Source organism: Tachysurus vachellii, chromosome 8, assembly GCF_030014155.1.
Source record: "Tachysurus vachellii isolate PV-2020 chromosome 8, HZAU_Pvac_v1, whole genome shotgun sequence".
NCBI lineage: Eukaryota > Metazoa > Chordata > Actinopteri > Siluriformes > Bagridae > Tachysurus > Tachysurus vachellii.
Genome location: NC_083467.1, coordinates 30,583,871 through 30,655,959, shown reverse-complemented (window position 1 = coordinate 30,655,959; position 72,089 = coordinate 30,583,871). Strand labels below are relative to the sequence as shown.

The 72,089-nt window shown below is 40.2% G+C and overlaps 2 protein-coding genes across 3 annotated transcripts; both read right to left on the bottom strand.

The window, feature by feature from the left end:
* Positions 1-19,889: 19,889 nt before the first annotated feature.
* LOC132849759 (putative nuclease HARBI1) lies at positions 19,890-20,673 on the bottom strand. The gene is given in 4 exon segments (XM_060875607.1): positions 19,890-19,930; positions 20,027-20,146; positions 20,221-20,428; positions 20,431-20,673. Coding segments are annotated over 4 exon segments (612 nt in total).
* Positions 20,674-31,510: 10,837 nt separating this feature from the next.
* On the bottom strand, positions 31,511-48,143 carry LOC132849754 (ATP-binding cassette sub-family G member 4-like). Of its 2 annotated transcripts, none has more exons than XM_060875604.1 (14): positions 47,906-48,143; positions 41,763-41,880; positions 41,230-41,362; positions 41,064-41,114; positions 40,722-40,867; positions 40,337-40,460; positions 39,890-40,004; positions 38,602-38,747; positions 35,452-35,550; positions 35,155-35,323; positions 34,818-34,918; positions 33,155-33,313; positions 32,955-33,073; positions 31,511-31,921 (listed from the first exon to the last, which is right to left on the bottom strand). In XM_060875604.1, the coding sequence occupies exons 1-14, from the start codon at positions 48,135-48,137 to the stop codon at positions 31,696-31,698; spliced, it is 1,938 nt and encodes a 645-aa protein (XP_060731587.1). In that variant the 5' UTR covers positions 48,138-48,143; the 3' UTR covers positions 31,511-31,695. The 2 variants fall into 2 exon arrangements, with proteins under 2 accessions (XP_060731587.1, XP_060731586.1); XM_060875603.1 differs by having other exon boundaries at positions 41,763-41,919; positions 47,906-48,137.
* Between the last annotated feature and the right edge of the window lie 23,946 nt (positions 48,144-72,089).

Genomic DNA, 72,089 nt, shown 5'->3' with positions numbered 1-72,089 from the left:
TGCCAAACGTTGGTCCCGGTCTTATCTGGGACCACGGTAACCCCTAAAACCCCCTACCCTAACCCTAATCCTAACGCCAACCCTAATCCTAATCCTATCCCCAACCCCAACCCTAATCCCAACCCTAACCCTAACCCTAACCCTAACCCTAACCCCAACCCTATTCCCAACCCTAACCCTATCCCCAACCCCAACCCTGATCCTAATCCTAACCCTATCCCCAACCCTAATCCTAACCCCAATCCCTATCCCCAACTCTAATCCTAACCCCAATCCTAACCCCAACCCCAACCCCTATCCCCAACCCTAATCCTAACCCCAGCCCCAACCCCAACCCTATCCCCAACCCTAATCCTAACCCCAACCCTATTCCCAACCCTAACCCTATCCCCAACCCCAACCCTGATCCTAATCCTAATCCCAACCCCAGCCCTAATCCTAACCCTATCCCCAACCCTAATCCTAATCCTAACCCCAACCCCTATCCCCAACTCTAATCCTAACCCCAACCCTAACCCCAACCCCTATCCCCAACCCTAATCCTAACCCCAACCCCAATCCTAATCCCAACCCCAACCCCAACCCTAATCCTAATCCTAACCCAACCCCATCGCCAACCCTAATCCTAACCCCAACCCCTATCCCTAACCCTAGTCCTAATCCTAACCCCATCCCCAACCCTAATCCTAACCCCAACCCCTATCCCCAACCCTAATCCTAACCCCAACCCTAATCCTAGTCCTAACCCCAACCCTAATCCTAATCCTAACCCCAACCCCAACCCTAATCCTAACCCCAACCCTAACCCTAACCCTAACCCTAACCCTAACCCTAACCCTAACCCTAATCCTATCCCCAACCCTAATCCTAACCCCAACCCTATTCCCAACCCTAACCCTATCCCCAACCCCAACCCTGATCCTAATCCTAACCCTATCCCCAACCCTAATCCTAACCCTATCCCCAACCCTAATCCTAATCCTAACCCCAACCCCTATCCCCAACTCTAATCCTAACCCCAATCCTAATCCCAACCCCAACCCCAACCCTAATCCTAATCCTAACCCAACCCCATCGCCAACCCTAATCCTAACCCCAACCCCTATCCCCAACCCTAGTCCTAATCCTAACCCCATCCCCAACCCTAATCCTAACCCCAACCCCTATCCCCAACCCTAATCCTAACCCCAACCCTAATCCTAGTCCTAACCCCAACCCTAATCCTAACCCCAACCCCAACCCTAATCCTAACCCCAACCCTAACCCTAACCCTAATTCCCAGCCCTAAACATAACCGGAGATTTAAAGCGCGTTCGTAACCCTAATTTTTCGAACCGTAAACCTAATTTTTAGCCCTAAACATAACCTTAGGCGTCGTCTGAGGTCGGAACCCTAATTTAGACCGACCTCCAACTCTAGAAGAGCGCTTTAAGCTCGTAACTCTAAATAGGCGATGTTTTTTCGTTCGTCGTGACGGTGGTGGCCGAAAACGAGGCCCGAGTGGCAGGCCCGTGCACAACGTTGGTTCTGGTTCACTCCCGGAGCCACGGTCTTTTCCCCTAACCTAACCCAGCCAGTGCCGCCCTCGGACACCTCGTTGGAAGCCATCTCCACGTGACGCGTGATCCTGGTGGGCAGAGGTTAAAAAACTTTAACTGTTAACCTCAGTAAAATAAACAAAACGTAATGTCTTGATATAGACACCCACCGAGGCACCCCATTAGTTGGGGGCGACAGTTTCGATGCTCATTCATGAGCGCGTGCTGTAGCGATCGGGCCGAATGACACGGGCGATCCGTGCTCTATGGGCGGCCGAACAGACAGGCGCCGGGGCGTAAGCGCGAGGGATATAAGAGGGACGGGAAGCGTAAGCGCATCGTAGTCTCAAGGGTCATGGGTTACGTTTCCGGAGCACGGTTTGGGATTAGCCCGAATCTAGCGTAGGGGTCTGCCGCCCTCGACGCAGGATACCGAGGAGAAAGGCCAAGAATGACCCATGACTTTTCTCGTGCCACCCTCAGAGGTCTGGTCCACCCTGAAGGGAACGGCGATCGTTAGCTTAGGCTCTGGTTGCGTGCCTCGACCACCGAGCAGATGCCCGCTTCGTATTGCCCTTAATAGATCTCCGCTGGCCTTGTAGCGACCCTAAAATAGGCGCCCGCCGGCCCAATCTTACCCCGTTCAGAGCGTTAAAGCTCAGGCATGAATACGGAGATTCAAGAAATAGGCGTCGTAGGTTATTAGGCCTAAAATTAATTTAATTAAAATAACTTAATTAATTTTCTAAATAGGTTAATAATCACGGATTAGATTTAAAATAAGGGGGAGATGGTAACTATGCTCCACCCTGCTAAAATAATGTTTGGACCGGAAACTTAGGCCTGAACTTTAAATTAGAGGCGTTTATTAGCTATTTTAATTTAAATTAGTAAACTCTTATTTTAGCAGCGATCCAAAATCTCTTTAAATTCCACCTTAGACGGGCTTTGACCCATTTCCAACCAGTTAAATGGTGTTTAAGGGGTTTTAGACCTATAATTTGCATAACTCCGCCCATAAAGTCAATTTTGGAGTACATTTTAACTAATAACTCCAGAAGGACAAAAGATAGAGAAAAAGCGTTTTTTGCGGCGTGTTAGACATAATAAAATATATAAACTACAATATAAAGTGAAAATTCACCCTCAGTGAGAAAATTAGGCCGACTAAGGATCTGGACTGGCCTCCCACTGAAAAAAGCTTAACTTGGCTGGGAATTATACTGTCTTTTTGAGAGATTTTTCCTAGAGGGCTACCCAGTAGAAGCTTGTTGACCTGGTTCGGGGTCATCCGCTGGGATCTGTGGGCTCAACATATCCTTCGCGGGGCACAGCACTCTGCCCGTGTGGTCCCGGAAACCTGGCGGTGTTAACAAAAAGGGCCACTGGCAGAGAGGTGAGTCATGGTCTTCTACCTGTCTTCACCTTGTTTAAATGTGTTGAAAATGTTTATTGTGTGACGGTTCAGGTATGATAGTAATGTGCAGCTTTAACACTATAGTGGTAAATAGGGCTTTAAATTTAGACATTTGTCTCACTTAGCAAATTAATAGGATTATTTTCCTTAAAAAATTATCTGTTTTATCTTAAATAAATAAATAATTTATTCTATTATTATGCTGCGCTAACATATTATTATTGTAAATAGGACTTTAAAGCAATCATTCTACTAAATAGGACCCTAAATGTAATCATTTATCTTAATGAATAAATAAATCATGAGGATTATTTTCTTAAAAAATGATCTTCATCCTAATAAGTAAATAAATAAATCTATTATTTGTTCACTTAAATCATTATTTTTTATCTTAATAAATAAATTGTTTATCCAATTGGCTATGGGACACGAGCCGAGGAGTGATCGCCCTACGGCTAGCCGCCATGGATGAGGGTGTATAGTAATGAAAGGCTGAAACACCCTGTGATTCTATGGTTTACTACTGATGACGTGTCTCACTATTTAGGATGTCGTCGGGCTAAAGAGGGCTTTAATTTAGTCTGTACCCTTAGCCCTAAATAGCATTTAGTGCGTTCTCCATTCCTGAACCCTAAAACATAACCGCAGGTTTCCATTTCTAAGCCCTAAACATAACCATGTATCTAGCTCTGGTGGTTGGAGCCCTAAACCTAACCCTAAAACTTAACCCTAAACTTAACCCTAATTTTTAGAACCCTACACCTAACTCTCAGCCCTAAACATAACCGTGTTTCTAGCCCTAGGGTTTAGAGCCCTAAGCCTAACCCTAAAACTTAACCGTTAGCCCTAACCCTAATTCCCAGCCCTAAACATAACCAGAGATTTAAAGCGCGTTCGTAACCCTAATTTTTCGAACCGTAAACCTAACTTTTAGCCCTAAACATAACCTTAGGCGTCGTCTGAGGTCGGAACCCTAATTCAGACCGACCTCCAACTCTAGAAGAGCGCTTTAAGCTCGTAACCCTAAATAGGCGATGTGTGTTCGTTCGCCGTGACGGTGGTGGCCGAAAACGAGGCCCGAGTGGCAGGCCCGTGCACAACGTTGGTTCTGGTTCACTCCCGGAGCCACGGTCTTTTCCCCTAACCTAACCCAGCCAGTGCCGCCCTCGGACACCTCGTTGGAAGCCATCTCCACGTGACGCGTGATCCTGGTGGGCAGAGGTTAAAAAACTTTAACTGTTAACCTCAGTAAAATAAACAAAACGTAATGTCTTGATATACACACCCACCGAGGCACCCCATTAGTTGGGGGCGACAGTTTCGATGCTCATTCATGAGCGCGTGCTGTAGCGATCGGGCCGAATGACACGGGCGATCCGTGCTCTATGGGCGGCCGAACAGACAGGCGCCGGGGCGTAAGCACGAGGGATATAAGAGGGACGGGAAGCGTAAGCGCATCGTAGTCTTAAGGGTCATGGGTTACGTTTCCGGAGCACGGTTTGGGATTAGCCCGAATCTAGCGTAGGGGTCTGCCGCCCTCGACGCAGGATACCGAGGAGAAAGGCCAAGAATGACCCATGACTTTTCTCGTGCCACCCTCAGAGGTCTGGTCCACCCTGAAGGGAACGGCGATCGTTAGCTTAGGCTCTGGTTGCGTGCCTCGACCACCGAGCAGATGCCCGCTTCGTATTGCCCTTAATAGATCTCCGCTGGCCTTGTAGCGACCCTAAAATAGGCGCCCGCCGGCCCAATCTTACCCCGTTCAGAGCGTTAAAGCTCAGGCATGAATACGGAGATTCAAGAAATAGGCGTCGTAGGTTATTAGGCCTAAAATTAATTTAATTAAAATAACTTAATTAATTTTCTAAATAGGTTAATAATCACGGATTAGATTTAAAATAAGGGGGAGATGGTAACTACGCTCCATCCTGCTAAAATAATGTTTGGACCGGAAACTTGGGCCTGAACTTTAAATTAGAGGCGTTTATTAGCTATTTTAATTTAAATTAGTAAACTCTTATTTTAGCAGCGATCCAAAATCTCTTTAAATTCCACCTTAGACGGGCTTTGACCCATTTCCAACCAGTTAAATGGTGTTTAAGGGGTTTTAGACCTATAATTTGCATAACTCCGCCCATAAAGTCAATTTTGGAGTACATTTTAACTAATAACTCCAGAAGGACAAAAGATAGAGAAAAAGCGTTTTTTGCGGCGTGTTAGACATAATAAAATATATAAACTACAATATAAAGTGAAAATTCACCCTCAGTGAGAAAATTAGGCCGATTAAGGATCTGGACTGGCCTCCCACTGAAAAAAGCTCAACTTGGCTGGGAATTATACTGTCTTTTTGAGAGATTTTTCCTAGAGGGCTACCCAGTAGAAGCTTGTTGACCTGGTTTGGGGTCATCCGCTGGGATCTGTGGGCTCAACATATCCTTCGCGGGGCACAGCACTCTGCCCGTGTGGTCCCGGAAACCTGGCGGTGTTAACACAAAGGGCCACTGGCAGAGAGGTGAGTCATGGTCTTCTACCTGTCTTCACCTTGTTTAAATGTGTTGAAAATGTTTATTGTGTGACGGTTCAGGTATGATAGTAATGTGCAGCTTTAACACTATAGTGGTAAATAGGGCTTTAAATTTAGACATTTGTCTCACTTAGCAAATTAATAGGATTATTTTCCTTAAAAAATTATCTGTTTTATCTTAAATAAATAAATTATTTATTCTATTATTATGCTGCGCTAACATATTATTGTAAATAGGACTTTAAAGCAATCATTCTACTAAATAGGACCCTAAATGTAATCATTTATCTTGATGAATAAATAAATCATGAGGATTATTTTCTTAAAAAATGATCTTCATCCTAATAAGTAAATAAATAAATATATTATTTGTTCACTTAAATCATTATTTTTTATCTTAATAAATAAATTGTTTATCCAATTGGCTATGGGACACGAGCCGAGGAGTGATCGCCCTACGGCTAGCCGCCATGGATGAGGGTGTATAGTAATGAAAGGCTGAAACACCCTGTGACTCTATGGTTTACTACTGATGACGTGTCTCACTATTTAGGATGTCGTCGGGCTAAAGAGGGCTTTAATTTAGTCTGTACCCTTAGCCCTAAATAGCATTTTGTGCGTTCTCCATTCCTGAACCCTAAAACATAACCGCAGGTTTCCATTTCTAAGCCCTAAACATAACCATGTATCTAGCTCTGGTGGTTGGAGCCCTAAACCTAACCCTAAAACCTAACCCTAAACTTAACCCTAATTTTTAGAACCCTATACCTAACTCTCAGCCCTAAACATAACCGTGTTTCTAGCCCTAGGGTTTAGAGCCCTAAGCCTAACCCTAAAACTTAACCGTTAGCCCTAACCCTAATTCCCAGCCCTAAACATAACCGGAGATTTAAAGCACGTTCGTAACCCTAATTTTTCGAACCGTAAACCTAATTTTTAGCCCTAAACATAACCTTAGGCGTCGTCTGAGGTCGGAACCCTAATTTAGACCGACCTCCAACTCTAGAAGAGCGCTTTAAGCTCGTAACTCTAAATAGGCGATGTTTTTTCGTTCGTCGTGACGGTGGTGGCCGAAAACGAGGCCCGAGTGGCAGGCCCGTGCACAACGTTGGTTCTGGTTCACTCCCGGAGCCACGGTCTTTTCCCCTAACCTAACCCAGCCAGTGCCGCCCTCGGACACCTTGTTGGAAGCCATCTCCACGTGGCGCGTGATCCTGGTGGGCAGAGGTTAAAAAACTTTAACTGTTAACCTCAATAAAATAAACACAACGTAATGTCTTGATATAGACACCCACCGAGGCACCCCATTAGTTGGGGGCGACAGTTTCGATGCTCATTCATGAGCGCGTGCTGTAGCGATCGGGCCGAATGACACGGGCGATCCGTGCTCTATGGGCGGCCGAACAGAAAGGCGCCGGGGCGTAAGCGCGAGGGATATAAGAGGGACGGGAAGTGTAAGCGCATCGTAGTCTCAAGGGTCATGGGTTACGTTTCCGGAGCACGGTTTGGGATTAGCCCGAATCTAGCGTAGGGGTCTGCCGCCCTCGACGCAGGATACCGAGGAGAAAGGCCAAGAATGACCCATGACTTTTCTCGTGCCACCCTCAGAGGTCTGGTCCACCCTGAAGGGAACGGCGATCGTTAGCTTAGGCTCTGGTTGCGTGCCTCGACCACCGAGCAGATGCCCGCTTCGTATTGCCCTTAATAGATCTCCGCTGGCCTTGTAGCGACCCTAAAATAGGCGCCCGCCGGCCCAATCTTACCCCGTTCAGAGCGTTAAAGCTCAGGCATGAATACGGAGATTCAAGAAATAGGCGTCGTAGGTTATTAGGCCTAAAATTAATTTAATTAAAATAACTTAATTAATTTTCTAAATAGGTTAATAATCACGGATTAGATTTAAAATAAGGGGGAGATGGTAACTACGCTCCATCCTGCTAAAATAATGTTTGGACCGGAAACTTAGGCCTGAACTTTAAATTAGAGGCGTTTATTAGCTATTTTAATTTAAATTAGTAAACTCTTATCTTAGCAGCGATCCAAAATCTCTTTAAATTCCACTTTAGACGGGCTTTGACCCATTTCCAACCAGTTAAATGGTGTTTAAGGGGTTTTAGACCTATAATTTGCATAACTCCGCCCATAAAGTCAATTTTGGAGTACATTTTAACTAATAACTCCAGAAGGACAAAAGATAGAGAAAAAGCGTTTTTTGCGGCGTGTTAGACATAATAAAATATATAAACTACAATATAAAGTGAAAATTCACCCTCGGTGAGAAAATTAGGCCGACTAAGGATCTGGACTGGCCTCCCACTGAAAAAAGCTTAACTTGGCTGGGAATTATACTGTCTTTTTGAGAGATTTTTCCTAGAGGGCTACCCAGTAGAAGCTTGTTGACCTGGTTCGGGGTCATCCGCTGGGATCTGTGGGCTCAACATATGCTTCGCAGGGCACAGCACTCTGCCCGTGTGGTCCCGGAAACCTGGCGGTGTTAACAAAAAGGGCCACTGGCAGAGAGGTGAGTCATGGTCTTCTACCTGTCTTCACCTTGTTTAAATGTGTTGAAAAAGTTTATTGTGTGACGGTTCAGGTATGATAGTAATGTGCAGCTTTAACACTATAGTGGTAAATAGGGCTTTAAATTTAGACATTTGTCTCACTTAGCAAATTAATAGGATTATTTTCCTTAAAAAATTATCTGTTTTATCTTAAATAAATAAATTATTTATTCTATTATTATGCTGCGCTAACATATTATTGTAAATAGGACTTTAAAGCAATCATTCTACTAAATAGGACCCTAAATGTAATCATTTATCTTGATGAATAAATAAATCATGAGGATTATTTTCTTAAAAAATGATCTTCATCCTAATAAGTAAATAAATAAATATATTATTTGTTCACTTAAATCATTATTTTTTATCTTAATAAATAAATTGTTTATCCAATTGGCTATGGGACACGAGCCGAGGAGTGATCGCCCTACGGCTAGCCGCCATGGATGAGGGTGTATAGTAATGAAAGGCTGAAACACCCTGTGACTCTATGGTTTACTACTGATGACGTGTCTCACTATTTAGGATGTCGTCGGGCTAAAGAGGGCTTTAATTTAGTCTGTACCCTTAGCCCTAAATAGCATTTTGTGCGTTCTCCATTCCTGAACCCTAAAACATAACCGCAGGTTTCCATTTCTAAGCCCTAAACATAACCATGTATCTAGCTCTGGTGGTTGGAGCCCTAAACCTAACCCTAAACTTAACCCTAATTTTTAGAACCCTATACCTAACTCTCAGCCCTAAACATAACCGTGTTTCTAGCCCTAGGGTTTAGAGCCCTAAGCCTAACCCTAAAACTTAACCGTTAGCCCTAACCCTAATTCCCAGCCCTAAACATAACCGGAGATTTAAAGCACGTTCGTAACCCTAATTTTTCGAACCGTAAACCTAATTTTTAGCCCTAAACATAACCTTAGGCGTCGTCTGAGGTCGGAACCCTAATTTAGACCGACCTCCAACTCTAGAAGAGCGCTTTAAGCTCGTAACTCTAAATAGGCGATGTTTTTTCGTTCGTCGTGACGGTGGTGGCCGAAAACGAGGCCCGAGTGGCAGGCCCGTGCACAACGTTGGTTCTGGTTCACTCCCGGAGCCACGGTCTTTTCCCCTAACCCAACCCCATTTTCCTACCCCAAACCCTTACCCTAACCTTGACCTACCCCTACACCTTTTCCTATCCCTAAACCCAACCTTTACCTTCCTCTTTCTCTCTTCTCTCTTCCCCCCTCCCCTCCTCCCCCCTCCCCCCTCCACTGCACTACCCCTTCTTTTCTCTCTTTCCCCTTGTCTATTAATTAAATATATTTTTTAACACTTACCTTTATAGGATCCTTTTTCAATACTTACCGCTATCCATGTAGATTAGACAGTTCATTCCATCCATAGGGAGCTCCTGGAGACCTGCAATGCAGAAATCAAATAAATTTATAAATAAATAAATAATTATATCAATACATTAATTCCACCTACCTGGACTTATGCTTGTCACAATCCTCACACATTCTTTCTTCTTTCTTCTTTTTTGTTTACTGTCCCCATCCAGGTTTCTTTAGGCCCGTGCACCCAAAAGGGATTCATTCCCTTCATTAAACATCATTTATCATAAACCTAACCTAGCCAGTGCCATTGAACTTTCAGGATGGGGTGGTATGATTAATTTTTTTTCTTTTCCTTTTACCATAGCCATTATCAACACCTAAACCTACTGTGACTTTTAATTTGAAAAACAAAATGGCAGTCTCTAGGTTAATTTGACCAACCAGAGACTGCCATGTCACACCCTCGTTTTGGAGGGAAAATTAAGACTCCAGATGAAGCTGTTCCTGGTAGGTGCAAAGCATCCACCAGTCAACATTCTCTTTACTGAGTGAGGTCACATTTCAGACACCACACCCATTCACTCACTGATATATAAGGCAGTTTAACTCCCCACTCCAGTTGACAGTCCTCTGAGGAAGCATTTTATTTGCGAAACGTTAGGATTTTAAGGGAATCTCTTTTTACTTTCTTTCTTTTCTGCACCAAGTCTTTTAAGAAACTTCAATAAAGTTTGTTATTTTAAACCTCACGGAGGACGGAAGATCACAGCAACGATACAAAACAATTAAAAAACACCAAGCCAACCAGGACACTGGGAGAAAAAGGACCACCATTTTAGAAGGTAAAAAAGGCTGGATTTTCACTCACCTGCTTCTGAAGAAGAGACAAGTGGAACCTTCTCTTTCCTTCCCAAACGGCACCTGGATTACAAGTTGGCTTGAGGGACTCACTGCTCACATCCACATTTAGGCCCTTCTGCCTAAACCCGTTTTTTGTTTAAACCCAACTCATTCCTCCACCTGAGTAAGTTGGGCGATAACAATTTTTTTTCTTGGTTTGTTAGTTTTCATTTTTACTGTGTTTATCTTCCTCTTGTGTTTTTAATAACCATGATTACTCTGCAGAACAGATTTTCAGTTTTAAGAGACCAACGTCCAACTGGAGATGGGGAACACGTGCAGACATCCACATCACACAGTATGCAGACAGCCACATCACACCACAGTAAGGTCACGTGGGACAAAGTTCTTACAAAAACCTATTTCAAACTCATACAGGCACAACATCACATGGAAACAGTTCAAAATTCATTAGATACAGTCACCTTCCCAACAGGGATGGTCAAACAAGTTAAAAAACTCACTCAGTTCATCAAACCATCTTCACCCAATAACATTACCACTGACAGAATCATACACAACACAACTGACTGGATGTACAATAACATGGTAATTTTACAGGAACACTACACTACAGTCATCCATAACCTTTTAGCACAGATCACTAACCTTGAGGATCTGGAGTGGCAAGTGGCAGTGAAGTGGGCCCGCAATAGGTATAAACTAAAATTATTTGACAGTACTTTGACTGCCTGCAAACAAATCATCATAGATAAACAGTCCCAATCGTTGGACACAGCGGGCCCCTCACATGCCACTTCACTCCAGAAGGCCGCTACTCCACAGGCCCAGGTCTACCAAAAATCACCTCAACACAATACCGAACACTCTGTATCATCATCTTTTTCTTCTACATCACCATCACCTTCTACAGTAGAACCACAATACCAACACAACCAGACTAACCTTTACCACATTTCTCATTTTAGAACTGTCACTACGTTTGAGGAGAATGACGGGGACACGGCTGAAACCACTGCGAGGCAGAAGGGGATAAGGATGATGGGGCGACGTGAAGAGAAATCTTCTCCTCCTGAAACCCGGTCTGAATCCTCCCTCCAATCTAAACCTCTTGCAGTGGCCAAGCCATCTAGAGTGTCCTCCGACTCCTCGAACGAAGAGCTTTTGGATAGGGTCCCGCTCGGGGACGCTCCATACAGACACATTAAAACCAACAGAAAATCAGCAGACTGGTCCATCACAATACATAAACCCATAGTATTCATAGGGGATTCTAATCTGAGTCGTATCCCCTCAATCCAGAACACAGACATACAGGTAGACAGTTTTCCGGAGGCTAATTTTTTACATCTTACTAAAGTCTTAAGAAAACTCCCACCACATCCACACACACAGCAGGTCATATTAGCGGCAGGTATTTTCAACAGACACCAACAACCACACAAGACTTCCATTAAACAGTTACAGGGCCTGTGGAGGGCGGCCCGTATAGCTTTCCCCAAGGCCGCTATTCACACAGCGGCCGTTCATTTTTCGATGTCTTTGCCCGACCAGGAGCGGGCTAATCTGGAGGAACTTAATGAATACATTACGTCCCATGAGAATCCATTGTTTGAAGTAAGCCCGCGACTTTTCAAAGTTCAAAGGGACCACATACATTGGACAGCTGGGACAGCACAATTGATATTCGATCATTGGACAGAACAACTAGATCCAATGCAGTCATAACAGAAAAACCTCTTTGAAAAAATAAAGTGCACTGACTGAAAGCATGGATTCTCATGGGACCTAATGTAAAAGGGTAAGTCACACTAGTCGAAGGTCTCCAAGGTGATACAATGCACATAATTTTATCTTGAGGGTTTGTTTTGACGTTTTCCAGTATGTTCCAAATTCATAAGTTGCCGGTCAACGGGATCCCACTGTTTTCATCATCATCATCCTCATCAGCAATATCATGGTTTATTAATATGATTATTATTAGTATTATTATATCATAATAAAAAGATGACTAGAGTTATGGAGGTTTATTTCTTATTTTATTTTATTTATGTGTGGGTTGCAGTGGTTTTTTGTAGCACTTATTATTTTGATTGATTTTTCAATTTTTCATGGCACTTACCTCTTAGCACTTAACACTCCATATACTTGGCTCTCTTTATTTATTTTCATTTTTTCTAATTGGTCAGCCCTAATCATAACCTTTACCCGTATCTTCACTCCATCCCCATACCTCTACTCCCATTCTAACCTTAAACCCAACACCTCTCCCATACCTAACCCTAACCAAACACCTATCTTATACCTAACCTTAACCCAACACCTATCCCGTACCTAACCTTAACCCAACACCTCTCCCATACCTAACCTTAACCCAACACCTCTCCCATACCTAACCTTAACCCCACACCTTTCCCATACCTAACCTTAACCCAACACCTAACCCCAACCCTGACCCCAACCTAACACCTAACCCTAACCTCCGCCCCCTTCCCCTACCCCATTTTCCTACCCCAAACCCTTACCCTAACCTTGACCTACCCCTACACCTTTTCCTATCCCTAAACCCAACCTTTACCTTCCTCTTTCTCTCTTCTCTCTTCCCCCCTCCCCTCCTCCCCCCTCCACTGCACTACCCCTTCTTTTCTCTCTTTCCCCTTGTCTATTAATTAAATATATTTTTTAACACTTACCTTTATAGGATCCTTTTTCAATACTTACCGCTATCCATGTAGATTAGACAGTTCATTCCATCCATAGGGAGCTCCTGGAGACCTGCAATGCAGAAATCAAATAAATTTATAAATAAATAAATAATTATATCAATACATTAATTCCACCTACCTGGACTTATGCTTGTCACAATCCTCACACATTCTTTCTTCTTTCTTCTTTTTTGTTTACTGTCCCCATCCAGGTTTCTTTAGGCCCGTGCACCCAAAAGGGATTCATTCCCTTCATTAAACATCATTTATCATAAACCTAACCCTAACCCTAACCCCCAACCCTAACCCCACCTCCTAACCCCAACCCTAACCCCACCTCCTAGCCCTAACCCCAACCCTAACCCTAAACCCCAAATCCTAATCCCAACCCCTAATCCTAATCCCAACCCCTAACCCTAACCCCCAACCCTAACCCTAGACTCCTAACCCTAACCCTAACCCTAACCCTAAACCCTAACTCTCAGCCCTAAACATAACCGTGTTTCTAGCCCTAGGGTTTAGAGCCCTAAGCCTAACCCTAAAACTTAACCGTTAGCCCTAACCCTAATTCCCAGCCCTAAACATAACCGGAGATTTAAAGCACGTTCGTAACCCTAATTTTTCGAACCGTAAACCTAACTTTTAGCCCTAAACATAACCTTAGGCGTCGTCTGAGGTCGGAACCCTAATTTAGACCGACCTCCAACTCTAGAAGAGCGCTTTAAGCTCGTAACTCTAAATAGGCGATGTTTTTTCGTTCGTCGTGACGGTGGTGGCCGAAAACGAGGCCCGAGTGGCAGGCCCGTGCACAACGTTGGTTCTGGTTCACTCCCGGAGCCACGGTCTTTTCCCCTAACCTAACCCCTAACCCTAACCCTAACCCAACACCTCTCCCAACCCCTATCCTATACCTAACCTTAACCCAATACCTATCCTATACCTAACCTTAACCCAACACCTATCCCATACCTAACCTTAACCCAACACCTCTCCCATACCTAACCTTAACCCAACACCTAACCCCAACCCTAACCCTGACCCCAACCTAACCCTAACCTCCGCCCCTTTTCCCTTACCCCATTCTCCTACCCCAAATCCTTACCCTAACCTTGACCTACCCCTACACCTTTTCCTATCCCTAAACCCAACCTTTACCTTTCTTGTGTCTCTTTCCTCCCCCCCCCCCTCCTCTCCTCTACTGCACTATCCCCTCTTTTCTCTTTTTCCTCTGGCCTATTTATTCTAAAAAAATCATTACTTTTTAATACTTACCTTTATAGGATCCTCTTCCATACTTACCACCATCCATGTATATTAGACAGTTTATTCCATCCACGGGGAGTTCCTGGAGACCTGCAATGCAGAAAATAAATAAATTTATAAATAAATAAATAAATCAATACATTAATCAAACCTACCTGGATTTATGCTTTTTACAATCTTCATACATTCTTTTTTCCTTTTTTCTTCTTCTTCTTTTCTGTTTACTGTCCCCATCCAGGTTTCTTTAGGCCCGTGCACCTAAAAGGGCTACATTCCCTTTATTAAACATCCTTTATTTTAAACCTAACCCTAACCCTAACCCTAGGTCCATTTCAATACACAAACTTATAGTGTTCATAGGGGATGGTAATCTAAACCGTATCCCCTCAATCAAGAACACAGATATACAGATAGACGGTTTTCCAGAGGCTAATTTTCTACATCTCACCAAAGTCCTACGGAAACTCGCACCACATCCATACACACAACAGGTAGCACTAGCAGCAGGTATTCATAATAGACACCAACAACCACACAAGACGGCCATAAAACAGCTACAGGGCCTGTGGAAGGCGGCCTATACAGCTTTTCCCAAGGCCACAATTCACACAGCAATGGTACCATATTCGTGGTCTTTGCCTGATCAGGAGCAGCAGAATCTGGAGGTGCTCAATGACTACATTGTGTCTCATGAAAATCCATTACTTCCTGAGAGCCAAGATTTCTTTAAAGTAGAAAGGGATGGCATATGCTGGACAACCGACACAGCACAGGCAATATTTGATTACTGGGTAGAGCAACTAGACCCTTAACAACACAATTGCAATAGATGTACATAACTTCAGACAACAACCTTAATAAAAACCAATTTTAAGAACATAGAACATACGAACTCAAAAACATGGATTTTCATGAGACACAATGTAGAAAGGTGAGTACACCCAAATGCAAGGTCACCAAAGTTACAATATGTACATCTCATTCTTGAAGGTTCGAATTTACGGTTTTCATCATAATTCTGTATGGCACAGGTCTCCAGGATCCCTTTCTGGTTGAAGATCATTTCATTGTCATCATTATTATTCATTATTATTTATTATTATTATTATTTATATTAGTATTATCATTATTATGATTAGTGTTATTGTTTATTAATTTTATATAAATAAAAAAGACAAAAAAACAGAGTTATGGATATAGAATCTTTAAATTTCTTTTGGTGTGTGGTTTTGCGGTGATTACTATTTTTAGCACTTACCTTTTTTTTGATTATTTATCTTTTAGCATTTCTTTTAGCACTTATTGCTCCATACTCTTGTTTGAAATCTTTTTCTAGTACTGCAGCTATTATAATAATCTACTGTTATCTATCATTCCTGACCTCAACCTCTGTCCTTACCCCAATCTTACTTTTCTATTTTCAACCTGTACCTCAAACTAACACCTAACCTTAACCTCTGCCCTTATCCTCACCCTATCCCCTTACCCCAACCCTTACCCTAACCTTAACCCCTGCCCTTATCCTCTTACCCCAACTTTTGCCCTAACCTTAACCTAAACCCAACCCTAGGGTTAGGGTTAGGGTTAGGGTTGGTGCACTTTCGCATTTATCCCTATACCTAACCCTAAGCCTAACCCTAGGTGGCTAGCACCAGCCACACGACAATCCATCATGCACCTCACTGCACTCACACCAGATTACCTTCCTAATGTTTTAAATTTCTTAGAAAATAGTCTGGCTAACAGTTTGATAGAAAAAATACTCAAGTAATCTTGGCGCTGTAATTTTGCCACTATTACTGTCTATAATTATAACAATAAATAGGAGAAACTAAAATAAGATAGGGAAAGATAGTGTATTGCTGGTAGCTAAAAACCAAAACAAAGTTCTGACAGAGCGATAGCTGTGCAATAACATGCGTCGGCCCGTGCCTTTCCCTTGTCTCCCTATTCAAACTGCGCAGGTTAACACCCTGTGATGGGGGGAGTCATTGTATACTTTCAAAAACCTAATCCTAATACCTTGCTTTACATTTGTACAAAACCCCTAATAATAATTTTTTCGTAGAGGGATATTTCTTAATCCTAGCTAGTTTTAGTTATTAATTATTTGGGTACATTCAATTATTTATTTATTGATGTATTTATTTATTTACTTTGTTTAATATTAGTTTTTATATGTGCATATGTATATGCATATGTTTTGTTATATAGTATAACTTATATTATTGTATATTATTGTTATATATTCTTTTTGAAATGAAACAGTACATAACATTGAATATTAGATATTATTATTATTATATAATTTTTTTTAAATAAAAAACACCCTGCTGTGTGTGTGTGTGTGTATATATATTTTATATATATATATATATATATATATATATATATAACCTTACATTTTGCGAAAAACAAAAAGAAGGGGAATGAACATTTTGCCAAAGAAAAAGATTTTGGAGGGAAAAGGGAGGGCCCCTTTTCGACTCCCCGCCCCCTAATTAGTATATATACCAAATTTCAGAGCTCTAGAGTAAAAGTGTGCATTTGCACATATGTGCATTTTCATTTTGACCACACAACCCTAACCTAACCCTAACTTTCACATTTATCCTTATACCTCTGCTCTAACCCTAACCCTAACCAACTATGGGTGCAATACCATATCTCAGCCCCTGGTGGCGCTAGAGCTCCCAAACAGTGCAAACGATCCGGCGTTCTCTAAATAGTACATATACCAAATTTCAGCCTCCTAGGACCTGTAAAAACAAAGTGCACCCCACCCAATAGGGGGGTGCACTTTTGCATTTATCCCCTTATACCTAACCCTAACTCTAAATAGTATATATACCGAATTTCAGCCTCCTAGGACCTATAGAAACAAAGTGCACCCCACCCAATAGGGGGCTGCAGATTCGCATTTATCCCTTTATACCCTAACCCTAAGCCTAACGATGATGGAGAGCAGGAATGTTGAATCAACACAATGGGAAAATCCTCAGTGTCACAGCAGCATGTGATAGCAACACAAACTTTAAGGACTAGATGGAGTCTTTAACAGTATATATTAATAACTGCAAATCAAGATGCATGTCAAACTGAACCTATAGCTGCCATGAGATTTCCACTCACTGTGAACAATCCATAATGATGCTTTACGATATAAAGACACTGCATCTTACAGACTGGCCAAAAACAACCTGTCCTGAGTTATCAGGTAAGCTAAGACACTGTATGGACTGAAGCTGAAACAGATTAACATCCTTTACACAGACAACAATGACTCACCATGTTTGTGGTAAGGTTTTCAGGACATTAAAGAATACAAGCCCCCTCCAGAGTCCACAACCTTTATCAATGATGACAAGCAATAGAATGTAATCAAAACCATAGATGGTAATCAACTTCAGGAAGGCCGACACATCCACAGATGATTTATGGTAGTATTAATAGGGTCAGCAGCATTAAGTTCCTGTATGTATACCTGGTGGATGACCCATGGCTATTGTCAAGAAGTAAGAGCTGTATGTCTTTTGCTTTATATTTTGAGCAGTACAATGTATCTATTATTTTTAATTTGTTTATATATTATAATTATTTTATTTTGAACATAATATATATTTGGGAAATGTTTTTGCTTGAAAGGCATTCATGTGATTATAGTCTTTAAAATAAATGCTACACTTTTGATTTCTTCTAGGCAAAATGTCTTATGCAACCATTTACTTCCTTTGTGCTACTTTACATAAACATTTGATTAAACCAAATCAAAATTTTGGTCGACATTTTTGTCATTCTATCTATCTAAATATGTTGAGTGAGGAACAACAGAACACAGTACAGTACATAAATATCACACATTAATACAAATATATTCAGATCGTGGAATAGTAAACAATAGCAAGAAAGTGACCGCCAATTTTATACCTTGTTTAATAAAATGTATGTGTGCTATATTTCCTTCCAACAGAGATTTAGACCTGGTATCCTTAATCTGGAGAAAAACAGAAAAGTCTGACCTGGGGCCTATTGCACAAAACTAGAATAAGGGATTAAGCCGGGATATCTTGGTGATCCTGGCTCAATTTATCCGTGATCCGGTTGAACTAAAGCTGGATTAGGGGGCAGTACAATGTTATGGTATAAATTACCATGGAGATTTATTCTGTGGACCTAGCTCTTATTCTCCAGACCAGGCTAAGTTCCAGGATCTATTTAATCTCATCCCTTATGTCAGTCAGCAGTCACCACAAACGGAAACCAATAGTTATTCCACTGCCCACTATACGTTATCACATATAACTAGACCCACTGTCATTATTTAAATGTTTGTGATCATTAATTTCAATCATTTTGGATAAATTATGATTTTAAGTTGATGTTGCCATCATTAGATAATTTACAGTTTCCCATAGACTATAAGGCTATATATAAAATGATAGAATATTAGGGCCACAGAGGGAAAAAAAGAAAATTCAGACTTTGAGAATGAAGTCTTTAATAATATTGTAACCTGTTGTTTTAGAGGAGGACAGTTGTTAAAATAACAGCTGTGGGGCATTTTGTGAAATTGTTCTTCAGTATGGTTTCACAAACAAGGACATACTTAATCTTTTGGCACATCAGCATCACATTGTCATAAGTATCAGGACTGTAAAAAAATATGCATCTTTTCTGCAGAAAGAACCAGCCTCATAAATTTACAACTTTTTCCTTCTTCCTCAGTGTGGCCCTAATACTGTCGTATAAAATACACATTCCATTTAAATATAAAAACACAAAGTGTAACATTATGTTCCTTTATTGAATAAGGATAAAACAAAGCAGGTAAACCATCAGCTCCTTTTGAAACTGAAGTCACACAGTGACTCTACAAGATGATGGAAAGCACAGAGTCAAAGCATATTATACAACAAAAGGATAAATACACATTCAAAAGGACTGTACTGTATATATAACATACCCCACATGTCTGCACACTGAACTAAATGCAGGACAAATCCATACACATCAACTGAACAGACAAATGAATGGATGCAGTAGCCTCCCTGCAAGTATATTACACACAGTATACAGCACAAACATCATAAGAGGCCAAATGGACACCGCAGGACATATTTAACCAAAATTGAAAGAACACATACAAACTAAAATCATTCAACACACATTGGTCCCTCAGCAGCCGACCACTGTCGTCATCAGGGAAGATTGCCTGATTGTCCCAGTCCATGGCTGGTGGCACTCTGGGGGCCCTCTCCTTCCTCAGGCAGGCCACATTGTGGAGGACAATACAAGCCACAGTAATGTCACATGCCCTCACAGGGCTGACCCTTAATTTGTGAAGGCAGTGAAAGCGTGCCTTCAGGAGGCCAAAGGCCATTTCAACTCTGGCCCTGGTTTGGGCATGGGCGTGGTTGTAGGCCTGCTGTGCTTCCTGGGGGTCTGTGAAAGGTGTCAGGGTGTATGGCTTCCAGCCTTTTCTCCTGTCTCCCAGCAACACACCAGAGAATTCACCTGTCAACACAAAATCTCATCATTACTACCTCATAGTGATATTATTGACACAGCCATGATGTAAAAAGTGGTTATTAATAGGGGTTGTGTGGCTCACCTTGTGATAGGTGTTGATAGATTTCAGAGACCCGAAAGATTCTGGAGTCAGAATCATTTTATCATTCTATATATCTATCTATTTTATCTATCATTTTGCCACAACATTGCTGATCACACAGTCAGCATTGCAGACAATTTGAATCATAAGATGAGGAATATTAAACCAATAAATGCACATCACTGGCAAGGCAGTGTTCATCAATGGACAATATCAAAAAGTTATGTTCACCTGAACATTAATGCTGTGAAAGGATTTCCTATTCACAAAATCCGCCTCATGGGCACCTGAGGGGACTTTTATCCTTATGTGTGTGTAGTCCAGTGCACCAATGACATTGGGGAAACCTGTCACACAAAGTAATGAGTATCCTACTATGAGTGTTACTAACTGTTGTCCTGTAATTTGTAGATCCTCTTACCTGCAATCCTATAGAACTCCTCTTTGATGTCACAGAGTCTTCTGTGGCCAGGGAAGGAGATGAAGACATCTGCTAATGCTTTAATAGCCAGACACACACTCCTTATTGTGCGGCAAATTGTGGCCTTGTTCAGCTGTTCTGCACTGAACTGTAGCTGTTCTGCACCCCCACTGAGTACAGGAAGGTTCCACTAGCAAAAAAGCACAAGGCCACACAAACCATTTGCTCAACACTCAGTGCATGACTCCGTGCTGTGCGGTGCTTAACCCTGGGACCCAGCAGTCGGCACAGATACCTGATGCCATCTGCAGAAAACCTGTATCTTTCGTATAGATGGTCATCAGGGAAGGCCAGTGGGTCCAACCAGTCCCTGAAGACCCTCTCTTGCCTGAAGGCTCTTCTGAGCACAAGTGCTTCTTCATCCACCACATCTCGCAAGAATGGGCACGCCATTGTCAGAGCAGAAAGGAACACACCATTTTGGGCCTTCATATAGGCTAGTGGCCACACCTGGAATTGGTTGGGTGGGCAAAAGGGGGCGGTGCCTTATAACGATGCTTATTTGTACTGATTGCTGGGTAAAATAAAAAACAACCTACTAACGATGCCGCTGGTCCTGTGCGCTCACAATGGGAGCTCATATGTCATGGCTCACTTGACAATAATTGACCTTATATTTTTTATTTTCCCGGGTTCTCTGAAGGCCTGAGCTGACCAGCTATCACCGGTATTCACTGAGATATTCAACCACTCACTGGAACAGTCTGTTGTCCCCTCATGCTTCAAACAGTCCACCATTGTTCCTGTACCGAAGAAACCCCAGCCCACCTGCCTCAACGACTACCACTGTCACTTTAACTCTGGACTTGCACAGCACAGTGCCACTTTATACACTATTACACACCATACTGCACCTGGACACTTTAAGGACAATCTTGATTTGATTTGATTTATTTTAAGATGTCATCTTCTTGGAGCTGGGGGAGGAAAGGAGAATAATGATTAATACATTTGTGTTAGTTAGCATTTAGTGTACATTGAAGGCATAACTCACCTCCCGCTCAAGTTTTTTTTATTTCAAGGTCCAGTTTCCTAATTGTCCTCTTTTTTATTTCGGACTCCAGTGCAAGATTTTCCATCTTTTTTTTCTTGTACTGGATGTCTATATCTGCCAGTTCTATTTGGCGCCGGAGGTGGTTGCCATACAACCGTCTGATAGTTTGTGAGCTCTGTGTGAACACAATACAATTAGTGCAGAGGGAATTTGGCACAATGTAGTGTCTTTCCATTAATACGCACTATGTTGCCAGGCTGGCTTTCCCACTGTACAGCATCTGGGTCCTGTTACAGAAATGAGATTTTGTGAGGGCTCCAAATGATTACTCCTCACCATTGTAGACTGAATAGTACCATCACAAGCTTGACATGATACCTCATGCCTTCTGGAATCCAGAGAGATGGTCTCCTCATCATCATCGCCGTAATGTGCTGTTGCTGCTGCACTGGGGCCGTCACCCTATTACATTTAACCAAATTCATATTAATGCTAGTAGACAAGACATGCCAGGCCTACAGTATGCCTTTGATGGAGTACTCACTGGATCAGCATCGTCTGGTGCTTGTGCTGGTGGCTCTAACAGGAACACTGCGCTGCCAGACACTGCAAGGCAATAGGCAAACCAAAGTCAGACAGTCCAAATGGATTCAATATGAATGTGGTTGTGTCCCATGTAGAGATGGAAGGATATGACTTGTATGAAGTGGGTGGCATCTTGGGAGGGACCTATGCTTGTCTCTTTCCCCCCAGGGATCCCCTCCAACATGGGCCTGCCTTTATTAAGCTCCAAGGCTATGTCCTCTGCTGGGGTGAGGTCAGCTTTTGGTGACCCACCACCTGTGCCTTGTTTGTGGGTATTCTTTTTCACTGCTAAAACAGTACAGACAATGTGTGAGCAGGCACCTTCTGGGTACAATATATGCTTGTGCATTGTTAAGTATTAGTCAGGGCCCTTACCATTCTGCAGAATGTTCTTATATTTGATTTTGACTTGCTGCCATGTCCGTTTTGGCCGGGTCATGTTTAATATACATCACACACACACCAAACACGAAAAGAGACACTTTCTTTATCACACAAGAACATTCAATGGAGTCAGTGAGCAAGCGACCTTGGGTCCTTTGAAAGGCGCTATATTAATTAAAGTGATTATTATTATTGTTGTTATTATTATTATTATTATTATTATTATTATTATTATTAGCTCATCTATTTATTCAATTAAATTTATATAGCTCTTTTCACAAATTGTTTCATTGTTTCAAATCAGCTTTACATTAATAAAAGCAGAACGCACAGAAAAAATCGGTGGACAACCTAAGAAGCAGAGTACAAAGGCTAAGATTAAACCGTACTAGTGAGCGTAGTAATAATGTAAATTATTATCAAAGCCTTGTACAGTGTGATGGAGTTACTTTACACAATTTCACACATATCTGCAGTCCATTTCAATTAAAAATTCAACTGTTTCATAATCCGAGTACAACTGCGTTTTTGGAGATGTGACTATTAACTATTTGGATTGTAATTGTGATGTTTTTAGCGGAGCGGTGAGTGTGTAATTGTGCACTACTTACGCATTCAGTCAGTCTGCAATACTTTGCCACACTTTTTCTCTTTGCTTGATCACAGTGGCGGTGTTGCCTTTCTTCTTAATTATGTCTTTTACATCCTCGTATGCCTCCGTGAGGATTTGTGCCTCCGACGGGGAAAAGTACGCTGCTCCAGTGAATCTGTGATTGGTGGCGGGTCTATTTTAGTGAGCCGTGAACGCGCAGATATCCAGGATTGGTTTCACCTGGCTTTATTGAATCCGTGTCTGCTCATCCTGGCTTGGTCTTTGTGCAACCAATTAAGCCTGGACGCACTTGTTTTGGATTCATTGAGCTAAGCTGTCATTTATCCTGGATGTCTTAATTCTACTTTTGTGCAACAGGCCCCTGGAGTGTGACTGGAACCGTTTGGTGAGTGACACTTTCTTTGGCAATAGGATAAAAATGTTTGGGAGCATTGAGTCTTGTTGTGCACAAAAAACACATGTATGGGAGCATTGGCTATTGCTGGCAACAAGATGGTGAGATTGTTCTTTTAAATTATTTTTCTGTTTGTTCTTTTATAACCACAAAAACAGCCTTCTTCCATCTTAGAAATATTGCCAAGCTGAGAAACATCCTGTCTGTATCTGATGCTGAGAAGCTAGTTCATGCTTTCATGACCTCTAGACTGGACTATTGTAATGCATTACTAGGTGGTTGTCCTGCATCTTTAATAAATAGGCTACAGTTAGTCCAAAATGCAGCGGCCAGAGTTCTCACTAGGACAAGAAAGTATGACCATATAACCCCAATTTTATCATCTCTACACTGGCTACCTGTTGTTTAGAATTGATTACAAACTGCTGCTACTTACGTACAAGGCTCTTAATGGTTTAGCTCCCATGTATCTAACTAGTCTTCTAACACGTTACAATCCTCCACGCTCTCTGAGATCACAAAACTCAGGACTCCTGGTAGTCCCCAGAATATCTAAGTCTACTAAAGGCGGAAGAGCGTTCTCTTATTTAGCTCCCAAACTCTGGAATAGTCTTCCTGATAGTGTTCGGGGCTCAGACACACTTTCACAGTTTAAATGTAGATTGAAAACTCATCTCTTTAGTCAGGCGTACACATAATACATCCCATAAATATTGTGCACTATCACACTAGACTTGCACATTCTTATGAACAGCAGATATGTTAATCGCTCTGCACTGCTCTTCTCTTCTCTTTTTCTACCCATGCTGAGACACCCATGCTATGATCGTCTTCCGTGCGTTGAAATTTTTGGACCTCCACTGAGACAAGGCTGACTCTGTGAGAACCCTGAGACATCTACAGATCTACCGGCTCCAGTTGGACTCTGTGATACTTGTATATTTGTAACCACATCATCTAGTGTCACCCATATGAGGATGGGTTCCCCTTGAGTCTGGTTCCTCTCAAGGTTTCTTCCTTTACCAATCTAAGGGAGTTTTTCCTTGCCACTGTTGCCTGAGCCCCTCAGACTTGCTCATTGGGGACAAATACACATACACACATACATACATACATACATACACACTGTGAACTGTATATATCTTGAATTTTTATTATATAAATTCTTTATACTTCTCCTTACGTTTATCTTTTGTTCTATGTTTATGTTCTGTAAAGCTGCTTTGTGACAATGTCCATTGTAAAAAGCGCTATACAAATAAACTTGAATTGAATTGAATTGAATTATTTATGTAAGGAAATTAGAAGAGATATAAGATTTATCAATTGCAGAGAACTGCTCAAGCCTTTATTCTGAAAAACGGCATTTGGCAGATTCCCTTATCCTGTCAGAGATGCAGTTGTCATAATGAAATGATAATGAAAAAAAAACATTCACGGGGAAAAAAAACACAAAAACAAGAAACATGGCTAAACAAAGCGGTTACATGATGATTAACAGGCAATTAGGAACAGGTGGGTCCAGGTGTAAAACACATGACACCACACGCTCCACGAAGGCCCACTAAAGTTCCAGCAGGGAATGTTGAAGCAGAGTCCTGATATATCCAGAGTATTGTTTAAAAGTGCTTTGATGACTATCAATGAGCAGATCAATACCGGTTCAGTAAGACAGACTAAGGATACAATCAGTCTAAAACTTTGTTGGGAGGAAATATAGCATACATACATTTTATCTTATACAAAGTCTGAAATTGGCCTCCACACCCCTGCTCTCCGGAGTGATCTTTGTACCTTTTGTTAATCTCCATTGAGTTTGCTAAACCAATATCTAAATATTTGTGACTGTAACATAAATGATATGTTTGTATTAATGTGTGTTATTTATTACATATACCAGATAAAACCACAACACAAACTCCATTTCCCAGCAAACACAGCAGCCTACTAACATCTTTGTCTTTGCTCATGTTTGTATCCACTGTTTTGTTTTGGATATCCTACTTGCTGATTGCTTGACTTTGGTCTGTTTATCACAGAGATTTTACGTTACATTTTGGAATTGTATTCCTGGTTAAACAGAACACTTGCACTTGCGTCTAACTGGTCTAACAATATGATAAATTATCGTTCCTATAAAAGCTCATCCACACAGCCTTGTATAATGGATGGTATTGTACTGTACAGTGTTGTGTAGAGTCTAATGTCTGACTCTTTAAAATGTATCATTGTGTTTGTTTTTTTCTCACTCAACATTTCTGTAGTGAGGAATGACAATAAAAATTAATTTAAGTTTAAGCTCAAAAACTACTACTTTTATTTACTTCATATTATTATTATTATTATTATTATTATTATTACAGTTTTGTACAATTGCTGACAGTTTTCTCAATACATTTAACAAGTTTCCTAAACTCTTAACATGGTTAACACAACATCTGTCTTTGTAGGCTATACAATTAACACTTTTTTTTTTGTTGTTGCTTTGGTACAAAATGCATACAGTTAACACCAATTTAAAATGCTTGAACTTCTTTTACACACAAGCTCAACCAAGACCAAAATAATGTAATTTTACAGTCAAATTTACAAATGCTTTCACACTGTATGTCAGAACAGATAACATCATGTTCTAAACATAACTTATATAGACTAAAGTCAAAGTGAACAGCTGTTCATATTGTGAATTGAAAGACAAATATATTCCCTGTATTTTATTCCATTGCTAATGAGAAACAGCTTATTGCAGTTATGCAAATATATAAATCACAGCTGATTCCCATCTAGGAACCACACTCAGGTGTTGAGTTTTTTGATCATATATGATCATATGTTCTAAAAGAGGACTCTTTGGGCTGATCTTGTGTGGAAAAGGAACAATATAGAGCAACACAAAGAGGGAAAGAAAGAAAGAATGAAAGAAAGAAAAAAGCCTGCACGAGGGAGAGGAAGACGAGTACCAGGACAAGGGAGAGGAGTTAGAATGTGTGATGGCACTCAAAGAAGGACCAGAGCTAGGGTAACTGATCAAATAAGAGCTACTGTACTCTCATTGACCATGTCATAAACCACGAGCTATCATTCCCACGATGCCTTGCCAGAGAAGATATCAGGTGTGATGTGGATGAGAACATGTGGCCAAATGCAGAAGACCGGGCAGATCAGAAGATTTTTTATTATAATTCCGGTGCTTTTTCTGCTTGTATATCTATCTTGCAGTAATGTCCTTTTGCAAATGAAGTCTTTACTGCAGCAATTCTGTGTCTGTATTTTTTTTTACATAAACTGTACATTTTATAAAGCTACTCTGAGATGGTCATTCATTTTTTGTTTTGAATTTCTGCAGCAAAAGAAACAAAACGCATGCATTTACTAAACCCAACAAAACAAAAATGTAGAGAGGCTTCAAAAGAAACTACAGTGCAAAACACAATCTATGATCAAAACAATATACTGTCTATTGTATAAGGGCAGACCTGACACATAAAATAATGCAGTTTCTGTAATTTCAGCTGATGATAGTGTTTTTTTGTCATTTTGTTATGATTGACTAAATGTTCCTGTTGGAAGAGAACATGTGTTAGTGTTTTGAATAATTATTTGATTTTAAAACATCTTTGCAGTGTTTTGTTAGACATAGTGTAAGCAGGGCTCTCAAGTTTTGAAGACAGGCAAGAGTGACATCTCCAACCCCCCTGTGGGACCCCCCCGCCCTTTTTTGGACTCCTTTATCATTTGTAATGTTGCTCCCATATAAAACAGTTCGGCTCAAGCCCAGACATTTTTAGGGTCATGATTGAGGACAATGTCCCGTCCAGAGACAAACTGTTTCGTGTTGAGGTTTTGTTCAAACCGACCATCGAAAATATCCTCGCTAATGAATATGTTTTTTTTTCATTGGTTATTGCGTTAAATCTTACCCAGATACAATAGTGCTATTTTCTGATTGGCTGATAAGTGTCAGGCTCGACTAAAAGCTCCAGGGGAGACGCACTTGACTGTCACTCTCAATGCGTGACACGTGACAGCCCTGATGTAAGCATTCCAATGTTGCTACAAATTTAAAGTGGCCTTGAGATACTGAATTAGTGTCACACAATTGTTAGTGTTACTTTATTGTAAACGGTTATGAATGCACTGTTTATGCCTTCTATCCACAGAGAAGAAGGCTAACATTAGACACTCCGAAGAGGTCAAGATGATTCTGCTGAAATTCTTGTTTCCTTTTTTCTAAATTAAAGTAAATGTCTTTACACTGTATTCAATCTAGCCATGGGGGTCACAGTCCAGTGACTTCTGTGCCGGTCCCAAGCCCGGATAAATAGAGAGGGTTGCGTCAGGAAGGGCATCCGGCATAAAACATTGCCAAATCTAACCATGCGAGTTGTCAGTAAGAATTTCATACCGGATCGGTCGAGGCCCGGGTTAACAACGACCGCCATCGGCGCCGTTGACCTACAGGGCGCCGGTGGAAATTGGGCTACTGTTGGTCGAAGGAGTAGAGGAGGGAGGAGAGTGCACAGACAGAGAGAGAAGAGGAAAGGTAAGAGTGTAGGACTGAGAATAGGGACTCTGAATGTTGGTACTATGACAGGGAAAGGTAGAGAGCTGGCTGATATGATCGAGAGAAGGAAGGTGGATATACTGTGTGTACAGGAGACCAAGTGGAAGGGTAGCAAGGCTCGTAGTATAGGAGCAGGATTCAAGCTGTTTTATTATGGTGTGGATAGTAAGAGAAATGGGGTAGGTGTGGTCCTGAAGGAGGAGTTTGTGAGGAATGTTCTGGAGGTGAAGAGAGTGTCAGACAGGGTGATGAGTCTGAAGTTAGAGATTGAAGGGGTGATGTTGAATGTTGTTAGTGGTTATGCCCCACAGGTAGGTTGTGAGTTAGAGGAGAAAGAGAGATTCTGGTGTGAATTCGATGAGGTGATTGAGAGTATTCCCACGGGTGAGAGAGTGGTGATAGGAGCGGATTTTAATGGACATGTTGGTGAGGGGAACACAGGTGATGAGGAGGTGATGGGCAAGTTTGGAGTTAAGGAAAGGAACCTTGAAGGACAGATGGTAGTAGACTTTGCTAAGAGGATGGACATGGCTGTGGTTAACACTTATTTTCAGAAGAGGGAGGAACATAGAGTGACTTACAAGAGTGGAGGTAGGAGAACACAGGTAGACTACATCCTTTGTAGAAGAGGCAATCTGAAAGAGATTAGTGACTGTAAAGTGGTAGTGGGAGAGAGTGTAGCCAGACAGCATAGGATGGTGGTGTGTAGGATGACTCTGATGGTCTGTAAGAGGAAGGGGTCAAAGATAGAGAAGAAAACTAAGTGGTGGAAGCTGAAAAAGGAGGAATGTTGTGAGGAATTTAGACAGAAGTTGAGACAGGCTCTGGGTGGTCAGGTAGTGCTGCCGGATGACTGGGAAACTACAGCAGAAGTGATCAGGGAGACAGGGAGAAAGGTGCTGGGTGTGTCATCTGGAAGGAGGAAAGAAGATAAGGAGACTTGGTGGTGGAATGAGGAAGTTCAGGATAGTATCCAGAGGAAGAGATTAGCCAAGAAGAAGTGGGATATGGACAGGACTGAAGAGAATAGGCAGGAATACAAGGAGTTACAGCGCAGAGTGAAGAGGGAGGTGTATAAGGCCAAGCAGAAGGCATATGAAGAGTTGTACACTAGGTTAGACACTAGAGAAGGAGAGAAGGACTTGTACAGGTTAGCTAGACAGAGGGATCGAGATGGGAAGGATGTGCAGCAAGTTAGAATTATTAAGGATAGAGATGGAAGGGTGCTCACAAGTGAGGAGAGTGTACAGAGGAGATGGAAGGAATACTTTGAGGAGCTGATGAATGAGGAAAATCAGAGGGAAAAAAGAGTAGAAGGGGTGAACTCTGTGGAACAGGAAGTAGATAAGATTAGAAAGGATGAAGTCAGGAAGGCTTTGAAGAGGATGAAAAGTGGAAAGGCAGTTGGTCCTGACGACATCCCGGTAGAGGTCTGGAAGTGTCTAGGAGAGGCAGCAGTGGAATTTTTAACTAGTTTGTTCAACAGGGTATTAGAAAGTGAGAGGATGCCTGAGGAATGGAGAAGGAGTGTGTTAGTGCCGATCTTTAAGAATAAGGGTGACGTGCAGTGTTGCAGCAACTATAGGGGGATAAAGTTGATGAGCCATACAATGAAGTTGTGGGAAAGAGTAGTGGAAGCTAGGTTAAGGAAGGTGGTGGAAATTTGTGAGCAGCAGTATGGCTTCATGCCCAGAAAGAGCACAACAGATGCAATTTTTGCTCTGAGAATGTTGATGGAGAAGTATAGGGATGGTCAGAGGGAGTTGCACTGTGTGTTTGTAGACTTAGAGAAAGCGTATGACAGGGTGCCAAGAGAAGAGCTGTGGTACTGTATGAGGAAGTCAGGAGTAGCAGAGAAGTATGTCAGAGTGGTGCAGGACATGTATGAGAGGAGCAGGACAGTGGTGAGGTGTGCTGTAGGTCAGACAGAGGAGTTCACAGTGGAGGTGGGACTGCATCAGGGATCGGCTCTGAGCCCCTTCCTGTTTGCTATAGTGATGGACCAGTTGTCAGAGGAGGTCAGACAGGAGTCTCCTTGGACGATGATGTTTGCAGATGACATTGTGATCTGTAGTGAGAGCAGGGAGCAGGTGGAGGAAAACCTGGAGAGGTGGAGGTTTGCGCTGGAGAGAAGAGGAATGAAAGTCAGTCGTAGTAAGACTGAGTACATGTGTGTGAATGAAAGGGAGGGAAGTGGAACAGTAAGGTTACAGGGTGAAGAGGTGAAGAAGGTACAGGAGTTTAAGTACTTGGGGTCAACAGTCCAGAGTAATGGAGAGAGTGGGAAAGAAGTAAAGAAGCGAGTGCAGGCAGGTTGGAGTGGGTGGAGAAAGGTGTCAGGAGTTCTGTGTGATAGGAAAATATCAGCAAGAATCAAGGGGAAGGTGTACAGGACAGTGGTGAGACCAGCCGTGCTGTATGGTTTAGAGACAGTGTCACTGAAGAAGAGACAGGAGTCAGAGCTTGAGGTAGCCGAACTGAAGATGTTGAGGTTCTCTTTGGGTGTGACAAGACTGGACAGGATTAGGAACGAGTACATCAGAGGGACAGCCCATGTTGGACGTTTGGGGGACAAAGTTAGGGAGGCGAGATTAAGATGGTTTGGACATGTTCAGAGGAGGGAGAGTGAGTATATTGGTAGGAGAATGTTGGACATGGAGCTGCCAGGCAGGAGGCAAAGAGGAAGGCCAAAGAGGAGGTATATGGATGTAATTAATGAGGATTTGAAGCTAGTGGGTGCAAGTGTTGAGGATGCAGAAGATAGGGTTAGGTGGAGAGAGATGATTCGCTGTGGCGACCCCTGAAGGGAAAAGCCGAAAGAAGAAGAAGAAGAGTCTTTACACTGTATTCCAAATTTCCCATTCACAACATTCATTTCTTTAGCATCATGTTCTGTGTAGGCAGTGAGTCACATTTTATACTATAACAGAATCATACAGTGTCCAGTAATCCATCCAAATGAACATAAAGGGAAAAAAAGAAAATCTTAAAATCACACAAGTCCATAATGAAGTAAAAGATCAGAAGTCAAAAAATGTGACAGGTTCACATGGCAAACACAACTTGCTTTTGATTGGAGTTCAACCTATTTCTCATTCCTTTATCCTTAGATCTACGGATGACAGACGTCCCTAACATAGATCCATTGTAGCGTCCCTTGTTTTATTTGATGTACTTCAGTAGATAAAGGTGAGAATTCTTTATGTGTCCAAGGAAGAACAAAGATGTGATCATCAATATGCTGATTAGACTTTCCAGAGCAAGGGCAATACAGTCTCAGCACAGAACAACTCTGTGTTTGTAAAAAGAAATCAGTTCCAGAAAGTTCTCAGTTGCTCCAAAAGTACAATCTAAAAACCGAGCCAACAGAAGAAAATCGAGTAGAATAGTGGTTAAGGGTTTGATTTTTTTGGCCGTGTGACAAGCACTTGCTCATACAGTATACTGTATTGTACATATTTTATCCTGTTCATATTATGAGAGTCCACAATATAAAGGGCAAGAGAGAGATTGTCAGTTGGGAGAAATGCTGCTTTTTAGCTTCAACTTCATTCACCACACTTCATGCTTTTTATTTATAATGAGTTTGGTCATCATTTTATACTGAATCTGATACAAGAACTGAATCTAATGCATGAAATAAGACTAGAAAAATTATTAACTTAAATAAGCATGAAAAAATTCTCTGTTGTGACTATTGATCCTGTGCTGTCACTCCTGATTATCTAATAAAGAAAACGAACCAAGAAAAAATCATGAAAGGAACATTAGTGGGCAAAAAAATATTTTTAGTTTGAGTGAATGAAGACATTGCACAGGTTTGCTTCCACAACATAAACTATTCTATAATTGAAAATAAGTGAAGTATCTGATGTCAAGCCCTAACGTTCAGACTTGATTTTGTAACGCAGCACTAGATAAGTGGCTAACCGAAGAGCGAGGAAGAAAATCCCTAACACTATGAAGTCCATGTAGAGTTTTGCGTCTTCTACATTCAACAGCTGCAACACCTCCTCGGGCTTCTGGAACTTACAGACAGGGCCAGGGCATTCCAAATCTGTTCGATTCATACCATAAATGGATAGGATCACACCCTCAAAGCCATACCTGTGGAAGCATGAGTTAAACTGCATTATACCATAGCTCTCATTTGGAATTCTCAATTCTGATTGGTCAGAAGAACTTCATTAAGTTACTGTAATAGCACAGCTCAGTGTTCTGTGAGGAGATTTTTTTTAATCAATATTGTAAGGAGTCCCCAGTGTTAGAAATTGGTAATAGTCAGAGTTTAGACTGTTCCTTTATGCTTTCTAACACTGGAAAGATGTGAGGATTGACCTGCTGCTTTTTATAATGTAACTGCAAACAGGACTCTCTTGTTTGTTGGGCATAATATACATAATATACATAATAATACTTAAATTAAACTATAAATAGATCAAATATCTTTAATACATTTAATACATACAAGTTACTGTTAGCAAGTGACTGTGGCATAAGAGGGATAAAACACCTTGCAGTTTCAGGATAATAATAGATCAATGTCTGATTAAAGTAAAACTGCTTTTCAACATCATAAAAAAAAAGATACTTAAGAAAAAAATAAATATATATCAAAAACGTAGCAGAGTATGGTGTAACCCTGGCAACCACACACTATTTTTATGCTCACATTTATATTTAATCTTTATATCTATTTATATTTACCTGTAATATTTTCACTGAAACTTTTATTTTCATCAGTTTTATTTTATTATTTATCAGTTGCCATCTAAATGTATCAGTATGGCCTCAAATGGTCAAATAAAGTCAGAAAGAAAAGAGAATTAAACTTAGACATTTGGCATCCTGTAGCCCCAAGTGAGGCATTAGTTATTAAAAAAAATATTTACATTAGTTAATAAAAAAACTTTAATAACTGAAGCAGATTTTTTGGATCTGTGGCTGCAGTTGCAGGACTGTAAAGTTATTTTAAGGTCTACATTAAATAATAGATTTTTTTTTATTGAATCCAAACATGTGGATTTAGTGTAAGTTAGCAGGCCACCATGTCTAAATATACTAAATGGAGCTTTGTGGATTAGTTCTGCTACAGTATGAGATATTACATTATAATTACAGTATGAAGGCTGCTACTGACCTGACATAAGAAACATAGGAGCTCCACTGTAGGTATTTTGGAATGGTGTCAAAGTTGACAAAGTAGCCAGAGAAAAGCAAGACTGGAATGGCTGTCACTGGCCCTGCGAATGTAGCCACCTACAAAAAAAAAAACAGTGAACTTAAAAAATACTTTTGAAGAATCAGAATGGCTTTTGTATATTTGATGTAATTACTCACCTGCAGTGAGGTGGAAGCAGCTCCAATGAGTAGGCCCAGAGACTGAGCCACCAAGGCAACGGAGGTGCATAAGGCAATGAAAAGCAAAAATCGGCTACCTTCTGGAGGCTGCCTTGTCATCCAGTACACTATACTACAGTACAATATGGGACATATGACCTGTGTGTGGTGGAGGGTGAAGAGAGAGAGAGAGAGAGAGAGAGAGAGAGAGAGAGAGAGAGAGAGAGAGAGAAAGATGGTGAGAGGAAGCTTTCACTAGTAGCTATTTTGACGTTGAGTAAACGTCCCCGGGTTTACTCAACCTTTTTTACTAGGTTTTTTACTAAACCTTCATGTTTTGAAATATATATGTTAATATAATATAATATTCAATCGGTAATAAAATGAAATAAAATATTCAGATGAATCTACCGTAATCTACCTCAACAGACAACGATTTATCAGGAAAGGATTACTGTGTCATAGCAATGCAACACCCCTAGCTGGAACTACTACAAATATATTGTGAGTTGCCTTTAAGTTGATGTGCAGAATAGACAGGATAGGCCTTTTTTACTTCTAGACTTTTTACATGGACATAATGAATAGAATCATGGTTCTATCTTACCTCCACCATGGGCAGGTGAGCACTGGCCCAGATTGGACTAAAGGATAAATAAACAGCTCATAGAAGTGACTATGCAGCCAGAGGAAATTTCACTGTAAGGAATTTCAATGTAAGGATGAAGCACATGGTAGGAGGTCTTTAAACTGTTTAATGCACAATATTAATCTTTGGGGTGGAGCCTTGTTGTGCCAGGCATGGTCACCATAGCCAGCAATGCCAAACACATGCAATAAACTCCTTATAGATAGAAGGACATGGCTATGGCCATATTTAGATAGCAGTTCCAGCAGGCTATCAACTAGGAAGCAGACCAGCTGGGATGCATCCAACCTCCTTGAACATTAAAAAAGCAGTCACACAATAAACAAAGAAAGAGCCAGTAATGTTGCTAGAGAGAGGGGCAAGAGCTCTAACTAGCTCTAACTCTAACTCCCCCCAACACCCCCTGCCCCCGCCTTAACAGAAATAAATAAATAATTAAAATATATTGAGAAGTGTGTCAACCGGTAACTGGTTAGAACTGAAGGTGACCTGTTTGGCCTTTAAATTCTTCCTATTTGTATTGATCTATTCCATCCATATAAAGGCAATCAGCTTCATAAATCACCAGAGTGGCAAATGGTTTTAAGAAAACAATATTTTACTCAGAATCTATGAAAATGGGCTCACTGTCAGTTAGTCATGTTGTCAAATGATACATACATCCAAGAGAGTGGCACTTGTGCTCAGAGGATGTGCAATAGATCTGTAAAATCAGTGTACTGTTGGGTGTGGTTATTCGTAGTGGAACTAAACAGCCATACTTCATTTCTCTGGTCAGGCCTTAGCCTGTGTGTATATTCATGCACAAGAAGTTATATATGTGTTAAAAATCCAGGTTACAACAATTACAATCAACATATATATATATATATATAACTTTCTAAGATGTCTTGTAAATTATGTGATTATTACTGTAATTATAATTAAGTCTAGAAACACATTTTAGATATTATACACTGTCTTCCATATGTATAGTATATAGCATTTCTAGAATAAATAATATTAACGCCATACCTGAAATGGGATATCAGCCACGGTCTTGGCTAGGTAGTAGGCCTTTAAACTGTACCAGTAGTTCAGATGCTCCCTTAGAAACACTGACATCTCCAGAGGAACTGGGAAAGTAGCACAGAATTACCCAATTGATGAGAATTTTCACAATATAACCATTTATAGCCAACATGATTTTTCTTGATATCCAAAAAAAAAGTAAACTTAATCACAATTTTTACATTATTGCCATGCAGCAATGGTAAACATAAATACATGATATATAATGTCATGGTAGTGTCATGGTAGTTTTATTAATTGCATGGATAATGTAAAACCGAAGCAGAACAAAAGTCCTTACATGTGAGGACAGTTGGCATTAATGCACCAAACATAATGAAGAGCATGGAGAAGAAGAGGAATCCATTATTGTTGAACACTTTGCTGGCATCATTGCCAATGTTTAGGTACAGCAGGCCGATCAGTACTCCAATAGACAAGTGTGACATCACCCTCAGGTGGGTCAGCACCTGGACACACAATTATAAATCCTCAAATATGAATGAAGATTTGCTAAATATATAACATGTAGTACATAGAATATACATGAATGTACATAGAATATACTTAGAATATACATAATTCTAAGAAATCTTACCATGTCTCTATATATTGTGATAAAAGTTCTTTTGAAAAGAATGCAGAACTGTGTGAGCGTGCTGGTGGCAAAAGTATGTTTTTCAGTGTGTCCTGAATCCTGTACCAAAAAAAAGAGGTGTAAAGCAGATCAGTGCAATGGTTAACTACACCAGGTTACGTATGTAACCCGGTTCCCTGAGAAGGGAACGAGACATAGCGTCAGTGTTGACGCTATGGGAATGCTTCTTTGAGGAAGTTGTGTCTGAAGCTCTGTGTGCACACACGCCATTTTAATGGCTCGGAAAGGACACGTGACGGAGTAATTACTCGCCAGTAAGTCCATATAAGGGCATCTAAGTCACACTGCTCCAGCTTTTATTTGTTGGAAGGAAGCGTGAACGGACGCCCGGGGCGTGGCCAGCAACGCAGCGTCTTGTTCCCTTCTCAGGGAACCGGGTTACATACGTAACCTGGTGTAGTTCCCTCGACGCTGCGTCAGTGCTGACGCTATGGGAACACCAATACCCACGCCGCCACGCACCGGTTGATGACTGTGCCAGAGGCCGTGAAAGAGCACGAGCAAACTGAAAACAGCACATCACAGGCCCCGCAGTACCTGGGACCCTGGAGTGGGGTCCAAGTCCAGGTCATAGAATCTGATAAAGGTGTGCGGAGATGACCATCCTGCCGCAGCACAAATATCTTCAATGGGGACACCCCTGGCCAAGGCACTGGATGGGACGATACCCCTAGTGGAGTGGGCCCTGATGCCGAGAGGTGAGGCATGACCGCGCACCTCATAGGCCTGAGTAATGGCCTCCACCACCCGGTGCGCCAGGCGCTGTTTGGAAACCGGATTACCCCTATTCCGCCCCCCAAAACAGACAAAAAGGGCGGAGGAGTTACGTCACGAGCTAGAGCGGTGGACGTAAGTCCTCAGGGCCCTTACCGGGCAAAGCAAATGCAGCCTCCCCTGTTCCGCCGACTCATGGGGCAGGGGACAGTAGGCCTGCAGGATGATTGGACAACCCGCCATCCTGGGCACCTTAGGGACATATCTCGGCCTGGGGTGCAGGATAGCCTTGGACATGCCGGGGGAAAATTCCAGGCAGGTGGGGGCGATCGACAAAGCCTGCAAATCACCGACTCTCCTGAGAGAGGCCAAGGCTAGAAGCAGAGCCGACTTCAGGGTCAGAAACTTCTCGGAGGCTGACTCCATGGGCTCAAAGGGGGCTTCCAGCAGCCCCTCCAGGACCACAGAGAGGTCCCAGGAAGGAAGGCGTGGTCTAGAGGAAGGCCTCAGCCGCCTGACACCACGCAAAAAGCGAGAGACCAAAGAGTGCCTACCCAAGGAGGCCCCAAGGACAGGTTCGTGGTTCGCAGCGACCGCAGCCACGTACACCTTTAGAGTAGACGGGGACAGGCCCCGAGAAAAGCAAGACTGCAGGAACTCCCGCACTGTACCAACCGGGCAGTGAACTGGATCCTGAGAGTGCTCGTCACACCAGAGGCAAAAAAGCCTCCAATTCAGAGCATACAGCTTCCTAGTGGAGGGAGCCCTAGCATTCAGCAGAGTCTCTGTCACCTCAGTTGAGAGGCCTGCGTCTAGGAGCTGGTCCCCCTCAGGGGCCAGACCCAAAGCTTCCACATCTCGGGGCGGGGGTGAAGAATTGCCCCCTGCGCCTGAGAGAGGAGATCCCTCCTGACGGGAACCTCCCATGGAGTGCCGTTCAGGAGGGAGACTAGGTCCGTGAACCATACTTGAGAGGGCCAACGAGGGGCAACTAGGAGAAGGCTGACCTGGTCGTGGCGCACTCTGGCTAGGATTTGCAGGAGCAGAGCTACCGGGGGAAAGGCGTACAGACGGAGCCTCGGCCACGTCCATACCAGGGCATCCAGGCCCAACGCTACACTAACCTTTTTCACTGCTCTAAGCAAACTAGAAGGGGGCAGGGAGTGGCTAGATGAAGGCCCAGGCTGCTCGCTGCGGCGAGGGAGAAACTCACTGAATGCGGCCGATTGGCGTTTCACCTCCTGGTGTCTGTCGACGACATTATTCACTGCGTCGCTGAACAAACCCAGGGGCGACACCGGGGCGTCCAGGAGAAAGGACTTATCCTTTTCCTTTATGCCGGTTAAATTGAGCCACAGGTGCCCCTCCGTGGCAACTAGCGCAGCCATTGAACGGCCTATGGAGCGGACTGTCTGCTTCGTGGCACGGAGTGCAAGGTCAGTGGCCCGGCGGAGCTCAGATATCGCCTGGTGACACTAACTTCCTCTTCAGGCCAATCCAAATTCAACCTACCCACGGCGCGTGTCACCACTTCGAGGAGCTCCTCGAACGCGACTGATTGCTCTCTCTCGTTCGGCTTTACCGAGGGGGAAAGGACGTCCCCGCCCACATCGAGCTCCTCAGAGCCCGACGCGGAAAGCAGCATGCTCTCTTCCGGGTCGGGAGAAATCGCAGTGCGAGCTCCCAAAACCGAAACTGAGCGAACGGAGTCGGGAGAGGGCAAGAGAAAGTGAAACACCCGTCTCTTGCTCCGCCTCCGCTAACTCGACCTGCGAACCCCATGATCCTCGGCGTCTCGGCGGACGCAGGACCCGAACCACGAGGCGCAGCTGATTGCTTGGAAAATACAGCCAGGCGGGATCGGAGAGTGCGCAGAGGGAAATCCTCACAATGCACGCAGCCGGCTCCCTCGAGAGCCGACCACGCATGCTCCTCTCCCAAACACACAACACAAAGAGAATGCGAGTCGTCCCCCGTGATAAAGCGGGGGCACGGATGCACGCATTGCTTAAAGTGCTTAGACTGTAACATATTTATGTCTAGCTTTATGTCATATTTATGCCTAGCTTTCCCTATATTTTTTTTTTCTTTCCCTGCACTTGACAGACAGTGACAAACGACATACATACACAGAGCGCTTCCTGAAGACAAAGAAAGCTGGAGCAGTGTGACATAGATGCCCTTATATGGACTTACTGGCGAGTAATTACTCCGTCACGTGTCCTTTCCGAGCCATTAAAATGGCGTGTGTGCACACAGAGCTTCAGACACAACTTCCTCAAAGAAGCATTCCCATAGCGTCAGCACTGACGCAGCGTCGAGTTCCCCTGGAAAGGGAACATTGTTTGTTCACAAACAATTGAATGTGCCACTCACGCCGTTACACTGAGTTGGGCAAGATGATGTAGGCTCATTCTTGTCACTGGAGTTCTTCTTGACACCTTCTGAGCACATGCCACCTTGCACTGCCTCGAAAAGCACAGGATTCAAATCACCATACTCTCCTGATGCCACCTCGATTACTGTAGCAAAACAGATGGATAGCACACAGAGATTAAACAGAAGATTTAGAGATTCAGAGGATTCCTACTGTGTCTACAAACCATTTAGACTGTAGAAAAAACAGAACATTAGAATGATTGATGATCCAAATGTTTGTGGACCTCACCATCGCAGACATATGTGCTATTTCAACATCTTATTCCAGATTGAATCTGTTCTTTGCTGCTATAACAACCTGCACTCTTTTTTAACGTGGCTGCTGGGATTTGCCCATGCAAACAGAAGAGCATTAATGAGGTCAGACACTGATATTGGGTGAGCAAGTCTCGGAGGCAATCAGCTTTTCAATTCATCCCAAAGGTTTTTTATTGAGGTTTAGGTCAGGGCTTTGTCAAGGTCACTCAAGTTCCTCCACACTAACTATGGCAAGCCACTTCATGTACAGGGGTGCTGTCATGCTAGAGAAGGTCTAGTGCTGTTAGTTAGAGTGAAGAAAAATTGTAATGCTACAGAATAAAACCATATCCTATATGGTTGTGTGCTAACAACTTTGACTAAATATATGGATGTGATAATCAGGTGTCCACAAACCTTTGACTAAAAGTTAACATGTTAGTTTGCAGGTAAACACTGTCCTATGGTCTGCTTGTCTGTGAATGGACTAAAATCCGATTGATTGTGAGCATTCCTTAGGCACTGTATCTAGAATATATCCTGTATGGATGGAAGTGTGTTGGTTTTTATTCTTTTTGCTGTTCTAACCAGTTTCTGGAAAGGCCTACAGATATTGACAAAGCATCAGCTGTACCATAGAAAAATGCAAACAGTCAGGATGACCTCTATGGTACAGTGGGAAGTTGGGGAGAATGTTATGGTCTCAGCCAAATTCTTGGGGCAAAGGTGTGGAAGGACCAAATAAAGTCAACATTCAAGTGTATACCACAGAACATGAAGATAAGAACTTTTTCTATAACAGGGACTATTGGTACTGTATATTACAAAATTGACAAATAGACTTATTTCACTAGTAAGAAATAATATATCAATAACCAATAGTCTGACCCAATAAAATCGTTCAGACATTCTTTAACTAAAACCCACACACACACACACACACACACACACACACACACACATACACACACATATACAGTGCACATACTGAAGTCTGCAGGATTGTGGTAAGTAGGGCAGTGGAGTCCGAGGTTCTTCAGATAGGGGACGAGGTATGGGACTGTGCCATTATATATGCACTGCCCCTGACTCAAAATATACAGCTGTAACACAGAGCACAGAGAGTAGGGGAAGATGACATAAAATTGGTGCATACTAGCTTATTATCACATTTCTGTAATAACCTGTGGCATTTTTGGCATAATTGCTAATTAAGTAATGATTCATGCTATACTACTTGTGATTAAAGACTACTAGCTCAATCACTATGAGAAAAATACCACAGCTGAAGTGTGAACTCAGGTGTGCTAGCTGACACAAACTAGAGTATGCACTATTATCATTTTTGTTTGTCTCATGAATAACTTGATTAAGTTATTAAGATTATTAAGTTTGGCCATTTGTTTTGTTTTCAGTGTTAAATACTGTCTGGTACCTTGTCAAACATCTCAAAGACTTTAGCACTGGGCTGGTGGATGGTGCAGATGATAGTTCGTCCACCCAGAGCAAGAGACCTCATTAGAGAAACCACCTGGTAACAGGCTGAACTGTCTAGACCACTGGAACACACACACACACACACATATATATACAGAATTGCAGATACAGTACTCTAAATACAAATTACTACTTGCTGGCCACTTTATCAGGAATGTTTAATGTGTACATAGACTCTTGACCTGTGTCTGCATGATTATATGAATCACACTGCCACATGACAGGCTGACCGGATAACCGATTGGATGAATAGGCAGCAGTACAGGATTGTTCATAATAAAGTGAGGGTAACTGAACATATACACATATAAGTAGTAAAGTACCTGGTTGGCTCATCAAAGAACATGACAGGAGGGTTGTTGACTAGCTCCAGTGCAATAGCCAATCGTTTACGTTGACCTCCGGACAGAGTGTGTGTACGAGTGTGTGCACACTCTTGCAGGCCTAGAGCACTGAGGATCTCATTCACCTGTCACAAATGTGCATATGATCAATGTTTAAGTACATTAAATGTATTAAGAACATTTTACAACTTATTTGTTTGTATTAGTTATTGGAAGTTACTACTGTATAACAGCTGTAGTTAATTTGTATTGCCAAGTCATTTTTTGGCAACTTCACGGCCATGAAATCAGGTGGAATAAAACCATGTTTGTTTCACTCACCAGTTCCTTCTTTACTTTCATGCTCTCATTTAGCTTAAGATTAGCTGAAACCTGCAATAGAATGTTTACATCACTGAGAGGAATGTGATTAGTGGAACAGAGGAGATTAGCATGTTGTGCGAAAACATACGATAAGTAAATGTTTTTTCAGCACAGAAAATCTCACCATCATGGCCTCATGTGTGGTGAGGTGGGGCAGCAGCAGGTCATCCTGCATAATGTAACAGGACATCTTCCTGAAGGTGCGGAGGTCACGTGGTCCCCCGTTTACCATTATCTGACCCTCCATACCAGTCTCTCTAAGAGAGAGAGAGAGAGAGAGAGAGAGAGAGAGAGAGAGAGAGAGAGAGAGAAATGAAAGCCAATACAACCAACAACTTACACCATGGACTTGTATTTTAACGTGTAAATGAATCTCAATAAAGAAGTAGAAGAAAAAGTATTTAAGACAAGCTGTGTTATACTGATAATTATTAAACAGCTATCAGGGCAACAGGAATAAAGTGGACAGGTGCAAGAGCTACTGGGAAATATAGCACTGAATAAACAATATTATAAAAATGTATTACATTTTTAAATTAAAATGGATGTCGTACTATTAAAGCAAATCAAAAGACAGAAAATTGGTTCTAGGAGAAGAATGAATCTTCATGAATATTAATAATAATCTCTTCAACACTATCTCCTGCTCGGACTCACCTGTACCCAGCAAGAATATTTAGCAGTGTGGACTTGCCAGCCCCAGATGGCCCCATAATTCCAGTGAGCTCTCGGCTGCAAAACTTGCCAGACAAGCACTTCAGGAGCGCCTTACGACCTGCACATATCAGATACATACAAGTCATTGTGGTCCTTACTATCTTACAGCATAACATTTCTAATATTCTGTGAAACATATAATATCATTCAAATAAGTGTGAAAAATTATGCTATGTATATATACTCTTTCTCTATCCATTTGTCTTGAAGTTAATAAGACATAAGAATGCAGTGTTACCAAGAAACCATACAGCTCTCTGTTCTATATACTCTCCATGATCTCAAATCTTAAATGCTAAAAGTGATGACCCTGAAAGCTCTAGAAAAATGTTTAACAAATGTCTTAATGACACACATTTTTTTTGCTCTATTTATGTGGTGCACCAGCCATAATAGTCTCCATAACAATTTTTTTTGGTACAGAAATTATAATGTACATTAACTAAAATCTTAGTGTTGGAATGACTGTCCAACACCTTCTGACCACTAAGATGTGAGAGTTCAACAGCGTTATGATATAAATGGCATTATCTCTGGATTATATTTCACAATTAGAGTGAGAGTAGAGTGGAGTAGAGTGGAGTGGAGTGGCGTGGCATGGCGTGGAGTGGAATGGAGTGGAGTGGAGTGGAGTGGAGTGGCATGGAGTAGTGTACAGTAAAAAAAGTGCACAATAAGCACACAACATACCAAAAATAATAAAGAAAAAGTAAAAATGTACATATAAATAGATATAAAAGACTGATGATGTATATAACAGGTTGTCAGGTACTTTACAGCATAAGTAAAGTGATAAATAAATAAAGAGGCAGTGCTTGTGTAAGAATGTAGTAGCACGGATACAAAATTGGTAGGTGTGTCCATCGTCTCCAGCGACCACTTAGTTCCCCAACCTTGTTGCTGACTCATTGTAGAGTTGGACAGCAGTGGGCAAAAAAACGAATTCTTGTACTATTTCTGTTATGGCCAAGCTGCTATAATCATCTGGAGAAGCTGCTCTGCTAGGTGGACAGTATGGCATTGAGGAGGTGTTTGTATTTGTCCTCTCAGTCATTCTCTTAATTTTGTTTGCCATACGATTTTAGGAATTATTCTCCTAAATATTGTAAAATGTGCAACAGGACGAATGTTATAGGAATAAGAAAAGAGGAATGTACTTTTAAAACTAGGATGATTTTTGTTATCTGCCTTGAAGCGGTTTACACAGGAAACACCTCATCCTCATTAACACCATCATGTGGTGTTGCTTTATGAAATATAACGTAATATATTCTAGCCAGAGTGTAATTTCATGCACTTTTTCCGTTCAACTCCATTTTCGTGTCCGGAATGCTTTCTGCTAACTTATGCTGTATGCCTCATTAATCATTCACAGTTTCTTTAATCATCTCAACACACCGATTATGTGTCAGTCTTTTAAGTACAGTGTCACACACAAGGAACCATGAGCTTTGACATGCAGACATCTAGGTGTTCATACCAATGCATAGTGTGCTGTGCAGCACAGCATGATGGAGTAAAACACTCTAATTAGTGGAACAAATATATCTTCCCTGAAACCCTCCCTCTTTCACCGTGAGTACAGTATAAATAACAACTGAACCACATCCAACCAGAACTAAAGTAAACATACAGTAAGAGAAAGGTTTTTATCATGTAAATGTGATACATGACAACAACACACCTTATTCTGGAAAGGAACACAGAGACTGTACATACAGACTACAACTATGAACTACACAAATGTGAATAAATAAAAAATGTAAGTTTCTAACAGAAAAACAGAGGGAAGCATCTCCAAAAATATTGGCACCCCGCATAATAAGAAAAATGATAAAGGAGCAAAAGTGATATTTTTATTTAGATACATTTTTCACAATATACAATATTTCCCAAAATTATTTGCTTCACAAATCTCCCGATTTTTCTTTCAGCTCTTCCGACAAATTTAGAGAAGTAATTTGTGAACGGAACGACAACACTGTCTCCTCCTGAAACGTAAGAAAGGAGAACACTTTTAAGCTTGTTCTTATACATATTACACATATGGATGTTCTCTAAAACTGATTTCATGGTATGTGCGGGTTGATTTGAATGCATGATTTGGCTAAGTATCTTGAGGAATGATTTATCCTGGCAGAATCAACTTAGCTTTGGGTTAAAATATCACAGTGCTTAGAGGAATTCCTGATGCCATCAGTTTAAGATCCCCTTAAGGTCCACCATATTTTTTGTCATTGTGACTGCTTTTCCTCTATACAGCTCCCAGTTTGCAACATTTCATCTATTATTTTTTCCTATGGTTAATTTTTTTTATTATTATGGTTCTTGATGGTAATGGTTGGTCTCAGAAAGCATGTCAGCATGTCCAAACAAAATGGCTGCCAACTATTTAAACTCTATAAACAAGATACAGTATAAACAAGGGGTGTCCAGTCTTATCTGGAAAAGGCTTGTGTGGGTGCATGTTTCATTCCAGTCGAGCAGAATCCACACTCGAGTTTGTTTTTTAACCAGGATTAACTGATTAATCAGATGTGATGGAATCAGATGTGGATCCTACATAATTGGAATAAAAACCTGCACCCACACTGGCCACCTTTACGATTAAATTTGCACATGATATAAAGTGCTGTGTGTAAAAATTCCAGGAGTTCAACAATTCTGAAATACTCAAACTAGCCTATTTGGCACAAAAAAGTCATGCCATGATTCCTATGACATTTTTTCTCATACTGATATTTGTTGGGGAAGTTAACTGAAGCTCTTTACCTGTAATTGGCTGTTTGGATAACTGAACGATTGAGCAGGGGTTCAGGTGTTGATATTAAAGTCTACAGTAAATGTCTTGTTGAGATCTGTTAGATCTTATGACTGAAATATTTTAGAGGAAAGACAGTTCGTCCAATTTTGAAGCTCTTGAAGTACTTCATATAAAGTTTTGTTTGTCCACTCTAATAAAATGTGGCAATACCTTTGGATTTGGCACAAAAACATAGTTTAATTATAGTATAAATAGTCCATATGAACAGATAGCACTGCCAAAAGAACCATCTCATTTAATTAGACTTTTTAGCTCTAAAGTCACTCGGTCTCCATGTTGTAATACATTCTGAAAGAGCCAGACAGGAACAGAGAGTAAATGAGATGAAATAGGAACCCAGGTACATATCCATCGCACCGCCTTAAAACTATCAGTGCTGTGCGTGGCATGGCAATGAATCAGCTACATGATGTGTGTCACATACTGATCAGCCGACAAATGAATTCAGTCTTCTGTTATGTACTCTAATTTAGACTCTGGCTCATGCTGATGTCACTGTGCACCATCAGTCTGACATCACTGATAAAAGCCTCTTCTCTGATGTTTACTTTGGTGTATCTCTATCTCTTATCTTCTTGTTCTCACTCTCGAATGCAACGTAATGTCATTTTTTACTCCATGTGTTTCATTAGACAATTTAAAGTACTTTCAGTTCTGCACATCTAGAGTTATCGAACAGGCAAACCTGACACCCTTGTCCAGAACAATAGCTCATATCTCACTGACATGCTTTCAGCTCAAATAGTATCAGGAAAACTACCTGGAAATCAAGAAAATAAACCTTTGTGATGATTAATATGATCACATGAATCAAGCTTTGATTCAAAACCAGCTAAAAAAGTCAAAGAAGAGAGCAGAACATTACTAAGAACATAAACATCTTATTAATATTTATATTCTTGGAATTCAGAATTGTTATGATGATGTAAACAGTGAAATTAGTTCTGCCAGCTTTAAAGGAAATTCATTAAAGCTTAAAACATAATTTCTGTAATGTACTGTATCAAAGTTACTAATTAAGATACATCAAGCATCATGCATAAGGAACTGATTTAAATTCATATTGCTCCACCCTGAATAAAAATCAGATCAGATCAAATTTAGAAAGGTTTCTAAAGATCCTTAGCCCTAGGAGTGAGTATCAGATTGTTATTCATACTGTTTTGTCCCGTTCTGTGTGCATGTGTAATGCACAGATACATCGATATGATTTCACCATCCACACTCCACCCCCCACCCCCAGGGATGCTGAATTGTGTGTCAGCATTATGTGTGTCGCCAGCATCTGCTGACAGGACAAAGACAAGCATGTTACATGAGTGTGATACTGGTGTTAGTTTCCCTCTTTACTTTACTTTACTTTATGACGGCTTTAATGTTACAACACACTGTATGTGTGTAAATAGGTAAATGGCTAATGAACAGGTTTTAATCCTGAGGATTTGTTAAGCACAGCAGATAGCTCAGCAGTGTGTTGGTGTACAGAAGTGAATTATTGTCTAAACTTTGCTGAGTATAGCACTTCGCAAACCATTAGGAAGCGAGAGCACAGGGTGGAGAGTGTGTTAAAAACATAAAATGCTGTAGTGTGGGTGTAACTGTTTGAATGCGGTCTTTTATAGTGTATGAGTTAAGAGTCATAGTGGAAAATCTGGAAGTGAAAGAATAATGAGCAGGGAGATGCATGATAAATCAGTATCGATCACAGTAGTAAGGGAGAGGATGAAAACATTGCCTCTGCTATGTGTCACTTGGAGGAAATAAAGTTTAGAAACCTACTTCTTTTCTGGCACAGAATCACACACTGCATGTAAGCTTGGCAGCATAAGCTTACAAGTAACTTACATACAGGCAGATGAAACGGAGGAATAACATTTAAAAAAGAAATAAAGAAATAAAGAAAGATAAAAAAAAACTCTATTGTGCACTGAGATATTACAGTCGTATGCAAAAGTTTAGGAATCCTGACAATTTCCATGATTTTCATTTATAAATATTTGGGTGTTTGGCTCAGCAATTTCATTTTGATCTGAAATGATTTTTATTGGATTAACAGGAAATGTGCGACATGCATCAATCATTTTGTTGATTTGAATACCTGTAACTATTTAGCACTGATTAATTGGAACACACAGTTGGTTTGGTGAGCTCATTAAGCCAATCCAATCATGGGAAAAGGTATTTAAGAATCAGAATCAGATTTATTGGCCAAGTGTGTTAACACACACAAGGAATTTGGTTCCAGCAGTTTGTGACTCTCAAAAGTATAGACATACACAATACTATACAAACTATACAAAGTGGCCAATTGCAAGTTCTCTTTGACTCTCCTTTGAAGAGTGGCAACATGGTGTTCACATGCACCCATTTTCATAGACCAAATACATCAGTCTGATTGCAGATTCTGACAGAACTGTTTAATTAACATTTAATCACATATACAGTTGCATTATATATTTCAAACAATGTGCTAAAGGCATTTTTGACTCAGATTGAGAAAATACTCATATTCAAGCATTTAAAAGGCTCGTTTTTTTTCTATTTCTTAGGTTATGCCTGATCTACTCTGCACCTTTCAATCTGATAGGAAATTCCTTCAGATTGAGCTTCAACAGATTATTTGTTTGAATGTAAAATCACAGTGATCAGGAGAAATAAAGCCTGTCAAATCATACATTTAACAGGGTTGTGACAGATTGTGAGAAATCTTATTATTTAAATAAAAAAAGATATTTGAATTATTTAATTTATACTACACTATTCCTTTAGGACACTAGCTAACTATCATCTGAATCCACTTCCCTGATGATATTTTTTTTCATCAGATAGTTTAACCACTGGATGTTATCCGCATGCTAACCAAACTACCCAATATCCAAGGAAACTACTACAGTATTTTAAAAAAGGAATTATTTTAAGCATTTTACCTGTTTTATATGGCCAAATACCATAAATGTAGACTGACAGATTTTAGATTTCTAACCAGTATGATGGTTCTTTAAAATGTTAGCTTGGATTGTTGATAATCCTAATGAATTTTTCTGACAAAAAAGTTGCATCAATTTCTCACACAATTTCAGTGGATCTCAAGTAGAATTTAAGAGAATTTAAGTGAATCCAAAGAATATATCTAATAACAGAAAACATAACAAGACAACTAAATAACAAGAAAAAAAACGTTGACGTTAGCAATTCACAACTTTAGATAATTAAAATATTATCAAATTACTAACTGTTTCTTGAACTATAAGCTCAGTACCTCTCCTCTGCCAGCAGGGGCCCTCACGAATAGTGTAGGAAAGCTCAGTAAACTCCAGGTTTACGGCTGAGCGCCGGGGCAGATGTGAGAACCTCTGTGTCTCTGTGATATGGTTCTCCACTTTATTCAGGTGGGTCAAAATGGGTGCATCTGGAGGGGCTCCTCCTGTCCAATTGGTCACTTGGTCCATAGGAATGGAGACCGACCCTGGCTCTAAAGCATTTTCAGCCATCCCAGCAATCTGTCTGTAACATAGGGACACTGTCAGAACATGTTGACAAGATCACATTGTCAACAATGATGGGACTCCTATATTTATACAGATTCTAACTTCCTGATATTTTTTCCCCTGAAATGTTTTCCTTTGTATAAATCTGGTCTCATTAGTGCCCAAGTACCTTGTGTGTATATATATATATATATATATATATATATATATATATATATATATATATATATATATACATATATACACCTATATATGTATATATATATATATATATATATATATATATATATATATATATATATATATATAAAAAACTATATATAATAACTACATAACTATATTTTAATTTTCCTTTTTTTTTTGTTTTAGTATTTTTGGCTATTTTGTGTCAATCAGTGACATTTAATCCCAATTAAAATCAGTTTGAATTCTTGTTGTATTATATATAATATATAAACTCAGGGTTTCCTGCAGCACTTTGCAGTTCAGGCAGCCCTCCTAAGCTGGGAAACCCTACCGCCTTAACTAGGTCCAAAAAAAAATAAAAATTCCGCTGCACAAAAGGCCGTCAAGTGCATCTTGGCCACTTCCGGGCAAGATGGCGTGTTGAACAGTTGCTCGCGTCAGAGACGGAAGAGAAATTGTCCCAAATCTGATTATCTGCTGATAAAAACGCTCCAAACAATTAAAAAGTATGATCAAACTGGCCAGACTGATAATTAAAGAAGGGGACAGTGAAAAAAAGCAAGCTGCGATAAGCACAAAGATCATCGAACAGTCTACAGACCATGACTACGATATGGAGGTTAACACAATTAGTAAAAGAAAAGACTCGACTACGCCAATAACTCCGAGTAAGATTCCAGCTGGGAAAAAGAGCAAAACTACATTAAAGGAACACGAGGTGTCTAACCTGACCATACTGGAAGCCATTCAGAGTTTAGAGAAGAACTTTAATGAGCACCTGATGCAATTGCGAGAGCAAGCTAAGCAGAGTAGCAGCATGATTGCTAGCCTATCCAAAGCAGTTCAATGCTGAAGAAGTTAAGCAATGCCATGGGAAAGTCATCGAGTTAGAAAAGTGCACTGAATTTCTGTGCAAAGAAAATCAAGAGCTTAAAGAGAGAATCAGGGACCAGGAGATATATAAGATGTGATGGTGTCTGAAACTGAAAGGTTTATCAGAAAGAAAGGACGAGAACATTAGAACAGACGTCATACAACTGTTCAAGGAGATTGCCCCTGACATGGAACAGTGACAGCTCGAAGAAGCGATTGATATTGTGCACAGAGTCGGACGAAAAGAAGACAACAGGAATAGACATGTAGTTGTGTTATTTGTCCGGAGACTTGTCAAGGACGAGTTATGGCATTGCTGCAAGGATTCCCCGGTGTGCAGAGAGAAAGGTGTCCGCCTCGCCAAGATGCTACCACTAGAGGATAGAGAGGCAAGGAAAAAACTGTGGCGCAGATTGAACAGGCTCGTCGGGAAGGAAAGCTACTACCACGGACCGCACGGATAAATAGAGGGTCGTCGAATTGGTTAAACGAAGGAAACCTTTGATCTACTGACATTAGAGGTCTGAAGGAGTGTGTTAAGAGGACATGGGACTATTGTTGTATTTGCTAATCAGCGTAAATAAGCTTTGAACTAAGTTCTTAATATTTTTTTTTCTTCTTTCTTTAGTTTCTTAGTTTAAAATATCACCTGTTCAGCAATGTTCAAGTGTTCAGTCTCATTTGCTTCGTTAAACGTGAGGGGTCTAAAAGATTTAGTCAAAAGAAAAGCATTATTTTTATTTTGTAAAGGGCGAAAACCACAATGTCTGTTATTACAAGAAACTCATTCTTCCAAAGTGGATGTTAAGTTTTGGTCTAACCAATGGGGTGATTGAATACTGTTTAGTCATGGGACCAATAAGTCTGCTGGTGTTGCAGTTTGTTTTAATAGGTTTCCAGGTGATATAGTCACATACAGGACAGATAACCAAGGTCATTGGCTGATGGAGGTTCTAAAAATTGATGGTTGTTTTTTCATACTAACTAATGTGTATGGTCATAGAACTGTTGCCCAAAATAAACAAATGCTTGAAGAAATTACAAATACTTTATCAGAACTCAAAATAGTTTATCCTACAGACTTTATTTTAATGGGAGGTGACTGGAATATGACACCTGACGAATGGGAAGATAGATGGCCCACTAAATTTGACACCTACCACTTAAACCATACAATAGGGGAATTTATGAATAAAAATAACCTGATAGATATTTGGAGAAGCCTAAATCCAGGTGTAAAACAATATTCCTGGTTTAAACCAAATAATACCTGTAAATCTAGGATTGACCTCAGATATCTCGATTTCTAAAGCCCCATTAACAGATCATTGTATTGTAGAAATGAAATTAAATCCAGTTGATAGTATAAGGAAAAATAAAGGCTACTGGAAATTTAATGCTAGTCTGTTGAAAAATGAAGAATATTGTACAAAGATAAAAGATATAATAATTGAAATTGAAAATAATGAGACTATAAATGGTTTTTGCTGTAAATGGGAATTTGTAAAATATAGAATTAGAGAAAGTTCCATAAAATTTAGTAAGGAGATTGCCTTGAGAAAAAGAAGAGAAGAATGTAACTTGTTCCAAGAAATTAGTAAATACTGTGATAAGGCAGAATTAAACAGTGAAGATAAAGACAAACTATTAATATTGCAGTCCAAATTAGATGGTATGTATTGCAAAAGAGCTCAAGGTGCGTTTGTGAGATCACGAGCGAAGTGGATAGAGCAAGGAGAAAAGAACACCTCGTACTTCAGCAATTTAGAGAAGACAGGAAAATAAGGCAATATCAAGCCTACTGATAAATGGATCAGAGTGTAAGGATAATAAAACCATTGAGAAGACGGTCTTTGCATTTTATAATAATCTCTACACTTCTGCATATTCCCAACAACATTCCTCAAATTTTCTAAATAAAATTAAAGACTTCATACCCAAGATTGATGATTCATTTAAAGAACTTTGTGAGTCAGAATTAAAAATTGAAGAACTGGATGACGTGAGCTTAAGATTATCATTGAATAAATCCCCGGGTACGGATGGGCTCACAGCCGAATTTTATAGATTCTTTTGGAAAGATATCAGACAAATGTTATTTAAGGCAATTCAAGAATGCATAGCTAAGAACGAGTTAATGGCAACCATGAAGCAAGGCTTAATAATACTTATTCCCAAACATGGCAAAGACAAAAGATTGCTAGATAATTTAAGACCCATTACGCTTTTGAATACTGATTATAAATTATTATCGGGAATTATTGCAGCTAGAATGAAAAAAGGCTTGTCCCAGATAATAAATGAAACACAATCTGGCTTCCTTGCTGGAAGATCTATTCATAATAACATACGACTGGTATTAGATTTAATCGATTACAGTCATACGTTTGTACAGTAGATCAGGGTTTCATTGTTTTTTTGGATTTCTACAAAGCTTTCGATTCGGTAGAACATCCCTTTATTTTAGAAACTTTAAATCTTTTTCGTTTTGGACAGAACGAAAAATTTAATGTCTGTTTTAATTTAATTAGTCTGCTTTACAATGATATAAACAGCTGTGTATCTCTGGAACATAGCACATGTTCACGGTTCAGAGTTAAGAGGGGCATTAGACAGGGCTGCGACAGCTCCCCTTTGTTATTTATATTGGTTGCTGAACTACTGTCTATCATGATTAAAATTAATAAATCTGATGGCTTAAACATCATGGGAAAACACATTGTCATAAGTCAGTTTGCAGACGATACAACTCTATTTCTAAAAGATGAAAGTCAGATATTTGGGCATCACGGTCACCAGACATAAAGAAATAAGGGAAAGAGAAAACAATCTTAGAAATATTGATAAATGTAAAGTAATATTGAATTCCTGGCTACAAAGGGATATAACAATTTTTGGTAGGGTTTTATTATCCAAGATGGAGAGTATATCCAGAGTAATTTACCCTGCCTTCTCTTTAGAAATATAGGATAATGTGATCAATTTATTAAACAAGATAAATTTCAAATTTATTTGGAAGGATAAATGTCATTACATTAGAAAAGCTGACATGGTTAAGAGTATTGAAGAGGGTGGCCTGAATGTCATAGATTTTTCTGTGATGAATGGTGTACTAAAATTGAAATGGTTGAAGTCCTTTGTTTGTCACAAAGACGCTTTTTGGTTTACTATCCCAAATGCTATTTTTCAAAAGATGGGTGGAATTGATTTTCTTTTGCATTGTGACTATGATGTATACAAATTACCTGTAAAATTATCTGATTTCCACCAACAAGTTCTTCTGTACTGGAAACTAATGTTTAAGCACAACTTTACACCACACAATACACCTTTGTGGAACAACAGGTATATTCCGAGTAATAGGAAATCATTGTTTTTTGGTACTTGGATGGAAAAAGGTATATGGGCAGTAAGTCATTTGATGGATAATTTTGGTAATTTACTATATTACAGTGACTTTTGTGATAAATTTAGTTTCAAGTGCCCTATTAGAGAATACAATAGAGTGATAAAGGCCATCCCAGCACCCCTGAAAACAATGATTCAGCAGTTTGTAATTTATTCTAACTCTCAATCAGAAATGAGATCACTTTGCACTGAAGGTATTAATTTAAATAGCAAACACTTTATAAATAAGTTTATTAGAAATATCTTATCTAAACAGTATTATCCTAATCAACTGAAAAGAAAATATGTTCTGCAAGACTTTAGTGTGGAAAAAGCAAAAAAAATAAGGAAACAATATTTATCATACCCAATTCATCCCAAGGCTAAAGAAGTGACATTCAAAATCTTAAATGACATTAATCCATCCAACTCCTTTTTACATGAGAGATTTAATTGGGAAAACAATTCATGTGGATTTTGTGAGAAAGACATTGAAACGGTAGAGCATATTTTCTTTCAGTGTGAATTGGTAAATGAATTTTGGCTTTCATTTCAAAATTGGATACAATCTAAAGATATATTGATACATCCTTTGAATATGACCTCAATTAAAGTTGGAGTGTTTATAAATGATGAAAATATAGAATTTTTGATAAATAAGCTGATTGTGTTAGGAAAACATTTTATCCACAGAAGTATTTAAGGGTTAAACCCCATTTCACGGGATGGAAAAATGATTTGAAGTTATTTGCAAAATCCCTTCAATGGATGAAGGACAGAAATGCCCTGAAACTTCTTTCGCCCCCCCCCTTTTTTTTCTCTGTTTGTTCTGTTTTTCTTTGAATGCTGTATCAACACGATACACTGATTTATGATTGTTAAATATGCCTTAAATGTTTGTATTTGAATTAAGTCTAAAATAAAAAAAAAAAAAAAACAAACAAAAAAGTGCATCTCGGAGAATATCGTGGACGCGCTTCACACCGCGAGCGGGCACGCGCGCCACACGGCCGAAATGAGAGACAGACGTGGTCCGTCACTGTCTGGAGGATAACTAGCCAATTGTTAAAATGCGTGTCCGCAAAATTTTGAATGTTGTTTTGCTCTTTCTTATTTATTATTATTTGTTATTTAAACTTTATATTTAGTATTAAATAAATGTTAAATGTAGTACAGAGTCTGTGGACTATCTCACAAAGAAGCGCCGTGAAGCGTAACCCTGAAACTGTTATTATATAATTCATATAACAATCATGAATAACCAGTGATTTGAAGACATTTACCTCATAAGACGTGTTGATTCGACTCTTAATCTTGAGGAGAAAAATGCAGCGAAGCTCTCCTGCAGAGTGAAGAAGAGGTGGAGTTATGAGATTTCCGCCCGACAGCGGAAGAATCAGAATCAGAATCAGAATCAGGATCAGATTTATTGGCCAAGTGTGTTGCTGTTGACACACACAAGGAATTTGGTTCCAGCAGTTTGTGACTCTCAAAAGTACAGACATAAATAACACTATACTATACAATACAGACATAAATAACACTATATAATACAATACAGACATAAATAACACTATATAATACAATACAGACATAAATAACACTATACTATACAATACAGACATAAATAACACTATATAATACAATACAGACATAAATAACACTATACTATACAATACACACATAAATAACACTATACTATACACACATAAATAACACTATACTATACAATACACACATAAATAACACTATACTATACAATACAGACATAAATAACACTATACTATACAATACACACATAAATAACACTATATAATACAATACAGACATAAATAACACTATACTATACAATACACACATAAATAACACTATACTATACAATACACACATAAATAACACTATACTATACAATACACACATAAATAACACTATACTATACAATACACACATAAATAACACTATACTATACAATACACACATAAATAACACTATACTATACAATACACACATAAATAACACTATACTATACAATACAGACATAAATAACACTATACAATACAATACAGACATAAATAACACTATACTATACAATACAGACATAAATAACACTATACTATACAAACTATACAAGAAAACAATGCAATAGGATGAGTATAAAATATGAATAAAGAATGAATAAAATATATAAAGTACGAGTATAGAATATGGACGATCAGTTATGTACATAATGTGTGGGAGTGTAAATAACAATATTGTGTAATATTATTTTTGTACAATATACAGCAGCAGTAGTGTGCAATATACTGTATACAGATGATGTGATGACTGACAGTCCTGATAATGCAGCACTTATAGATATGAAGCAGTGAATATAATTATGGTGAGGTGTTAATCAGGGTGATTGTCTGGGGAAAGAAACTGTTCCTGTGTCTGGTAGTTTTAGTAAACAAAGTTCTGTGCGCCTGAGAGAAGGGAGGAGCTGAAAGAGGTTGTGTCCAGGGTGTAAAGGGTCAGTGGTGATTTTTACTGCCCGGTTTCTGGTTCTTGTGTCGTACAAGTCCTGGGGGGTGGGCAGGGGGGCACCAGTTATTATTTCTGCTGTTTTTTACTGTGCGTTGCAGTCTGTTTCTGTCCTGTTTTGTTGCTGCACCAAACCAGATGGTGATGGATGTGAACAGGATAGATTCACTTTTTTTTTTTTTTTTTTACATACCAGGCCCATGTTAGGCTGTTACGTTCTATGTTTGTTCTCTCTCTCTCTCTCTCTCTCTCTCTCTCTCTCTTTGCTCCACTATCTATCTTTTCAGATCCCTACCATTGGACACCTCCTGTCAATCGTCATTATTAGGGATGATCGAGTACAGCATTATCTGTATCTGTTAACAATATGAATTATCCGTATCTGTATCTGTACTTGGAGTGTGTGGGGACTAATCCGAAAGTAGGCGGGGCTTGTCTTGAAATGGGCGGGGCTTTAACCGATAATAATTAATTTGTAATATTTATAACACTAGCTTACTACCTTTACGTTTTTATGAAATACAGCAAAAACGTGTCAGACACTCAGTGTCTGGTTATTGGTTAGAGACAGCTGAAGGTTTAAAAAAGAAAAAAATCTCCGACAGGCAGAGACACAATGCGAGTCGCATTCTACCAAGCAAGCACCACATCTGAACGAACCCATGTTTACCAGAACTCTACTGGTTAGTAAGTACGTATTATTAACGTTACAACCCGAAGTAAAAAGCTGAAGAAACCCTAAACGTTAACGGAAAAGACCCGCGAACCCGAGTGAGTGAGGGAGAGACAGAGAGTTGTACTGTGTGTGACATCAGCCATCGATCCACCAATCAACCAGAATCAGAATCAGGATTAGAATCAGAAACAGAAGGAGAAAGAAGACGTGTGCTAATTTGTTAGAGAGCTATATTGTTGTTCATTTCGGTTGTAGTATGTCAGACTGTTTATGTATCTTAATTTGTTAGTCACTTTGTGTATGTGACTTGAGGGTCATTTGTGTATGTGACTTGAGGGTCATTTGTGTATGTGACTTGAGGGTCACTTTGTGTATGTGACTTGTTAGTTGTTTGTTTAAATCTCTAACATTGAATACATTAATGCTGGCTCACAAGGTTACATACTTAAGATACCATGAGTTTAAAACATTTGTTCAAAGTTACAATGAAAAAGTGTCATAGGTTGTGGGTTTTTTTTTTTTTTTAAATGCAAAAGATAAGGAAAGACATGCTAGTTGAATTGTTTCCTGAATAAGTAGGTCTTCAACCGCTGCTTGAAAATAGCCAGTGACTCAGCTGTCCGGCCCTCTAGGGGAAGTTCGTTCCACCACCTTGGTGCCAGAACAGAGAAGAGTCTTGTAGTAAACTTACCTCTTACCCTGAGAGATGGTGGAACCAGTTGAGCAGTGCTGGTAGATCTGAGGGTGTGAGGTGCAGTGTGAGGAGTGATGAGGGCTTTGAGGTAAGAGGGAGCTGGTCCATTTGTGGCTTTGTAGACAAGCATCAGTGTTTTGAATCTGATGTGTTCAGCTACCAGAAGCCAGTGGAGGGATCGCAGCAGTGTGGTGGTGTGGAGAACTTTGTCAGGTTGAAAACAAGCCGTGCAGCTGCATTTTGGATCATTTGCAGAGGACGGATTGCGTTCATAGGTAGACCTTCCAGCAGTGTGTTGCAGTAATCCAGTCTAGAAATGACAAGAGACTGAACAAGTACCTGAGCAGCCTGTGTGGACAAAAATGGTCGAATCCTTCTAATGTTGTAGAGAACAAACACTACAGAAAACACTTCATGCAGAAGAATAGTAAATATTTTATAAGACTTTTAACACTGTAAACATTGCTGGACATTTTAACAGGTTATTTTGGGATGTTTATTTGTTTTATACTTTTTGTCAGTGTGATACACACTGGATCTCAACCTTGACAACACACACTACTTATTTTATACAGAATATAAAATCTCTAAAAAAAATCAATCTCTATAAAATCAATTACAGACTGTTATTATTTAATAGAAAAGTATATGTCTAACTGCTTAAGCTGATTAACTGTTTTGTTGAGGCCAAACCAACCTGTGAATACCAGGTGCTGTAAGCTTATGACAAAGGCATTCATCTACTTTACTGCTTGAATTCTGTAACATCATCTTATTATTCATACCCTGTAGCTAATGTTTTGATAGATACAAGTAAACTTTATAAACAGGCTCTTAAATTGGTAAGGAAGAAACCTTGAGAGGAACCAGACTCAAAGGGGAGCCCATCCTCATATGGGTGACACTAGAGGGTGTATTGTATTTATAAGATATTTGTGTTTTTGTAATTGAATTTTTGCCATGAAAATAGCTTTGATTGCTGACATGGTATTAAATAAAATAATCTGAATCTGAATCTTTGTAGATTCTCAAGTGATAAACAGAGACGTCAGCATTATATTGTGAAAAAGTAGATTATCTTCATACCAAAACCTTAAATTTTCTCTGGACTCAATGATAAATACATGTCTGACTGTTGGAACGAACCAAAAAAAACTAGAAAATGACATTAATGACGATTTATGGTGATTTTATTTCCCTTTGCCTACATTGACGCTGATGCATTAAAGAGGAGGGGGTCCCCGGTCCAAGATGGCGGCTCTATTCGGTCCAATGAACTGCCGTAGACAAGGCGACATCTAGCCACATGCTAACAGTAGCGCAAGTGTTCATGGGATATGTAGTTTTCACACAGTGTAGATATCTATGCACCCTTATGAGCTGAAATAAAACAATAAACAAATCACCTGAACGGCTTCCCAGGCGGCTGGAACATGAAATTCCCTCCACTGAAGCTGTAGATCTTTTCACACAGTCAGATAGTCACGAGAATTAGCGTAGCTTCGGCTGCTCTGTGCAGCAGACTCAGAAGAAACAAGTCATAAACTTTACTCTTGTACACATTATATACACAAAGTAGTAATAACACTAGTAGTCAGCCAAATACAGACGCTTTAACACACTTTGTCAGTGGTTATTTACTCTATATATTAGCCTTAAAACTCGCAGGAGACAAACAACAAACCTCTCACAACGATCTGCAGTTCTAAACTCCACCCCTTCATCCAATCATAATTCTCAGTATACCTGCAGAGGCGGGAATAAGAAGGACAAGGGCCAATCACAAAGAAATGAACTAACCTGCTGGGCAAAGCCACGTTTTTAGACAGTGTATTACTAACAAACTCTTAAAGGGGACGTGCACAATTATTTTATCACTATACACAGACACAGTTATGATATTATATGAACCACAAACAATCATAAATGCCCCATTAGATGAAAATAAAATAAATGATACTTAATATAACCCTAGCTGGGTTACACTAATGTTTCAGCAGAACAAAGTGATTCAATATAGGGTTTTAGCAGCACAAAGTGATTCTAATTAAAAAGATACCGAGGGAAATGGAGTCTTAAATTAAAGAACATTAAATATATGCATTAGAAATATTAATAAATACATAATTAAAGGCAAATCTATAGATTTAGAAATAAATATAACATTTTCATTTGAAAAACATTTAAGCATCTGATGTACATGTGAACTAAGGGACACTCACACACACACAACACACACACACACACACACACACACACACACACACACACACACACACACATACATACACACACACACACCATGGCCGCCAACTTTTGAGTTCAGCTTAGAGTGAGATATTGGGGCAGGGCTTTGCTTATGGGGAGGGGCTTATGGAGGGGCGTGGCTTGGTGTGGAAAAAAATACAAACACAAAATCCTTGCATTAGCAGAAGTGTATTAAGTATATACTGATTGTCAAAGCATTTGGTATCTGTACAGAATTTCTTGGGAGATTTACATTACATTTAATTTTCACAAACATTTTACAGAAATAGGATTAACATGTGATTAACATGTTCACAGATTAACATGTGATTAACATGTTCACAGATTAACATGTGATTAACATGTTCACAGATTAACATGTGCTCTATTATAAGTGCTGGTGGCTGATTTTGCAGACTTAATCATTGATTGGGATGTCAATGACTTAACAATAATTAACATTAATTACTAGGCATGTCCAGATATTTCTCATCTGGAAATGCTTTTGTACTGTTTTTTATGATAAAGTTATGTAAAATAACTGCTCAGTGCTGCAAAACAAACAACTCTGCTAATGCTAACTTAATTCTATATAAACTATATAACAGCATATGCCTATTAGTTACTAGTCTAAACTGGACTTACTGTAAGTAAAGTTGGTCACATATTCACAGATTGGAGTTTCCCGAGTCAATAACTCCTGAGCTAAACGCTGTTACTACACAAATAACACCTCTTTTCTATCGTAGTAATGTAGAGACGCAGCTACAACACAAGTTTCCTCAAAATCAGCTTTCCCCCACGGTGGACAAAATACACAAGTCTCTATGTGCCGATGGCTGAGAGACAGATTCCAAGGGACCGTCTGCAAAGTGCAAAACCCGAAAAGCGAATACAAGAAAACAAACAGTCAATAACTTGACTGTAATACACTGTACTGTCACCAGCTCACACCAGAGGTGGGAGTAAGTCACACATGTGCAAGTCACAAGTAAGTCTCAAGTCTTAACCTTCAATTCTCAAGCAAGTCCGAGTCAATTTTTGTGAGAGTCAAGTCAAGTCAAGTCACTGCTTTATGTCAAGCAATTCAAGTCAAGTCGTAGCTTGAGTCAAGCAAGTCACCCACAAGTCATACAGATGTTTGATGATTTAACTAAATGTATATATTAAACAAAGTTAAATCTACAGTATTTATGGTATTTACAGTATTTAAAACTCTATGAGCGTTTTATTTGCAACAAAAAATTTGTGAGAGTTGCAAGAGTTGTGAATACAATAAAAATCTAAAAATTAATAAAAATCAAAACTACAAAGCTTAAGATGTAAATGTAACTGAAATAAGGCCAACATAAAAGCATGAAAAGTTTCAATATGCCTCAAACATGGCAGAAGACCATGGAAAAGTATATAGAAAAAGTGCAATGCTATGCAACCAAATGGCATTTATTGAACAGGCATTCCCTTTTAATGGGACATGAACACATCCTTAAATTAGATCCTTCCTCTTTAACAACAGAATAACAACAACAATCAATCATGTCAATCAAAAAATGTAAATTATTGAATCACACAAACCTTGAAGTGAATTAACTATTGGAGAGAGAGAGAGAGAGAGAGAGAGAGAGAGAGAGAGAGAGATGATTGGAGTGAGTGTAATTTATTAACATTAAAGGGATAGTTCACCTAAAAATTAAAATTCTGTCATCATTTTCTCACGCTCATGATGTTACAAACCTGTATAAATGTCTTTGTTTTGATGAACACACATGTAGATATTTTAAGGAATGTTTATAACTAAACCATTCATGAGCCCCATTCACTTCCATAGTATTCTTTTTCCCCACTATGGAAGTGAATGGGGCTCATGAATGGTTTGGTTACAAACATTCCTTAAAATATCTTCCTCCGTGTTCATCAAAACAAAGAAATTTATACAGGTTTGTAACATCATGAGGGTGAGAAAATGATGAAAGAATTTTAATTTTTGGGTGAACTATCCCTTTAAATTGAATGTGTGTGCGTGTGCATGCGAGACAAGAATATGGCTGTGCTTGCAATGCTGAGTTTTTATTTTTATATTTAGGGTTTATATATACACATCACTGTATAACACTTCACTGTAATACACTGTAACTATCAGGACATCAGTGATGTGTGATCTGGTGATAGTACAGTGTATTACAGTGGTGTGTGAGCTGGTGACAGTACAGTGTATTACAGTGGTGTGTGAGCTGGTGACAGTACAGTGTATTACAGTGACGTGTGTGAGCTGGTGACAGTACAGTGTATTACAGTGATGTGTGAGCTGGTGACAGTACAGTGTATTACAGTGACGTGTGTGAGATGGTGACAGTACAGTGTATTACAGTAATGTGTGAGCTGGTGACAGTACAGTGTATTACAGTGATGTGTGAGCTGGTGACAGTACAGTGTATTACAGTGATGTGTGTGAGCTGGTGACAGTACAGTGTATTACAGTGACGTGTGTGAGCTGGTGACAGTACAGTGTATTACAGTGATGTGTGTGAGCTGGTGACAGTACAGTGTATTACAGTGATGTGTGTGAGATGGTGACAGTACAGTGTATTACAGTAATGTGTGAGCTGGTGACAGTACAGTGTATTACAGTGATGTGTGAGCTGGTGACAGTACAGTGTATTACAGTGACGTGTGTGAGCTGGTGACAGTACAGTGTATTACAGTGATGTGTGTGAGCTGGTGACAGTACAGTGTATTACAGTGACGTGTGTGAGCTGGTGACAGTACAGTGTATTACAGTGATGTGTGAGCTGGTGACAGTACAGTGTATTACAGTGATGTGTGTGAGCTGGTGACAGTACAGTGTATTACAGTGACGTGTGTGAGCTGGTGACAGTACAGTGTATTACAGTGATGTGTGAGCTGGTGACAGTACAGTGTATTACAGTGATGTGTGATCTGGTGACAGTACAGTGTATTACAGTGATGTGTGAGCTGGTGACAGTACAGTGTATTACAGTGATGTGTGAGCTGGTGACAGTACAGTGTATTACAGTGATGTGTGATCTGGTGACAGTACAGTGTATTACAGTGATGTGTGAGCTGGTGACAGTACAGTGTATTACAGTGATGTGTGTGAGCTGGTGACAGTACAGTGTATTACAGTGTGTGAGCTGGTGACAGTACAGTGTATTACAGTGATGTGTGAGCTGGTGACAGTACAGTGTATTACAGTGATGTGTGTGAGCTGGTGACAGTACAGTGTATTACAGTGACGTGTGTGAGCTGGTGACAGTACAGTGTATTACAGTGATGTGTGTGAGCTGGTGACAGTACAGTGTATTACAGTGATGTGTGAGCTGGTGACAGTACAGTGTATTACAGTGATGTGTGTGAGATGGTGACAGTACAGTGTATTACAGTGATGTGTGTGAGATGGTGACAGTACAGTGTATTAGTGATGTGTGTGAGCTGGTGACAGTACAGTGTATTACAGTGATGTGTGAGCTGGTGACAGTACAGTGTATTACAGTGATGTGTGTGAGATGGTGACAGTACAGTGTATTACAGTGATGTGTGTGAGATGGTGACAGTACAGTGTATTACAGTAATGTGTGAGCTGGTGACAGTACAGTGTATTAGTGATGTGTGTGAGCTGGTGACAGTACAGTGTATTACAGTGATGTGTGAGCTGGTGACAGTACAGTGTATTACAGTGATGTGTGTGAGCTGGTGACAGTACAGTGTATTACAGTGAAGTTTTTGACTGTTTTTTGTATTCGCTTTTCGGGTTTTGCACTTTGCAGACGGTCCCTTGGAATCTGTCTCTTAGGTGTTCGCACATAGAGACTTGTGTATTTTGTCCACCGCGGATTAAAGCTGATTTTGAGGAGAATTGTGTTGTAGCTGCATCTCTACATTACTACGGTGAAAAAGAGGTGTTATTTGTGTAGTAACAGCGTTTAGCTGTTGACTCGGGAAACTCCAATCTGTGAATATGTGACCAACTTTAGTCTAAACTGGGCGGAGACACGGAGCGCCCTGTAACTCACTGAACTGCCTGCGTTCACAATTCACACGGTGCAGATGGGAGGGAGAACGGCTGACTACACAGTTTATGGGAATAAATTGTGTATTTCCCTCACAATTGTCACAAAAAACTCACTACACTGTCTGTCTGGTCTCTCTGCGCGTGGCTTTGCGAGATCATGCGGCACGATTTGTTTTCCCTCACTGCTGCACGAGTCTGCGTGAGAATATGGGGGTGTGGCGTGAGAATATGGGGGTGTGGCGTGAGAATATGGAGGTGTGGCGTGAGAATATGGAGGTGTGGCGTGAGAGCGTGAGAATCGGGTCAATTGCGTGAGTCTCACGCTGAATGCGTGAGAGTTGGCAGCCATGCATTCACACACACACACACACACACACACACACACACACACACACACACACACTTACATACACACATACATATACACACACATACCATACACACACACATTCACACACACATACACACACACAACAAAAAATAATACACTAAATGTCTCCTTTTGTGTCATTTGCCCTCAAGTTTAAACCTCTCTTGCCACATGTGTGTGTTTTAGGAGGGTGAGAGCGAGAGGCTCACAGAATCCTCCAAGAAGAGAAGGAGGATATGATGAAGACTCTGGCACATGAAGAGGAGTTACAACATTTCTTCTCAAAAATACATGCCTACTTTTGTGAACCCTGTGTGTGTGTGTTTGTGTGAATAAGATTAGTGTTGGAGAAAATGTAGCTCAGTCTATAAACCTTATAGATTCTGTAATACTTTACATTTGACAGCTGATAAAATGACTCCTGAATGTTGTCTTTACATTCCTTTCTGTGTTGCTCATAATCTACTCTCAGGGTTAAATGTGGGCTCGGTTTATAATGTACCCAGACGAACAGGGAACACCGGGCCTCCTAGTAGTGGACCTTGGAGTATAGAATACAGGCCTCAAGCCACAGACGTGCTCAAATAGACATTTTACGTCTAAACAGTGCAGGTTAATGTTGTACAAACACAGAGTGCCTTTACTAACCTCCATACATTGTTGGGTGTTTGGTTATAGATTTTTATTAAAATATTGACTTTTCTTTTGGATGACGCAAATGATGTGAAAGCCGTATAAAATGAAATATCCGATATACATTTATATAATAGATTCTCAATATTATAAGTGAACAATATTATATAAGTTAATTGATTTATATTTACACTATATGTGGCAAATGTAATGTTGTTACACTAGATTATTGAAACTATTATTAACTAATTGCATTAACGCAAGAGGCTTTTATTTTGAAATTCTAATTAGAAGAAATTGCACATGTGATGAATGGTCATGTGACCACAAGCATTTACATTACATTTACATTTACAGCATTTGGCAGACGCCCTTATCCAGAGCGACGTACATAAGTGCTTAAATCTTTAACATTGAATACATTAATGCTGGCTCACTAAGTTACATACTTAAGATACCATGAGTTTAAAACATTTGTTCAAAGTTACAATGAAAAGGTGTCAAAGGTGTGTTTTTTTTTTTTGTTTTTTTTTTAAATGCGAAAGATAAGGAAAGAAGTGCTAGTTGAAGTGTTTCCTGAATAAGTAGGTCTTCAACCGCCACTTGAAAATATCCAGTGACTCAGCTGTCCGGACCTCTAGGGGAAGTTCATTCCACCACCTTGGTGCCAGTACAGAGAAGAGTCTTGTAGTATACTTGCCTCTTACCCTGAGAGATGGTGGAACCAGTCGAGCAGTGCTGGTAGATCGGAGGGTGCGGGGTGCAGTGCGAGGAGTGATGAGGGCTTTGAGGTAAGAGGGAGCTGGTCCATTTTTGGCTTTGTAGGCCAGCATCAGTGTTTTGAATCTGATGCGTGCAGCTACTGGAAGCCAGTGGAGGGATCGCAGCAGCGGGGTGGTATGCGAGAACTTTGGCAGGTTGAAAACAAGCCGGGCAGCTGCATTTTGGATCATTTGCAGAGGACGGATTGCGTTCATAGGTAGACCTGCCAGCAGTGCATTGCAGTAATCCAGTCTAGAAATGACAAGAGACTGAACAAGTACCTGAGCAGCCTGTGTGGACAGAAATGGTCGAATCCTTCTAATGTTGTAGAGAAGAAACCGACATGAGCGAGTCACATTAGCAACATGAGAGTAAAAGGACAGTTGATTGTCCATGGTTACCCCAAGGTTGCGAGCTGTGGCTGAAGGGGAGATCAGATCGTTGTGCAAGGATATAGCAAGATCATGACCTGGGGATGAATCACCTGGGATGAAGAGCAGCTCAGTTTTGCTAGGATTAAGCTTTAACTGATGAGCAGTCATCCATGATGAAATTTCTGCCAGACATGCAGAGATCCGGTCAGAAGCTGTGGCATCTGCGGGTGGGAAAGAGAAGATAAGTTGTGTATCATCAGCATAACAGTGGTAAGAGAACCCATGTGAGGAAATAACTTCACCAAGAGAGTGAGTATACAGGGAGAAAAGAAGACGACCAAGTACTGAGCCTTGTGGGACGCCAGTGGAGAGTCTGCGTGGAGCAGATGTCACTCCCCTCCATGTTACCTGATATGAGCGTCCTTCCAGGTAGGAAGCGAACCATTCCCAAGCTGATCCGCAAATCCCAAGACTCCTGAGGGTGGCTAAGAGAGTCTTATGATTGACCGTATCAAACGCTGCTGAAAGGTCAAGGACGATAAGGACGGACAATATTAAGCACAATATTATTGTTATTTTTATTTCTTTTTTTACATATATAATTTTTATTTCTTTGTTATTGGTTTTGTTTTCCTTTCCCTTTTGAAACTGTTAACCTTTAAAAAGAAAGTTTATTAAGAATCGTTTAAGTAAGTGTCACATGTAAGCGTGAGGGTGGAGCTGACGCAGGGGCGTAGCCATCATTTAAAAAGTGGGGGGGGACGAAATGTCTAGTGTTATCTGTTTATTTTTTTTCAGTTAACCCTTGTGTAAATGACAGGTTTTATTTTTAATCATGCTTTATATGCGTTATGATTATATATGATTATAAAACAGAAAGAAAGAAAGAAATAGAACAGCTTGCCACTGGGACAGTACCCTTAAAAGGACATCTTTGTACCTTATTTATTTATAGTTGTACATTAAGGTACACATTGGTATTCTAAGGTAGTAATGTGTACCCTTTTGAGTATAAAGTACAAAGATGTCCTTATAATGGTACTAAGAGTATATTGTTTACATATTTCAAATTGTATTTTGTGTATGCACAGTACATGGCACACAGTAATGGATACTTGCACATTCAAATAATACTTCATTTTGTTCTCTTCTACAGTCCATATTTCAGGAATAAAACAAGTAATTCAAAACAAACTATTGAAAGAAAATTTATATTGAACTCAACTGTGTGAGCTGGTGACAGTACAGTGTATTACAGTGATGTGTGAGCTGGTGACAGTACAGTGTATTACAGTGATGTGTGTGAGCTGGTGACAGTACAGTGTATTACAGTGACGTGTGTGAGCTGGTGACAGTACAGTGTATTACAGTGATGTGTGTGAGCTGGTGACAGTACAGTGTATTACAGTGATGTGTGAGCTGGTGACAGTACAGTGTATTACAGTGATGTGTGTGAGATGGTGACAGTACAGTGTATTACAGTGATGTGTGTGAGATGGTGACAGTACAGTGTATTAGTGATGTGTGTGAGCTGGTGACAGTACAGTGTATTACAGTGATGTGTGAGCTGGTGACAGTACAGTGTATTACAGTGATGTGTGTGAGATGGTGACAGTACAGTGTATTACAGTGATGTGTGTGAGATGGTGACAGTACAGTGTATTACAGTAATGTGTGAGCTGGTGACAGTACAGTGTATTAGTGATGTGTGTGAGCTGGTGACAGTACAGTGTATTACAGTGATGTGTGAGCTGGTGACAGTACAGTGTATTACAGTGATGTGTGTGAGCTGGTGACAGTACAGTGTATTACAGTGAAGTTTTTGACTGTTTTTTGTATTCGCTTTTCGGGTTTTGCACTTTGCAGACGGTCCCTTGGAATCTGTCTCTTAGGTGTTCGCACATAGAGACTTGTGTATTTTGTCCACCGCGGATTAAAGCTGATTTTGAGGAGAATTGTGTTGTAGCTGCATCTCTACATTACTACGGTGAAAAAGAGGTGTTATTTGTGTAGTAACAGCGTTTAGCTGTTGACTCGGGAAACTCCAACCTGTGAATATGTCACCAACTTTAGTCTAAACTGGACGGAGACACGGAGCACCCTGTAACTCACTGACCTGCCTGCGTTCACAATTCACACGGTGCAGATGGGAGGGAGAACGGCTGACTACACAGTTTATGGGAATAAATTGTGTATTTCCCTCACAATTGTCACAAAAAACTCACTACACTGCCTGTCTGGTCTCTCTGCGCGTGGCTTCGCGAGATCATGCGGTGCAATTTGTTTTTCCTCACTGCTGCACGAGTCTGCGTGAGAATATGGGGGTGTGGCGTGAGAATATGGGGGTGTGGCATGAGAATATGGGGGTGTGGTGTGAGAATATGGGGTGTGGTGTGAGAGAGTGAGAATCGGGTCAATTGCGTGAGTCTCACGCTGAATGCGTGAGAGTTGGCAGCCATGCATTCACACACACACACACACACACACACACACACACACACACACACACACTTACATACACACATACATATACACACACATACCATACACACACACATTCACACACACATACACACACACAACAAAAAATAATACACTAAATGTCTCCTTTTTGTGTCATTTGCCCTCAAGTTTAAACCTCTCTTGCCCCATGTGTGTGTTTTAGGAGGGTGAGAGCGAGAGGCTCACAGAAACCTCCAAGAAGAGAAAGAGGAGATGATGAAGACTCTGACACATGAAGAGCAGTTACAACATTTCTTCTCGAAAATACATGGCTACTTTTGTGAACCCTGTGTGTGTGTGTTTGTGTGAATAAGATTAGTGTTGGAGAAAATGTAGCTCAGTCTATAAACCTTATAGATTCTGTAATACTTTGCATTTGACAGCTGATAAAATGACTCCTGAATGTTGTCTTTACATTCCTTTCTGTGTTGCTCATAATCTACTCTCAGGGTTAAACGTGGGCTCGGTTTATAATGTACCCAGATGAACAGGGAACACCGGGCCTCCTAGTAGTGGACCTAGGAGTATAAAATACAGGCCTCAAGCCACAGACGTGCTCAAATAGACGTTTTACGTCTAAACAGTGCAGGTTAATGTTGTACAAACACAGAGTGCCTTTACTAACCTCCATACATTGTTGGGTGTTTGGTTATAGATTTTTATTAAAATATTGACTTTTCTTTTGGATGACGCAAAGGATGTGAAAACCGTATAAAATGAAATATCCGATATACATTTATATAATAGATTCTCAATATTATAAGTGTACAATATTATATAAGTTAATTGATTTATATTTACAGTATATGTGGCAAATGTAATGTTGTTACACTAGATTATTGAAATTATTATTAACTAATTGCATTAACGCAAGAGGCTTTTATTTTGAAATTCTAATTAGAAGAAATTGCACATGTGATGAATGGTCATGTGACCACAAGCATTTACATTACATTTACATTTACAGCATTTGGCAGACGCCCTTATCCAGAGCGACGTACATAAGTGCTTAAATCTTTAACATTGAATACATTAATGCTGGCTCACTAAGTTACATACTTAAGATACCATGAGTTTAAAACATTTGTTCAAAGTTACAATGAAAAGGTGTCAAAGGTGTGTTTTTTTTTTTTGTTTTTTTTTTAAATGCGAAAGATAAGGAAAGAAGTGCTAGTTGAAGTGTTTCCTGAATAAGTAGGTCTTCAACCGCCACTTGAAAATATCCAGTGACTCAGCTGTCCGGACCTCTAGGGGAAGTTCATTCCACCACCTTGGTGCCAGTACAGAGAAGAGTCTTGTAGTATACTTGCCTCTTACCCTGAGAGATGGTGGAACCAGTCGAGCAGTGCTGGTAGATCGGAGGGTGCGGGGTGCAGTGCGAGGAGTGATGAGGGCTTTGAGGTAAGAGGGAGCTGGTCCATTTTTGGCTTTGTAGGCCAGCATCAGTGTTTTGAATCTGATGCGTGCAGCTACTGGAAGCCAGTGGAGGGATCGCAGCAGCGGGGTGGTATGCGAGAACTTTGGCAGGTTGAAAACAAGCCGGGCAGCTGCATTTTGGATCATTTGCAGAGGACGGATTGCGTTCATAGGTAGACCTGCCAGCAGTGCATTGCAGTAATCCAGTCTAGAAATGACAAGAGACTGAACAAGTACCTGAGCAGCCTGTGTGGACAGAAATGGTCGAATCCTTCTAATGTTGTAGAGAAGAAACCGACATGAGCGAGTCACATTAGCAACATGAGAGTAAAAGGACAGTTGATTGTCCATGGTTACCCCAAGGTTGCGAGCTGTGGCTGAAGGGGAGATCAGATCGTTGTGCAAGGATATAGCAAGATCATGACCTGGGGATGAATCACCTGGGATGAAGAGCAGCTCAGTTTTGCTAGGATTAAGCTTTAACTGATGAGCAGTCATCCATGATGAAATTTCTGCCAGACATGCAGAGATCCGGTCAGAAGCTGTGGCATCTGCGGGTGGGAAAGAGAAGATAAGTTGTGTATCATCAGCATAACAGTGGTAAGAGAACCCATGTGAGGAAATAACTTCACCAAGAGAGTGAGTATACAGGGAGAAAAGAAGACGACCAAGTACTGAGCCTTGTGGGACGCCAGTGGAGAGTCTGCGTGGAGCAGATGTCACTCCCCTCCATGTTACCTGATATGAGCGTCCTTCCAGGTAGGAAGCGAACCATTCCCAAGCTGATCCGCAAATCCCAAGACTCCTGAGGGTGGCTAAGAGAGTCTTATGATTGACCGTATCAAACGCTGCTGAAAGGTCAAGGACGATAAGGACGGACAATATTAAGCACAATATTATTGTTATTTTTATTTCTTTTTTTACATATATAATTTTTATTTCTTTGTTATTGGTTTTGTTTTCCTTTCCCTTTTGAAACTGTTAACCTTTAAAAAGAAAGTTTATTAAGAATCGTTTAAGTAAGTGTCACATGTAAGCGTGAGGGTGGAGCTGACGCAGGGGCGTAGCCATCATTTAAAAAGTGGGGGGGGACGAAATGTCTAGTGTTATCTGTTTATTTTTTTTCAGTTAACCCTTGTGTAAATGACAGGTTTTATTTTTAATCATGCTTTATATGCGTTATGATTATATATGATTATAAAACAGAAAGAAAGAAAGAAATAGAACAGCTTGCCACTGGGACAGTACCCTTAAAAGGACATCTTTGTACCTTATTTATTTATAGTTGTACATTAAGGTACACATTGGTATTCTAAGGTAGTAATGTGTACCCTTTTGAGTATAAAGTACAAAGATGTCCTTATAATGGTACTAAGAGTATATTGTTTACATATTTCAAATTGTATTTTGTGTATGCACAGTACATGGCACACAGTAATGGATACTTGCACATTCAAATAATACTTCATTTTGTTCTCTTCTACAGTCCATATTTCAGGAATAAAACAAGTAATTCAAAACAAACTATTGAAAGAAAATTTATATTGAACTCAACTGACAAAGACCTGATATCAATTATACAATTAGATGAAATAAACATTTAGTGTCACTTTTTACACAGTGTTAAAGCTAACATTTATTTCAATATATAAAGCTATTTAAAACTGCCAAAAGTGTCTCTGCGACGTTCCTTCCCATCTATGAACAGCTGAGCAATCATTTCCCTATTTATATAGTCAATTTTGTCACTGTGAATGTGACACACAGCAACACTGTTTAGACGGGACTGTGTCATTGTGCTTTGGAGCCAGGTTTTTAATCTTCGAAGACTGCTGAAGCTTCTTTCAGCCTCTGCTGAAGAAACAGGAAAAACAAGGAGCAACCTCACAAGTGTTTCCACTTGGTCAAAGAGTTGGCGGACTTCTGGTAACATATTCTGAAGAATACTTGCAGCTTCAGAAGTAGACCGATAATTATACTTGGACTTAAACATTGCTAACTGCACCCTCAGTGAAGCCCTGTGCAATTCTGGATACTGTTCCAATAGACCACCATCAGACTCTCCTGTCAATAGTACCTTTTCAAGAGCACTGATCGTAAGCAGACTCTCTTGCTCAAATCTTTCTTGAAATTGCACATTAACAACATCAAGGACCTTGAAAAATTCTGCCCTGAAGTATCCTGCAGAAGAGGTAGGAACATGTGCTGAACCGTTTGGGAGGGTTTCGAACACGTGGCATTTCAATTGGAGACAGATTTAGGGAGTTACTCATTTGTGTTGCTTTGTCATAGACACTTTGGAATGCATCTTCTGTTCTCTTTTTTGCAATTGTGTCCTTCACACAGTTGACAGCAGCTAGCATTCCATCTACTGTCTGACTGTGGCTCTGAAGAGAAGCATTGAGACACTCAAGCTCTTCTGTCACTTCTAAGGCAAGTAAAAGACCAAGCAAAACATTGCCTTTTTGAAATCTATCAGACAAACCATTTGCCCTGCAAGCTGACTCTGAATGACCACGTGACATTTCCTCCAGAGCGAGTAACACTGGCTGATACTGTTTTAACACAGCACGAATGGCAGAGGTGCGCACTGTCCATCTTGTAGGACACAAAGGTCTGATGGCTGTAATAGTGGACATATAATGTAAGTGGTTGACTTTCTTTGATGATGGCCTGTGCCCCTGAATATTTCCCTGCCATATTCGCAGAACCGTCATAAGCCTGCCCTCTCAGCCCAGTGATGGATAAGTTAAGACGAAGCAGTACATCCTTCAGAACCTTTGCCAGGTTCTCTCCTGTGGTAACAGAGACTTCATACATGCCAACAAATTCCTCATGGACTATTAAATCGTGATCAACATATCTTAGGCAGACTGATTCTTGTTCCTTTCCTGATAAATCTTGGGTATGATCCATGATGACACAAAACTGCAAGTTCGGAAGTGAATTAATTTTTTCTGCAATTCTATGAATTATAGAATTACTGAATAAATTGAGGATTTCATTCTGAATTTGTAGGCAAGTATAATCAGTTTTGAGGGACAACCATTTGCTCAGGCTAGGGTCATCTTCTGACTTGTATTTTAGAAGTTGATTAAAGTTTCCCTCATCATCATCATGGCCTCTAAAAGATAAACCTTGTCTTGCCAGAAACTGCACAGCACTTATTATCTTTAATAGGCATTTCCTTGCCTCCTCTTGCTGGGATGCCAGTACATTGGACAGATGAACATCTATATACTGTACATCTTGATTCATAGATGTATGTTGTTATGGCTGTCTTGT

Coding starts and splice junctions, on each gene's coding strand:
- LOC132849754 (XM_060875603.1), bottom strand. CDS start 48,137: ATGGCTGAAAATGCTTTAGAGCCAGGGTCGGTCTCCATTCCTATGGAC. Junction 35,551..38,601: donor GCCCAACTCAGTGTAACGGC/GTGAGTGGCACA, acceptor TTTTTGGTACAG/GATTCAGGACACACTGAAAA. Junction 33,074..33,154: donor CTGCTTCCACCTCACTGCAG/GTGAGTAATTAC, acceptor TTTTTTTTGTAG/GTGGCTACATTCGCAGGGCC.